This window comes from Nicotiana tabacum, chromosome 3, assembly GCF_000715075.1.
Source record: "Nicotiana tabacum cultivar K326 chromosome 3, ASM71507v2, whole genome shotgun sequence".
In the NCBI taxonomy this organism is placed as follows: domain Eukaryota; kingdom Viridiplantae; phylum Streptophyta; class Magnoliopsida; order Solanales; family Solanaceae; genus Nicotiana; species Nicotiana tabacum.
The window spans coordinates 67,786,084-67,858,172 of NC_134082.1; the positions used below are offsets into that span (position 1 = coordinate 67,786,084).

Below are 72,089 nucleotides of genomic sequence, written 5' to 3' on the forward strand. Positions count from 1 at the left end.
AGTTTTCTGTTTTGGTTTTCTTCTTCTTTTTTGAAGAAGAAAGATGAACAGTGACTCTTTCCCTTCAAAAAAATTCAAAGTCCCCCCCTCCAAAATTTTCCAACCGCGTATTTGTGTAACTTTGCCCAGAAAAATGAGCCCCACGTGTGGTGGGGTTCGAGACTTGTGTCCCCCACGCGTGGTGGGGTTCCCCGTGTATGGGATTCTGTCCGTGTTCCCCACGCGTATCCCCTCATGTGTGGTGGACTCGAATTATTATGGGCTAGGTCCGAAATTAGGCCTAAAAACGGGTAGTTTGAACCCGAATATTATTCTTTTGCCCGGACCCGATTAAGAACACGACGTTGTTCGACTAATCCTATGTAAGCAAAATAGCTACCAAAATAAGACTAATATTTAAACAAAACTATATCTTTTTAAATATTTTTCAAGATTAAAATAGCTACGAAATATTAATAAAACTATTTCTTTTTTGTAATTTTCGTTTTTATATAAAGATAAAATATAAAGTAATATTTTTGTATTTTTCAAAATTTAAAATGACTACAAAACATTAATAGAACTATATTTTTTTTTGGTAATTTTCGAAATTATGTAAAGTACAAAATAAGGTACTATTTTTGTATTTTTCAAGTTTATGAGAAATACATAAACTAAAAATTTTTATATATATTTTTTGTAATTTTTCTTTTTGCAACGAAATAAAGCAAAAATAGTCAAAATAGCTATATTAGACCTAAATTACATATTTAAGCTAAAAATGTAAAAATTCTCGGGGAGGGTCAAAAATCACACGTCTACAGCTGCCCTCTTTGACTGGAAACACGAAGAGTTTTCCGACAAAGAACGACTAGACATGTTTTTGACCCGACCATTATTTGGAGGGACTACACTAAGGAAAGGAAGAGAATGTGACCGAGCCCTGGTATCTGAGCTGCCTACATATCCTTGGTTATACAGGAATCAGGCCACGTGTAGTTCGGGAATGAGAGATGGTAGATTGTACCGAGGTGAAGAGCCGATCGAGGTGCCGTTCCGTTGAGGTTCCGGTCCGCGGTCCTGTCATTACAACAAAAATGAAAACTGAAAAAGACTAACTAAGCCTATCAGCTACTAGTTACAAGGATTCCTATCTTTAAGTCTTCTGAAACTTGATTTTGAGTCTTGAATGGTGCTTCATACAGACTTTGGATTTGAACCTTGACTTGCTAGTTGTAGGTGCTAGTTCTTGAGCAGACCACATTTGTTCTCCACTTCCGTATTTTGGGTTCTTTTTTTTCTCTTTTTTTTTCTCTTTTTTTTTTCTTTTTTTTTCTATGCTTGCCTTTTTTCTCTTCTTTTTTTTTTATTTTGTGACCAGCTTCTGTTGATCATCACAGACTGTTGACTCGCATTCTTGAGGCGAGCTTCTACTATTTCTAACTTGGATTGAATGTTGGGGATTTCTGTTGTAACCTTCTGCTTTCCAGTGGGTCACTGCTTGATCTTGAAAAATGTTCCTCTGTTCTACAGGCGGACTCCTGACTTCTTCGATCTTCGACATACCGCAAACTCCGTTCTACAGGCGGGTCCCTGACAACCAAAACAAACAAACAAACAAAATTTCCTAACCCAGTTTGTACTGGGAAGATTTGTGAGTCGTTAGCAAAATTGTAACTCACTTACCCTACTGATGCAATGATGAGAGTAAACTAAAGACTAGGCTAGGATGTGCATCCCCTACGAGTAAAACCAAAACTCTTGCTAGAAAATGTGTCTGCTAAAATAAAAACCTCAATGACTCAAGCTAGAAAGTGCGTCTTCTATGGTTGAATCGGAATGAGCTAAACTAGGAAGTGTGTCTCCTAAGGGTGAAAACTCAATTCCAGAAGTGTGTCTCCTGAAATAAAGTATAACCTGAAAAAGCCAAACTAGGAAGTGCGTCTCCTAAAGCAAAAGTATAACCTGAGCGAACCAGACTAGGAAGTGTGTCTCCTAATAATGAAAACTTAATTCAGGAAGTGCGTTTCCTATGCATGAAATTAAACTTAGGAAGTGCGTCTCCTATGGGTGAAACCTTAATGATTTTGAACTAGGAAGTGCGTCTCCTATGAATGAAAATAATTTAGGAAGTGTGTCTTATATGCGTGAAATCTTAATTTAGGAAGTGCGTCTCCTATGGGGTAAAAGTAAACTTAGGAAGTGCATCTCCTATGGGCAAAACTAAACTTTAAGGAAGTGCGTCTCCTATTGGGTACAATAGACTTAGGAAGTGCGTCTCCTGTGGGTACAATAAACTTAGGAAGTGCGTCTCCTATTGGGAAAAACTGTTCTTAGGAAGTTCGTCTCTTATCGGTAAAACTTACTTAGGAAGTGCGTCTCCTATTGGTGAAACTATTCTTAGGATGTGCGTCTCCTATTGGTGAAACTTACTTAGGAAGTGCGTCTCCTATTGGTGAAACTATTCTTAGGAAGTGCGTCTCCTTAGGAAGTGCGCCTCCTATTGGTGAAATTATTTTTAGGAAGTGCGTCTCCTATTGGTGAAACTTGCGTAGGAAGTGCGTCTCCTATTGGTGAAACTTATCTTAGGAAGTGCGTCTCCTATTGGTGAAATTATTCTTAGGAAGTGCATCTCCTATTGGTGAAACTTGCTTAGGATGTGTGTCTCCTCTTGGTGAAACTTGTCTTAGGAAGTGCGTCTCCTCTTGGTGAAACTTGTCTTAGGAAGTGCGTCTCCTCTTGGTGAAACTTACTTAGGAAGTGCGTCTCCTATTGGTGAAACTATTCTTAGGAAGTGCGTCTCCTTAGGAAGTGCGTCTCCTATTGGCGAAATTATTTTTAGGAAGTGCGTCTCCTATTGGTGAAACTTATCTTAAGATGTGCATCTCCTGTTGGTGAAACTGACTTAGGATGTGCGTCTCCTGTTGGTGAAACTGACTTAGGAAGTGCGTCTCCTATTGGTGAAACTATTCTTAGGAAGTGCGTCTCCTTAGGAAGTGCGTCTCCTATTGGTGAAATTATTCTTAGGAAGTGCGTCTCCTATTGGCGAAACTTACTTAGGAAGTGCGTCTCCTATTGGTAAAAATAAACTTTAGGAGAAAATACATCTCCTATGGGTGAAACTAAAACAAACTTAGGAGGAAATGCATCTCCTATGGGTGAAACTAAAACAAATTTGGGAGGAAATGCATCTCCTATGGGTAAAGACGTGGAATGTATTCCCTTGTTATACAGGTGGGCACCTAATGGTAAAGACACCAAATGTATTCCCTTGTTATACCGGTGGGCGCCTAAAATATGCAATGCACAGACAAAAAGTATTCCTCTCGTTATTCAGGTGGGCGTCTGTCTAAACTAAGACATAAAAGTATTCCTTTATTCAGGTGGGTGCCTGGTTAAGACATGAAATGTATGCCTCTATTCTATGGGCGGGCTCCCAACTTCAACACTTGAAATGAAAAGACTGAAATGTATTCCTCTCGTTATACAGGTGGGCGCCTGGTATGAAATTTAAAGACTGAAATGTATTCCTCTCGTTATACAGGTGGGCGCCTGGCTTTATCAATAACTTTGAAAATAACATCCTATTTGAGGGCGGATGAACCCAAACATATCCTATTTGAGGGCGGATGAACCCGACATATCCTATTCGAGGGCGGATGAACCCGACGTATCCTATTCGAGATTGGATGAACCCAACATATCCTATTTGAGGGCAGATGAACCCGAACTATCCTATTCGAGGGCGGATGAACCCGACATATCCTATTTGAGGGCGGATGAACCCGACATATCCTATTCGAGGGCGGATGAACCCGACATATCCTATTCGAGGGCAGATGAACCCGACGTATCCTTAAACTTGAAAATGTCTTACCTCAAAACTTGTTGGGGATAACACTGCTGAGGACTTATTTACTTACCTGTTCGCTGGGGATTCAGCTTCCTTTATTAAAACATGGGGATAACGCTGGTTCAATGATCAGCTCCCTTGAGACTGGTGTTATCTTTCTTCTTCCCCAAATGGGTACCTGCCTTCAAGAAAATTTTCACAATGAGAAAATTTTCTGCCCCGGTTTGATGATTTTATTTATGGCATGTCTTACCGCCATCAATAACGTTCGTTTTCCCTGTTTCTAAATCAAAGAAAATTTTATTAGTTTAAAAACATGGTAAGCGGTCATGCCACTCTTGTTGGGGATGGTTTCCTCTTTCTCCTTTCCCAGCTTTGTGTTCCATTATGCTATCAAAACTTGCTGGGGATGATATTAATTGCTGACACTGGCCCATCCCTTTTATCAATCTCATCTTGATGGGGATACCCTTCTTGACACGGGTTTTGCGCCTGTTCCTTGTACCACTTGGGTGTACTAGTTGATGGCCTATTTTGAAGTCATTTCCCACTGGTTCTGACCAAACAGACTCTACTAGGGAATTTTTCTATGAAAGGAAAAAGATAAAAAAAAAGAAACAAAATAAAAGACAAAGGAAAAGATGACTCTTTAACAAAAGAAACTATAAATAAAAATCTATCAAACGCAGATACTGACTCTATCGGTCATGACATGCACATGTGGCCTATCCTCTGCCGTCAATCGTCTCTCAAGACCCTCCCTTGACGATTCCCCATCTGATTCTCAATCTTATTCGACTTGTAGTGCCCAAAAGGTTTTCACTATCAAGCCTCTCTCATTTTGGTTTTTCTCTCAACTTTCATCGCCTTATGGTGCCTGTGAAGGTTTTCACCAATAAGACTCTCTCGTTTTATATCTCTCTCCAGCTGGGGATTTGGAGTGTTGCTGGTATGACTCTTTCTGTTGGAGATTAGAGTCCTTTCTGCTGTGGAACAGAATGTTATGTTCGCCGGTAAGACTCTTCATTTGTCTGACTTGACATCTTTTGAAGACTGATCAGAAGGTCTTTCTTTGGACCGTAATGTGGGTTTTGGATAGGGCTAGAAAGAAAGGGTATTAAAGTCTCAAAAGTGCATCGATTCTGGGTTATTAATTACAACTTTCGGAACCAGATTTATTTACAACGAACGCAACCTCTGCCCCAGTTTCTTACTTGGGGATATCTTAATTGAATTTTTTTTCATTTTTCAAAACTATGACCGAGCCGTGAAGCGCCTACGTATCCTCTTTGAGGAATCAGGTCAAACGTAGTTCCCAATTCCTCTTTTTCATTTGATTTTTTTTTTCTTTGTTATCAATTTTCTTTTCTTTTCCTCTTCCCTTTTTTTTTCGTTTTGTTGTTTTTTTTTTCGTTGCTACTGATTCCGAACGAAGGGTATGAAAGAAAATAAATGAGGCTCAAAAGGGGTAACGAAGGATAAAGTGTTTAGGTAGCAGAACAAAATGTCTTCGTCATTCCAGTCTTCAAAACATGCCAAGTGCAAACAACACAATTAAACAATAGATTTATAGTCTCTTCTGATGGTGCATGGGCTTGACAATTATGTTAAACATTTGCTTTTCCCTTTTGTCATTTCTAAAGCACCGTTGGGCGACACTCTCATTATCATGAATGACCCTCATGCCAATTTGGCGAATCTTGCTTTTAACGGTTTTCTTCATATTTTACTTGCTCCAGTTCCATATGACTCGAGCTCTGAATAATCTCAACCGTCCTTATTTCCTTTAAATGGTCTGATCACCTTTTCGGGGTTTTATGATTAACTTTAAGATTAGGCCCAAACTGTGTGCGCACGTCATGTCACTAGAATCGACGTTGAATAAAAATGATAAAAGGACTAAACAAAAGAAAATTGGAAATAATAAAAGACCGGATTTTGCATTAGACTACCGGTGAAATGGTTTGAATAACAAAACAAAACAAACCAGAACAAAATCCTAAACAACCCTGACAAAACTTAAACAGACCGCTATGACAAAACGGAAAGATAAGCGGCAAGATATTGACACAAAACAATCCGAATTACAATCCTAATGATCCGAACAACAGAAATGACAACAAAATAGGCCACCACAAGCTTCTTTCTTGTTAACCAAGGAACAGAGCGTCCTCCACTTTATAGAGACTGGCATCTTAGCCACTGAGCTTTGCATCGATACTGCCAAGACCATTACCAGCTTCAATATCATCAACATCGGCCAACAAGTTCTCAAGAGGATTCGCGTGCTCCCTGTCACTGTCATCGATCACAATTGCCCCTTCATGAATCATTCTTTTTATTTCCTTTTTCAATGAACGACAGTCTTCAATGCTATGTCCTTGGACATTAGAGTGATACATGCATCGTACTGCAGGATAGAATCCTTTTGCATATGGGTCTGGAGTATAGCCAAGGAGCGGCTCAATCAGTCCTGAAAGATTTAGCTTTTCAAACAAACTTGCGTAGGACTCCCCAATTGGCGTGAAATTGTTTCCTTGCCTTTATTTTCCTCCATGCCCCTATTTTCTAGGGTCGTTGGGTGCTTGAAAACGTTGTGAAGGCAAGAATGCATTACGTGGTGTTGGCTCTCGCCAGCGGGGGTGACCTGATGGTTGACCCTACGATCGGACCTTGTTCGGAGGATAATACTGAGGCGGATTATATGGAGCTCGGGGGCAGGCTTGGGCATGATGGTCTGAAAAGAGTGGCTCTGATGGTGGGTAGTAGGGTTGTGGAAGGTTGTATGGAGTGTGTGGACAATTTGGATGACTGGGTCGGGGCTGGTAGTGAGGGGAAGGACCTCTGAATTTGGACCCGGTACCTGCTTCGACTGATGCGACCTCGAGCGCACCTCCCGCGCCGCTCTGAATAGCCTGGGTTGTTGCCTTGAGCGCTGAGTAATTTAGGATTTTGTCAGACCTTAGGCCCTCCTCTATCATGATCCCTATCTTTACCACTTCATTGAAGGATTTCCCAACCGTTGTCACCAAGTGACCAAAGTAAGTTGGATCAAGTGTTTGCAAGAAGTAGTCCACCATTTCTCCCTCTTTCATGGGAGGATCAACTCTGGCCGCTTGTTCTCTCCAGCGGAAACCAAACTCACGAAAACTTTCCCCAGGCTTCTTTCCAGTCCTCAGCAATGTGAGACGGTCAGGGACTATCTCGAGATTATATTGAAAATGACCTGCGAAAGCCTGCGCCAGATCATCCCAAGTGTGCCATCTGCTGGAATCCTGCCTGGTATACCATTCTAGTGCCGATCCACTCAGACTTTGGCCGAAATAAGCTATCAGCAGCTCATCTTTGCCACCTACCCCTCTCATTTTGCTACAGAATCCCCGCAAATGCGCTATGGGATCACCGTGCCCTTCATATAAATCAAACTTAGGCATCTTGAACCCAACCGGGAGTTGGACGTCCGGGAAAGGGCATAGATCCTTGTAGGCCACGCTGACCTGGTTGCCCAATCCGTGTAGGTTCCTGAAGGTCTGCTCCAGGCTCTTGAACTTCCTCGTCACCTCATCTTGTTCAGGGATTTTAACCGGCTTTTCAATCTCTGCTGGTACCTCTAAGTGCAGGTTGTAGGTATGGGGTTCTGGTGCATGAAATGTGGGCTCAGGGGGATAGTATTGCGTATCAGGAGCCTGAAACAATGGCTCGCTGGTCGTTCTTTGCAGGGTGGCTGATGTGGGTCCCACAAAAGTGGGAACATTTGGTGTTGGGAGAGGTTGATGGGGTGGTGGAGCTTGGGAATCATGGGGGCTTCTCTCCTGATGATAACGGTGATTCGGGAGGCTTGTTGAAGGGCCGGAGTGAGGGTATTCCGGCATGTGCCCCAATGGCTCAGGGCTCTTTTGTGCTTTGGCTAGAGCTAGTTGCATTGCATTCATCTCTAGTCCCATCCTTTCTATCTTTTCCATCGCTTCCTTTAACAACTGGCTCATAGGCCTTTCTTCCTCGGTACTATTCTCTGAAGTAGTCATGCTTGTTGTTATCGGTCCTTTGGATCTAGTTTGGTAAGGGTGTGTTGCCAGAATTCTTTAACAACTAACTGTTTGAGATTCGGAAAACAACAAACTTGTTAGCGTTTAGAGTTTCACAGATTTGATAACAACACATTGAGGATGCAATGCCCCTAGGCAGTTAACCGTTTCTAACATGCTTTGCTTCAAACAACATGCGTCATCCCGGCTTGCTTATTTGCCCCTTTGAAGTACTTTGGGAACCCCTGTATTTTATTCTATTTTGTATTTTCTTTTCCTTTCGATTTTTCATTTTTTCCTTTTCTCTTTTTCCTTTTTTTCAAAATTTTTGTTTGTTGTGGTCGAATCTTATGGAGATTGCCTACGTATCATGACCCCGCATGAATCAGACCTTGCGTAGTTCGTGCAATAAAAGATAAACAATAATGAACATTTTTTCAATTTTTCAAATCAAAACAAACTGGGTTTCAAGGATTTAAAGATGACCCACAAACTTGGAAAAAAAAACCCGCATATTCTAATCAAAAGATTTACAAACTCAAAAACAAACGGCCAGCTTCCTTTCCCCGTTTGACAAATGCAACCGAACGGTTATTTTTTGCAAGCGTGGCCCCCTCCAAATTTCACATGAATTTCAGGCCGGGGAGGATTATTTTGACACTCTACAAACTTGTCCATTCTTTTACGAAAATAACCTTTCGACAACTGAAAGATACTCTAAGGCTATTTCGGCAAGAACGGTTTAAGACGCGGCCGAAGCTGGCTCGGCTTATATGACAAAATTTGAACGGTATTCACCTGACCGCCGACTCTTTTTTTTTAAATTACAATAAAAACTTAGTGTTGCAAACACGGCGCTTCAGCGCCTCGGGGACGAAGATTTATAGGGCTGTGTGGGTCAACTAGACCAAAAATCCTAACCATGACCCAAAAAGTGGCTGTTTTATGCAAAGTCAGCCTTCCGGCATCCCTTTCGGGAACATTCGGCTATTTATGACAAAACAGCATCACCTGACTTATTTATAACTCTTTTTATCGTTTTTCAAATTAGAAAAGTCAATGTTGCAAACACGGCCTTTCAACGTCTCGGGACGAAGATTTTTAAGGCTGTGTGGGTCAACTGGACCAAATCTTTTTAAAAAAATGACCCAAAGGCGGCTGTTTATGCAAAGTCATCCTTCCGGCGTCCCTTTCGGGAACATTCGGCTATTTATGACAAAACAGCATCACCCAAACTCTTTATGACAGAATTGAGATTTTGACATGTTTTTTTTTAATTTGTTTTTGGCTATTTTAGCAAAAGGTGGGTTGGACATCACTGACTTATTTATGACATGTTTTTTTTATTATTTATTCGTTTTTGGCTTTTTAGCAAAAGGGGGGGTTGGACCCGATGAGGGTTGCCTACGTATCTCACATGCGGTGAGAATCAAACCCGCGTAGTTCGGGCAAATAAACTATTTTTGAGAAGACCCTTTTCCATTTTCTATATTTTTTTTTACAACAAACAAACAAACTATTATTTTTCATTCATAACAAACTATCAATTTAACAAAAAACATAAAACATTCCTTTTTTTTTCAAAATTTCGGCAGAGTTTCAACACTACTTGGACATTGATTTTTTTTTCTAAAAATAAGTAGTTATATCTCTACACTGTTATTTTCTCCTCTTTTTCACGATTTTTTTTTAATCTGTGGAAAATGATGAAAACATACGAAAATCTTTTGAATTTTCATGCTTTGTTTTTATATGTATTTTATTTTTTATATTTATTATTATTTTCAAAAATGTGGCATGGGAAACATAAGGATTTCCAAGACATCTTGGATTTCGCAAATGTTCCCCACGCGCTTTTCCCAACATGTGAAGCATGGAGGACATAGGGAATTCCAAGACTTCTTGGATTCCACAAATGTTCCACATGTGTTCTTTCCCAAAAAATGAAGCGTGGGGGACATAGAGGATTCCAAGACTTCTTGGATTCCACAAATGTTCCCCATGTGCTTTTCCCAAAAATGAAGCGTGGGGGACATGTGGAATACCAAGGCTTCTTGAATTCCACAATGTTCCCCATGTGCTTAATTAACATAGTAGCATGCTTATCTAAAAAATCGTGCAACTTTCCTATTTAACGTGATCAGCATGATAAGGAGTGCCATTTGTCCTCAACTATCATTCGTCCAAGTTACTCATATTTGTAATATAGGTATGTGTTATCTGGAAATTAATAGGATCTCATCAAACTTATTTTTTCTCAAAAAACATGCAATCTATTGAAATTTCTGTGCAATTAATTAGAATTAAAATATAATGAAAGTAAAAAAAGGGGAACTTTCATAAGTATCACGTTTTAAAAGAATATATACAAAATCCTAGCACTATCAAGTATATTTCAATAGTGGTACTGTACTAATTACAAAAATTAGGACTTCAACTTTATCTCCGTAACTCTGGCCATCATCTTCTAATCATATTCATTGCAAACACATCATTCCCCTCCCCCCATAAATCTTTTTTAATTTCTCCCATATTCTTTTCCAAATCAACCTCTTAATAAATAGTACATGTTATAAATATATTATATTATGGATGTTCATTTAGTACTCCGTTGTAAATAAGCTCCCTGAAGAAGCTTATCCATATGGGACTTCACTGTAAATATGTTTATCTATTTAGTACTCTATTGGAAATAAGCTTCCTGAAGAAGCTTATCACTTCGGTACCCGGTTATGGATAAATATAACCCTCGGTAGAAGATTATCCATACCGGGTATAATAAGCTTATCCTTTCAGTACCCAGTTATGGATAAACATTACCCCCGGTAGAAGATTATCCATACCGGGTATAATAAGCTTATCCTTTCAGTACCCAGTTATGGATAAACATTACCCCCGGTAGAAGATTATCCATACCGGGTATAATAAGCTTATCCTTTCAGTACCCCGTTATGGATAAACATTGTTCTCAGTAGAAGATTATCCATATCTGGTATAGTAGCAGCTTACACAACAGCTTCCTTTCTTCTATAAATAGAAGAAATTTCAGTTCATTATGTACATCAGTTTGAATTCGAATAATATAACAGTTTCTCTCTATACTTGTCTTTACTTTACAGTCTTTATTTTATAACACGTTATCAGCACGAGACTCTGACATCTCGAGCAAATACTTTGAAAGTATTAGAGGTAAGAACTTTCTTTTCCTAAATAATGTCAAATCTTTCTAAACTTGAATTTGTAGCCCTGGATATATTGGGAAAAAGCTACATGTCTTGGGTGCTTGATGCTGAAATTCATCTTGATGCGATGGGTCTGGCAGACACCATCAAGGATAAAAATCAGGCATCAAACCAAGACCGTGCCAAAACAATGATATTCCTACGCCATCACCTTGATGAGGGCCTGAAAATGGAATATCTCACTATTAAAGATCCAGTCATACTGTGGAATAATTTGAAAGATAGATATGACCACCTGAAGATGGTCGTTCTTCCACGGGCACATTATGATTGGACTCGTCTAAGGCTACAAGATTTTAAATCTATCAGTGAGTATAATTCTGCTATGTTTAGAATTATTCCCAATTGAAATTATGTGGTGATAATATTACTGATCATGATATGTTGGAGAAAACTTTCACCACTTTTCATGCCTCGAATATGCTCCTGCAGCAGCAATATCGAGAGATGGGATTTAAAAAGTAGTCTGAACTTATCTCACATCTTCTTATAGCAGAGCAACATAATGGGCTATTAATGAAAAATCATGAAAGCCGACCTATTGGTTCTTGTCCATTCCCTGAAGTGAATGAGACGAACTTCCACCAAGCTAAATGTGGAAGAGGTCGTGGCCCTAGTCGAGGTCATGGCCGTGGTCGGGGAAGAAATCCTAATCATGGTAATAATAATGCAGCAAAGAAGCCTCCTCAACACCAGCAGTGGAAAAGGAAGGAACAAAAGTATGAAGCGGTGCAAGCGCCAAATGCAGAAAATGCATGCTATAGATGTGGAGGAAAAGGGCACTGGTCACGTACCTGTCGTACGCCAAAGCACCTGGTTGAGCTTTATCAAGCCTCCCTGAAGAAGACAGAGAAAAATGTTGAAGCAAATTTTATTTCTGAAGATAATTTAGACTTCATTCATTTGGATGTAGCTGATTACTTTGCACTCCCAGAAGGAGAAATAAATCATGTAATCGGTAGTGAATCTGTAGAAATATAAATATTTTAATTTTTGTTGTTTGTAATAGATAGTATGGTTATGTAATTGTTGTACATAAATAAAAGTTATGCTTTGATAATGATGTTTACTATAATATATTTTATTTATGTTATTTTGAAGAATATGGATAACCCTCATATTATGTTTGGATCAAAGACAAACCATGAAGATATTTGTGTTATTGATAGTGGAACAACTCATGCCATATTCAACGATCAGAAATACTTTTCTTATTTGCATAAGGAAAAAACAAATGTTTCAACAATTTCTGGTAATATAAGTTTGATTGAAGGCTCCGGAAGAGCCATAATATTTCTGTCTAAGGGAACAAAACTTATTATAGATAATGCATTGTTCTCCTCCAAGTCCCGAAGAAACTTGTTGAGTTTTATAGATATTCGCCGAAATGGGTATCATGTTGAGACAATAGATAAAATGAACAGGGAATATCTTTGTATTACAAAGAATATTCTGGCCAGAAATGCATTGTAGAAAAGTTACCAACTTTATCTCCTGGCTTATACTATTTAAAAATTAGTACAATTGAAGCACACTCTATCGTAAACCAGAAGTTTACGGATTCAAATACTTTTGTGCTTTGGCATGGCCGTTTGTGCCATCCCGGATCAATAATGATGAGACGAATTACTGAAAATTCGAGTGGGCATCCATTAAAGTACTTGGAGATTCTTACAAATGACGAATTTTCTTGTGATGCTTGTTGTCAAGGAAAAATGATCACTAGACCATCACCAATGAAGGTTGGTATTGAATCCCCTGCCTTTTTAGAGCGTATACATGGGGATATATGTGGACCTATTCACCCACCAAGTGGATTGTTTAGATATTTTATGGTCCTAATAGATGCATCTTCAAGATGGTCTCATGTGTGCCTACTATCATCTCGCAACCTGGCATTTGCAAAGCTATTAGCCCAAATAATTCGATTAAGGGCACAATTCCCAGATTATCCTATAATGGCTATTCGCCTTGATAATGCTGGAGAATTCTCATCTCAAGCTTTTGATGATTATTGTCTATCCGTTGGGATAAAAGTTGAACATCCTATAACTTATGTTCATACTCAAAATGAGTCATTTATTAAACGCCTGCAATTGATAGCAAGACCACTACTTATGAAAATAAAATTGCCTACTACTGCTTGGGGCCATGCTATCTTGCATGCAGCATCACTTATCCGTCTCAGACCGACACATTATAATAAATATTATCCGTCACAATTAGTTTTTGGTCATGAACCAAATATTGCCCATCTACGAATTTTCAGATGTGATGTATATGTGCCAGTAGCACCACCACAACGTAGTAAGATGGGACCACAAAGAAGGATAGGAATATATGTTGGGTCTGAATCACCCTCTATTATTCGCTATCTTGAACCATTGACAAGAGATTTATTTACTGCTCGATTTGCAGATTGTCGATTTGATGAAACAAATTTTCCACAATTAGGGGGAGAGAAAAAGGAAATCAAAAAAGAAATTGTGTGAAAAATTTCATCATTATCTCACTTTGATCCCCGTACCCCTATATGTAATTAGGAGGTCCAGAAGATCATCCATTTACAGAATATAGCAAATCAAATGCCAGACGCATTTACTGATTTGAAAAGGATAACTAAGTCACATATCCTAGCAGAGAATGTGCCTATCCGAATTGATGTCCCAGTAGGACTATCTACTAGCATGAGAGATAGTGAACCTAAAGCATGCCTGAAGCGTGGTAGGCCTTTGGGGTCTAAGAATCGAAATCCTCGAAAAAGAAAATCGACAAATGATCAAAACGATACTATGGAGGGATCTCCTGAAGAGACCCAAAATCTGATTAGTTCTGAGATTCCTGAAGAAATCAATAAATCCGAAGCTCATGTGAGTGAGGAACTTTTAATAAGTTCGATCGGTGATGGGATTAATTTAAATCGATCTGAAATAGCGGTGGATAATATTTTTGCGCATAATGTTGCACTTAATATTATGCAAGATAGTGAGGATCTTGAACCTCGATCTGTCGAAGAATATCGACAAAGATCTGATTGGCCAAAATGGCAAGAGGCAATTCAATCGGAATTAAAGTCACTTGCTAAAAGAGAGGTCTTTGGACCAGTAGTCCAAACACCTGCTGGTATAAACACAGTTGGTCATAAATGGGGTTTTGTGCGAAAAATGAATGATAAAAATGAAGTTGAAAGATACAAAGCTCGCCTTGTTGCACAAGGATTCTCACAACGACCTGGAGTCAATTTTGATAAAACATACTCACCTGTTATGGATGCCATAACATTTCGATATCTCATCATTTTAGCACTACATGAAAAGCTTGAAATACATCCAATGAATGTAGTTACAGCTTATCTGTACGGTTCACTTGATAATGAAATTTATATGAAAATCCCTGAAGGATTTAAAATGCCTGAAGCAAAATCTCAGGAAATGTATTCAATCAGATTACAAAGATCTTTGTACGGTTTAAAGCAATCTGGGCGCATGTGGTATAATCGCCTTAGTGAATATTTGCTGAAAGAAGGTTACATAAATGATGTTATTTGTCCATGTATTTTTATAAAGAAAATGGCATCAGAATTTGTTATACTTGTTGTTTATGTTGATGACATAAATCTTGTTGGAACTCCAGAAGAGCTCCAAAAGGCAATTGAATATCTTAAGAAAGAATTTGAGATGAAAGATCTTGGAAAGACAAAACTTTGTCTTGGTCTGCAAATTGAATATTTAGCAAACGGGATCTTTATCCATCAATCTTCCTATACAGAAAGGGTCTTAAAACAATTTTACATGGACAAAGCGCACCCATTGAGTACACCAATGGTTGTTCGATCACTTGAAGTGAATAAGGATTTGTTCCGACCTCCAGAAGAGGGCGAGAAACTCCTTGGTCCCGAAGTACCCTATCTCAGTGCAATTGGTGCACTAATGTATCTTGCTAATGCTACAAGGCCTGACATAGCATTTTCTGTTAATTTACTAGCAAGATATAGTTCTTCTCCTACACGGAGATATTGGAACGGGATTAAGCATATATTGCGATATTTAAAGGGAACTCTTGATATGAGTTTGTTTTATGCTAACAAAGATAGTGCATACCTTGTTGGTTATGCAGATGCAGGTTATTTATCTGATCCCCATAAAGCTCGATCTCAAACCGGTTACGTATTTACATATGGAGGTACTATCATATCATGGCGCTCCACAAAGCAATCTATTGTTGCTACTTCTTCAAATCACGCTGAGATAATAACTATTCATGAAGCAAGTAGGGAATGCGTATGGTTGAGATCAATAATTCATTTTATTCGAGAAAAATGTGGTTTGGAATGTGAGAAAAGACCCACAATTTTATACGAAGACAATGCTGCATGCATAGCCCAATTGAAGGGAGGATGTATAAAAGGAGATAGAACGAAGCACATTTCACCAAAATTATTCTACACACACGATCTTCAGAAAAGTGGTGACATTGATGTGCAACAAATCCGTTCAAGTGATAATCCAGCAGATTTATTCACTAAATCTTTGCCAACTTCAACTTTTGAGAAGATGATATACAAGATTGGAATGCAGAGACTCAAATATTTGAAACAAGGTTTTCATCAGGGGGAGTAAAATACGCGATGCACTCTTTTTCCCTTACTAAGGTTTTTTCCCATGGGGTTTTCCTTATAAGGTTTTTTAAGGCACCTGACAATGCGTCTTACTAAATATGTGTACTCTTTTTCCTTCACTGGAATTTTTTCCCACGTGATTTTTCCTAGTAAGGTTTTAATGAAGCACATTATCTTTTAATGAACATCCAAGGGGGAGTGTTATAAATATATTATATTATGGATGTTCATTTAGTACTCCGTTGTAAATAAGCTCCCTGAAAAAGCTTATCCATATGGGACTCCACCGTAAATATGTTTATCAATTTAGTACTCTATTGGAAATAAGCTTCCTGAAGAAGCTTATCACTTCGGTACCCGGTTATGGATAAATATAACCCTCGGTAGAAGATTATCCATACCGGGTATAATAAGCTTATCCTTTCAGTACCCAGTTATGGATAAATATTACCCCCGGTAGAAGATTATCCATACCGGGTATAATAAGCTTATCCTTTCAGTACCTAGTGTCACACCTCCTTTTTCCGCACCCGAGAGGGTGCAAGGGAGTTTTATCCAATTAAAGGACAATCGAAACGGGATTGGTTTATTTATTTCAGAGTCGCCACTTGGGAGATTTAAGGTGTCCCAAGTCACCAATTTTAATCCCGAATCGAGGAAAAGAATGACTCCATATTACAGTCTGCGCACCAGAAATCCGGATAAGGAATTCTGTTAACCCGGGAGAAGGTGTTAGGCATTCCCGAGTTCCGTGGTTCTAGCACGGTCGCTCAACTGTTATATTCGGCTTGATTATCTGATTTTATACAAATATGAACTTATGTGCCAATTTTATCTTTTAACCGCTTTTATCATTTAATGTTATTTTTATCAAGAATTGCAACATCGTGGAAAACACACCTCGAACCACGTTACAATCAATGTACCCGTGGTTAGAGCTACATTTCGACTCTGTTGAGATTGGGATTTGGGTCACAGAAATGTGCACCCAAGTTTAGGAAGATAACATTATTAAATACGCGTCTAAAGCAACTAGCGTATTGTTATGTTGGGAAAAGGTCGTGAAATTCGCTAAACGGCCTGTCTCGAATTCTAAGTATTTAATATATACATTTAGAGGGCCCCGCAGCTTGTGCATTTTTGTTTGTCGAGGCTCGTCTCATTCATTATTTTTTAAAAGGAATTTGCAACGTCATGGAAATACATTTCAAACCACGTCACAATCAATGTACCCGTGATTAGAGACACATTTCGACTCCGTTGAGATTTGGATTTGGGTCACATAAATGTGCACCCGAGTTTAAGAAAATTAAATTATTAAAGGCGTGCCTAAAGCAACTAGCGCATTATTATTTTGGGTAGGGCCGTGAAATTTGCTAATCGGCCCGTCTCGGAATCTAAGTGTGTTTTCATTTGGCGAGGCTCGTCTCGTTTTTTGTGAGGGCCCCGCAATCTGTGTGTTTTCATTTGGCGAGGCTCGTCTCGTTTTTTTTATTTTTAAAAGGGTAAACTTAAAGTTACTACATTTTTACTTTATCTATTTAAAGAGTTAATTCAAAGTTATTAAAATATATTGCAAGCCATGCTATACGTAACGCACTAGTGGTTCACGACAAGTTCTATTTAACTTTGTTCCAAATTGGAGCCGGGTCACATGAGATGCACCCCCGGTTCCTTTAATCTAATTACATACAAACAACAATATTGCCACCAATCACTAATTTGACGCTATTTATAAACTATCATTCTTTTTCCTCTTAATCTAGTTTAATGAAATATAAGCTAATAATCTAACAATAAATGGCAAACATCTGACAATTAGTGATAAACAAAAATATAAAATTAACAACAGAACATAACACTAACAATCAGTGATAAACTAACATGACGAGATAAACTTTAAAATATGGCAAATATATTACTATTACTCAAATTTACCGAGACAAGACGTGAAAGCAAAGAACACACTGAGCCAACAAAAATAACATTAATACTCACGTTTAACAGCAACGTCGAGTTTCAATATCTCGAACTCGCCAAAAATAGACAGCAACAACCTCGACGTACCAGACCTCGACGAACCAAAGACGACCTCAAACGGACTGCACCACGACAGTGAAGGAATAGCGATAACATGGGCTGATTGGTTGTCGTGTTTGGACAGAACAGCTGAAGCAGTGGTGGTGGGTCGACGAGGAAAGCAACAGCAGCTGCTGCTTGATTGCAGCTGAGGCGCGGGGGTCGTTTACGGGTTCAGCTAGTGAGGAAGGAGCAACTACGGAGGGTTTTAACAGTAGGGTTGCGGGTGGTTGACGGAGGTGGAAGGGTCACGATGGTCGCCGGATTCTGCTGGTTCAGCAGGTGGTCGTAGGGGTGTGACTGGTTTCAATTGACGACGGAGGCGAAGTAACAGTGCTCGTCGGATTTAATGGAGGAAGAAAGCGATGGTCGTTCGGACGTGGGGGGGGGGGGGGGGCGTCGCGGCTGGTTTTGGGTAGGTGTTTGGACGTGGTGTTTGGGTGGTGGCGTTTGGACAAGATGGTGATGGAGTTGGGCTGGTAGGTTTTTTTACAGTAGGGTTTTCTGTTTTGGTTTTCTTCTTCTTTTTTGAAGAAGAAAGATGAACAGTGACTCTTTCCCTTCAAAAAAATTCAAAGTCCCCCCCTCCAAAATTTTCCAACCGTGTATTTGTGTAGCTTTGCCCAGAAAAATGAGCCCCACGCGTGGTGGGGTTCGAGACTTGTGTCCCCCACGCGTGGTAGGGTTCCCCGTGTATGGGATTCCGTTCGTGTTCCCCACGCGTATCCCCTCATGTGTGGTGGACTCGGATTATTATGGGCTAGGTCCGAAATTAGGTAAAAACGGGTAGTTTGAACCCAAATATTATTCTTTTGTCCGGACCCGATTAAGAACACGACGTTGTTCGACTAATCCTATGTAAGAAAAATAGCTACCAAAATAAGACTAATATTTAAACAAAACTATATCTTTTTTAATATTTTTCAAGATTAAAATATGTACGAAATATTAATAAAACTATTTTTTTTGTAATTTTCGTTTTTATATAAAGATAAAATATAAAGTAATATTTTTGTATTTTTCAAAATTTAAAATGACTACAAAACATTAATAGAACTATATTTTTTTTTTGGTAATTTTCGAAATTTTGTAAAGTACAAAATAAGGTACTATTTTTGTATTTTTCAAGTTTATGAGAAATACATAAACTAAAAATTTATATATATATTTTTTGTAATTTTTTTTTTTGCAACGAAATAAAGCAAAAATAGTCAAAATAGCTATATTAGACCTAAATTACATATTTAAGCTAAAAATGTAAAAATTCTCGGGGAGGGTCAAAAATCAGGTGTCTACACCTAGTTATGGATAAACATTACTCCCGGTAGAAGATTATCCATACCGGGTATAATAAGCTTAACCTTTCAGTACCCAGTTATGGATAAACTTTATCCCCGGTAGAAGATTATCCATATCGGGTATAATAAGCTTATCCTTTCAGTACTCCGTTATGGATAAACATTACTCTCAGTAGAAGATTATCCATATCTGGTATAATAGCAGCTTACACAGCAGCTTTCTTTTTTCTATAAATAGAAGAAATTTCAGTTCATTATGTACATCAGTTTGAATTCGAATAATATAACAGTTTCTCTCTACACTTGTCTTTACTTTACAATCTTTATTTTATAACAGTACAATATATATATATACCCTCCCATATCTTCCATTTCACAGCCAAACTCGACACCTAAGTATTTTTCCTAATCAAGTAAATTTTAATCAAGTATAAAGTACATATCCTTTTTATACCTAAACAAATTAAATAAACAAAAATATACCATGTATTTTGAAGACGAAGTACATACCATTTTTATGCCTAGACACAATTAAATATATGACATATTTTGTTTATTTAATTGTATTTAGGTATAAATTTTTTACGTATTTTATCTTCAAAATACATAGTATATTCAATTTATTTATTGTGTTTAGTTATAAATAATTTATGTACTTTGTCTTCAAATATTGGTATATTCTATTTATCTAATTATGCTTGGTATAAAAATGGTATGTACGTTCTCTTCAGCTTAGTTAACACATATTTATGTTAGGTATAAAAATAATAATAATATACTGATTATTAAATATATATATATATATATATATATATATATATTATTTTGAAATATACATTATATTTTATTATGTTTGCATAGACATGGAGAAGTCCGAAAAATATTTTATGTCAAATATACACAGAGTATATTAGATTTCATAAAAAAATACATAAATTATACCTCGAAATATACATAATAAATGCATCGAATATATGCATTTTTTATAGCCATGTATACAAATTTATATGAAATATAAATATAAAATGTATATATGAAGAGAAAAGCAGAGTGAAAGAGAGAAATCAAATAACAAAAATAATGGCATAAAATGTTCTGTGGGATTTGAAAAGATCTTGCATAGATTAAAAAAGGCCAAAGCTCTCCCCTCCCCCCCCCCCCTCAAGAAAAGAAAAACCCTATATGAGAGAAAGAAAAGTTAGCTATTAAATTTCTCATGGTATTCCTTAATTTCTCATGACATCATTTTTGAAATATGCTAAATTTGTAAAAAGGTCTGCCATTTATGGAATAAAGAAGAAGTGATGCTATTAATAAAAATAATACTATTAAATAAAGGATCAGCCATGTAAAAATCTCTAAAAAGATATCTACATATGCAATATCAATTAATTGGATTGAGTCTTAAGATGGTTACATTATATCAAGTCCCTATTTGTTTGAGAGAGCCTATTTCTTAAATATTTATGTCAGTATAAACCATAATTCATATATAATCTCTATTATCAAAAACTCAAGATTTTAAATCTTTGTATAGAAAATGCCACAAATGGAGTGATAAAATCAATAGCGAGTTCACATAATTAGAATTTAGGGTAATTGCAGTTGTTTTGAAATACTTATCTTTTAGGTTGTTTGATATTTTCGACTTGTACTATGTGGTTCACCCAACAACGAATATAAGATGCCAGGATTGAGAATAAATACAATTGATCTCCATATACATATCAAAGTCTCCCGACTCTCCTCTCTCTGCTTGATTCCCCAGTAAAAAGCGATGGCAGACGCTCTCGCTGCTCTGAGGTCTTTAATGTCTTCTCACTCTCCTCCTCTCCATGCTTTGCTCGTTCCTTCCGAAGATTATCATCAGGTTTCTCCTTCCCTTCCACTTAGCTTTATGAGTTCATGCTGTATTGAAACACATGATTTTCAATCAATCAAACAATTTCAATTTCAAAGTTTCTGTTTTTTTGTTTTGTGTTTTTTCAATTCAAGTGTTCTAGGTCTAATTTCTATACCTTGTTTTGTGACTTGACAGAGCGAATATGTATCTGCACGGGACAAGAGGCGCGATTTTGTCTCTGGATTCACCGGAAGTGCTGGTTTGTCCTCTTTTCTCCGGCTTTTTTTTTTATAAATTATGAATCAAAAATTGATCGATCACTTGATTTAGTTAAATTTATATATGATTCTGCTAAATTTGTGTTGTCAATTTGCTTCGATATCCTATTCATGATTGTGATGTAATAGCCTATTCTTAGTGTGTATCCGGATCGTATAAGATGGACAGAACTTACTTAAAATATTGTGTTTACTGCGATAGGACTAGCGCTCATAACAATGAACGAAGCACTTCTGTGGACGGATGGACGCTACTTCTTGCAGGCAGCTCAGCAGCTTAGTGAGCAGTGGAAGCTCATGCGTATGGGAGAAGACCCTGCAGTTGCTATTTGGATGGCAGATGTGAGTACTCCTTCATGGTCTCTTGCAACTGCCTTCACTAAGGCCGTAGAGCTAGCACATAATTAGCCTCTTTTAGTGTTGGTGAGAAAGATACTAACTCCTAAGTTTTAGCGGAGATTGAAGCAAGGTCTAGTGCATAAAAGTACAGTTGACTTGTTGGTCTTGTCGTTGTTAAATGAAATTACGAAAGGATAAAGCAAATTCTAAAGACTTAATACATCTTTATCAAATAAAATAAGAAAAAAGAAACAAAACATCTAGTATATCCTTGATCATATTAGAGGAATGCAAAATAAAATCGTAAAGCATTAACTACTGGAAGCTCTCTTTCACCCCATTAGCAATCAGGACTAATTGTAATGTTTCAAGAACTTTTGTTCCCCTGTCCAGATTTTCCCTTCAATTTTTCTGTCTCCCCTGAAATAATGGAAGTGTGCTTTGAATCTTCTGCTTAAATTTCTGGTTAGATGAGTAGCATGTTTTTGATATTCAATTTGAGTTAGCATATGTGATTATGTGCTATATGCTAGAATATACCAAAGGATGCAGCTATTGGTGTTGATCCATGGTGTATATCAGTAGATACTGCACAGAAGTGGGAGCGTGCTTTTGCTAAGAAACAACAGAAGTTGGTTCAAACAACTAAAAACTTGGTAGACGAAGTTTGGAAAAATCAGCCACCTGCCGAAACAAATCCTGTGATCGTGCATCCATTAGAATTTGCTGGTCGCACTGTTGCAGATAAGTTGAAAAAATTGAGAGAAAAGCTTGCAAAGGAAAAATCTCGTGCTATGATAATAACGGCACTTGATGAAGTAAATCTGTAACCCCTGAATCCAATTTTATTCATCTTACTGTTTTGGTGAATTTGGTCTTATATACTCTTTATTACTTAAATATGATTTCATTTTGCAGGTTGCCTGGTTGTATAATGTCCGCGGCACAGATGTATCATATAGCCCGGTTGTTCATGCATTCGCTATTGTGACATTAGACTCGGCCTTCTTCTATGTGGATAAAAGAAAGCTGTCATCTGAGGTGCATCTGCACCGCATAACCATTTGATTTATGTTCAATACTATTCTCCTTATTTCCTTCTCTTAAGTAAGCATGTTAATGTCCCAGGCAAACTCTTACATGAAGGAAAATGGAATTTTAGTACGGGATTATGGTGAAGTTAGCTCAGATGCAGTCTTGCTTGCGTCTGATCAACTCACTGCTTCCTCATCTGACAAAACTCCAACCGGATTTTCAAGGAACACAGAGAGTAATGATCGCAAGGCTACAGGAAATGGTGCCATTCCAGCTGCAGAGTTTGTGAATGACCTCATTTGGGTTGACCCTTGTGCATGCTGCTTTGCTTTGTACTCAAAACTGAATGCTGATAAAGTCCTCCTAAAGCAGTCACCTTTGGCCCTTGAGAAAGCCCTAAAGGTGATTCATACTACCCAGGAATGTTCTTACCCCCAAAAAAGTTAGTCTGAGTTTTTGATGATTGTAAGTCTGATAGGTGTTTTCACAGACTTTATTGAGTGCTTGTTGGGTAAAGTGGATGTGGATCAGTACTCCACTGAGAAGAAAATTAAGAAACAGGGAAAGGGAAAGGGAGTCTCTAGGACTGATGCATGGGCAACCAAATACAAGTTTAGTGTATATCAGCTAAAAGTAGGTAGGCGAAGATTAAGTTAAAGGCGGCCAAATAATGGGTTATTTTATATTTCCAAAAATTGCATCTTGTACACTCAATATGCCACAGCATTTTGTACTGAAGCTGAGTTAAGGACACTTGATGGTAGTTGAGCACATCATAGACCTCTATGATTTCCTGGATTGGCATTCTATTTCCAGTTATAATTTGGCTGAAAACATCGCGTTAAGCTAGAGTCACTTTAGAAGTTTTCCTATTTTTTGAAGTACAATACGATCAACTTGGTTCTTTTCTCTTATTTCCCTCCGATAAGAGATGCAGACAAATGAGTAAAAGATCACTATTTTGGGAAAAATTTATTTGTGCCATGTGAGTAATTACACGTAATATTCCTTTTCAAATGTATTTATTTAGGCAGTCCCCTTGGAATTCATGAATGACCAAAGCTTAGTTCAATAGGGGTCCTATTTTTCTTGTTGTAATCAAATTTATTGGTGTCAAAGATTTTCATATGAGCTTGCTGCGTTCTTACCAGCTTAGTATTTTGCTGGCAAGGATTTCTAAACGAATTCCAATATGATTTTTAAAATTACAAAATCAAATCACTTATGGTTTTGGAGTTACAGTGTTCTCCTTTGTTTGCTATTTATTGGGAGTAATTATGTTATTTTCCTTCATTTCTGTCTGTTTTAAGGCCCTACTCCTCACCCCCTAATTTCTCAGTCTTCTTTTGGCTCTATGTCAATTTGGATCTGTCTTATAGTGCGGAGGAACAGACCACCAATATCATTGGGTATTGTCTCTTAGAAGTTGCCAAATTTACTAGGATTTTGGGAATGTAATGTGTGTTTTGTGATTTAGTTCTTTCTCTAAATCTTATTGTTGATTCTAAATGACTGGATTATATTTCTAGAATCCTGTTGAGATGGAAGGATTGAAGAAGGCCCACATTCGGGATGGGGCAGCTGTCGTGCAGTATCTCGCCTGGCTGGATAAGCAGGTAAGTGATAGCTTCTTAGAACCTTTCGTGTTTTCTTCGTCGTGTGCTGCATTGACAATTTACTGAAAAGCTTCTCTGAGGTAAAATAACATTTTGGTTAAATACTGCCTATTGCACTTGACATCGTCCCCCAAATTATATGAGATTATGTTACTACTACATGTGGATAGGTTGTCATTCTTATCATCATCAATCTCCATATGGTGGCAGAGACGCCGTCTATCTCCAGTTGGATAAGATATTAGATCTACCTACAGTGGTGGACCTAGGATTTAGGCGAGTGGGTTTGGCGGCCCAAGACAAACAACTAGGATCTTCCTTTAGTGGGAGTTGAGAGGACGTCACTGAGGAACAACACCAAACTTCATCGCGTTGACCCTGCCTTTTTTTCTTTATCTGGTATCATTTTGCCCCAACGGTTTTAGGAAAAACTTTTTGTACTACTGTTTGGGGAAAAAGGAAAAAAATAGGCAGCATATTCTACTCCGAATAATTTCTTAAATTGCAATTTTTATACTATTTCTATTTCGGCCTTTCACATCTTAATGTTTGTATTCTCCTTTTTTCATCGGAAAAGGGTTCAAAATGCCCCTAATCTATTGGAAAAGGTTCAAAAATGCCCTTCATCCACCTATTGGGCTAAAAATACCTCTCCATCCACTTTTTTGGTTCATTTATGCCCTTTGACCGTTAGGTCAATACTAAATTAAAAATAATTATTATTCTTTTTGTAAAACTTAAAAAAAATATTTTGCAAAATATTTTCATTTTTTTAAACTAATGCACCAATAGTCCACTAATTTAGTAAAGTCTTCTTATTTTTTTTTTCCAGTTTTTACAAAAAACAATTTAGTTTTTACAAAAAGTTTTTTTTTTCAGTTTTTTTTAAAGCATTTTTTTGTAAAAACTGAAAAAAAATGTTTTATTAAAATATTTTCGTTTTTTAAAAGCTGAAAATATTAAAAAAACTGAAAAAAATGAAAATATATTTTTTTTCAACAACGAAAATTTTGTTGAAAATATTTTTTTCAGTTTTTAAAAAACAACAACAACAACAACAACGACGACCCAGTAAAATCCCACAAGTGAGGTCTGGGGAGGGTAGTATGTACGCGGACCTTACCCCTACCCCAAAGGAGTAGAGATGCTGTTTCCGGAAGACCCTCGGCTCAAGATAATAAGAAAAACAAAAAGGAGAGAATATTAGTTTCACCACATAGGAAAAATAGGAACATAAAATGCAGAAGGAAAAATGCAAAACAAAAATGATGGCTAGTAAATAGGTCCTGCACCGAAAAGAGAAAATAGTAAGACACTGCAACGCCCTTAGCTATTTCAGTCAAAAACCTTACCGACTAGGCTCACAACAGTACAAGGTAACGCAAGACTCAGCTACCTCCTAGCCTACAATCGTAATACTCGACCTCCATAACTTCCTATCAAGTGTCATGTCCTCGGAAATCTGAAGCCTCGCCATATCCTGCCTGATCACTTCTCCCTAATACTTCTTAGGCCGCCCTCTACCTCTTCTCGTGCCCTTCACAACCAGTCGCTCACACCTCCTTACTGGAGCATTTGGGCTTCTCCTCTGTACATGTTCGAACCATCTGAGCCTCGCTTCCCGCATCTTGTCATCAATGGGAGCCACGTGCACCTTCTCCCGAATATCATCATTTCTAATCTTGTCCATCTTAGTGTGCCCGCACATCCACCTCAACATCCTCATTTCTGCTACTTTCATCTTTTGGATATGTGAGTTCTTAACAGGCCAACACTCAGCCCCATACATCATCGCCGGTCTAACCACCGCTTTATAGAACTTACCTTTGAGTATCGTTGGCACTCTCTTGTCACACAAAACTCCATATGCTAACCTCCACTTCATCCATCCTACCCCAGTACGGTGTGCGACATTTTCATCGATCTCCCCTCCCCCATGGATAACCGAACCAAGGTACTTGAAGCTGCCTCTAATTGGGATAACCTGTGATTCAAGCCTCACATCCTCACCCACTTCCCTCGGCTCAGTTTTTAAAAAACGAAAATATTTATTAAAAACATTTTTTTTCTGTTTTTACAATTTTTTTTCCAGTTTTTACAAAAAAAATGCTTTAAAAAAACTGAAAAAAAATATTTTTTGTAAAAAACGGAATTGTTTTTTTGTAAAAGCTGAAAAAAGAAGAAGAAGACTTTACTAAATTAGTGGACTACTGGTGCATTAGTTTTTAAAAACGAAAATATTTTGTAATTTTTTTTTTAAGTTTTACAAAAAGAATAATAATTATTTTTAATTCAGCATTAACCTAACGGTCAAAGGGCATAAGTGAACCAAAAAGTTGGATGAAGGGTATTTTTAAACCTTTTCCAATAGTTTAGGGTCATTTTGAACCCTTTTCCATTTTTCCATTGTAATAAATTTATAAAATGACAATTTAACAAGAACACATAAATCAAGATTACAAAATTAGAAACAATAACACATAATGCAAGATTAGAAAATAACAAATAAACAACAAAATAAGAAAATAACATTTAATAAATTAACCACTAAAAAGTTCTAAAAATTAATATGAACCAACCAAAAGAGCAAAAGAGAAGCACGACATTAGAGCAAGCAATGGATGGCAGAAAGAGGCTTAGCCATGTTGGTGTACATACATATGAAGTGGCTTGCAAGGAGTCATTAAGTTTAGATATTTGTGCGTCAGGAAAATATGTAGAAATCTCTAGTGCTAGATAACCTCAAATGATTGAGTACAACAACAACAATAAACCTAGTATATTTCTACAGGTGGGGTCTGGGGAGAGTAGTGTGTACACATACCTTATCCTTACCTAGTGAAGGTAGAGAGGCTGGTTCCAATAGACCTTTTGCTCAGAAAAGGCGAGAAGAAGAAAGAAGAAGAAGAAAACGTAGTTCCAAACAGTAACAATACGGAAATAAGATAACGGAAGCGACCTAAACAACATGACGTAATATATATCTAAGAATATAAAGGTTCATGAGTGCTACTAATACTACTGGCAAGAAAAAAGAGAAACTTTCAACTACCTACTAACCTATCCTAATTGTCGACCTCTACACCATCCTATCAAAGGTAATATCCTCAGTAAGCTGAAGCACCATGTCTTGCCTAATCACCTCTCCCCAGTTTAACTTCATTCCTAATCTTATCTCTCCTGGTACACCCACTCATCCATCTCAACATCCTCATTTTTGCTACTTTCATCTTTTGAACATAGGGTTCTTGACTGGCCAACACGTAGCCCCATACAACATAGTTGGTCTAACCACTACTCTATAGAATTTACCCTTAAGTCTTGGTGGCACATTCTTATCACATAGAACACCGGACGCGAGCCTTCATTTCATCCATCCCATTTCAATACGACGTGTGACATCCTTGTCAATCTCCCCATTACCTTGAGTATTGGGATGAAAAAAGTCCAAATGGAGTGAAATGGATATTGAGAATTTATATAGTTGATCTCAACTTTGGGATCGAGGCATGGTAGTAGTTCTTATTATACTTAACAAATTTGTATAATTAGTGAACATACCATATTTGACACAAATGCCGAGCAGCACCAAACCCTCGTAGATGCGAAGGTTGATTCTTTGGATGAAAGTGTCGACACAAGGACGAAGCACTAAGCTAAATGACCAGAATAAAGAGAGGTCATGGGCTCAGCTATTTGAACCTATAACCTTTACTTAAACGATGGCGTTCTTTGCCAATGCATTTGGTTCGGCCTTTCAGTGTATCGTACTTTTATATTCTTATATAATGTATAGATATAGTAAATATTTAAGCCCCCTTGCTACAACGTGGGTCCACTTGTCTGCTTAGTATGCCTCTTTGCAAATTGGGAACTTTGCAATTTGATTCAGGACTTCATAATTTTTTGGTTATATAAAGACTTGTCAAAAGTCTGGGAGTTAGGTATCAATACTTCTTTTCATATAAGCTGTAGCATCGTAGATGAGGTTAAAGACTGATATAGCCAACTTTTTGTTTACTACAGATGCAGGAAATTTATGGGGCGTCCGGTTACTTTGCAGAGGCTGAGAGTTTGAGCAAGAACAAATTAAAGTAAGTTTGACTTGCCTTTATTAATTCAAGGTTTGGCTGGTTTGTCTATGTATAGGTTCGAATGATTCTATTTTAGTTGGCATTGTAGTGCTTGCTGACCTAGATATTTCAATAATTGATTTTGAGGTTAGTTTCTGTAGGAGATTAAGCCTCTCTTTCATCAATATATACTTTTAACTTATTTAACGGAGAAATGTTCTGGTAGAGTTGGCTTCTTGTGGCGCTTCTAAATATAGATGATATGTTGGAGATAAAGCGTTTCTTTATTATTTTTTTATAAATTTTCAAGATGTTTTCTGAGAATGAATTTATTTGGGCTAGCCACCTTAGTTCTTGGATATATAGAAGTTTCAAGAAAGTGAATTTTTTGGTTTTGTGGTTCAAGGAAGTGGTACTTTTCTCTATCTTTTTTTCCATCTTTGAAAGGCTTCTGACATGCATTCAGTTTATCGGTTAATAAAAGCAGAAGCTTTGGCATGATTTAGTGAAGGGCGATGTTGCTTCTGCAGCTCATTTCCAATATGTCAAATGATTCCATAAGGATCTTCTTATGAATCAAATTGGGTTGTTTTACTCTTTCCCTGTGTAGCTCCTGCTTTACCATTGTTTTCTGATGTCAGGGATACCAAAAGACTTACAGAAGTTTCTGCAAGCGATAAGCTAGAGGAGTTCCGGGCATCTAAAGAGGTATTGGCTCTATGCATGTGTGAAATCTGATATAAAGCTAGTCATCTTGCCATTTGCTAATGAATCTTGCATTTGATGTTTTCACCATTTAGGTCCTTGAGCTGAGGCCCTTGGTTTATAGCAACGTGCTTGTTTCTGTTTTAAGTACCATATTCTGATTGTATTCTGAGCTGGACGATATGCTAACTTTAACTCAAACTCTATTCACGGGGGCAGTAGCCTGTTTTCTCTATCTTTAGAATGTAGAGGGGCAAAACGCAAAAGGATAGCCTTTGTGTTGTGGCGAGGATAAAGAACATAGAACGAACTTAAGAGGGTGCCGGAAAATAAGAAACAAAACCTGTGAAAAAATTAATGTCTATGGGCAATGACGGTATTGTTAAAGTGCAAATAGCATGTAATAACTGAGCCTTAATATATGAATGGGGTAGCAAATGTCCAATTGCTTGATGAGAATGTTTTGTGGGTCTGATCTAGTTTGAAACTAAGGAATCTTTAAAGTTGGTGAAGTTTCATTATTATTTCTCTTTTTACTAAACATTCTGAGAAACTTGTCCTTGTATATCTGCAGAATTTTAGAGGGCTGAGTTTTCCAACTATTTCATCTGTTGGTTCAAATGCAGCCATTATTCATTATTCACCCGAGGCAGAAACATGTGCTGAACTTGATCCAGATAAAATTTACCTATGTGATTCAGGAGCACAGGTTTGTGAAATACTGTTTGGTTCGGGTGATGATACAGATATTTTGAGAATTTTATTTATTACCGCCTCCTAGTGCTAACTTGTGATCCTTTAAAATTGATGGTGTTGGTGTTGTTGCTGCTGAAGTATCTGGATGGAACAACTGATATTACACGGACTGTTCATTTTGGAAAACCTACTCCACATGAGAAAGCATGTTATACTGCGGTATGCAAACCTTGTTAATTTATAACTGTGATAAAAAGCATGTGGAGTTGTGAGTCATTGTGACCATGCATAAGGGAAGTCAAATTTCAAAATTCAAGTACATTTGCTTACTTGGTTAGTGGACACCACCTTAAGGATTTCGGGGAGGCCCTTGCTATGATTGATAAACCATTGGAATCACTATCATCCTTGGGATTGCTAGAGCTTTTCTTGCTGTGCTTGCAGCCTTGCACCAAGTAACAAATCATTAAATTTATTTTAATTATTTATATATGTTCCTTTTTCCGGTAGTCCTTTTGAGTGAATTAACATTATTACATCTGCTTTCAGTCTCGAAATTTTTCTAAATGATTAATAAGGCCCATGTTGATTCAAAACTGTGGTCTTATCAAGGAAGAATAAACGATATTCACTTTTAGAAGACGAAGGGAGAGAGCCTAGTGGTAACTGGTAAGGCCCTTCAGCACGATGAGGTTGTGGGTTTGACGCGGTAAAGTGGGAAAAACCACTGCTGAACTGCTGGGTTAGGGATTTACCATTCCACCCAAAAAAAGAAAAACAGAGCAATATTCATTTTCTGAAAGACCAGTTGAAGCATTTTTAGAGGCTTTTTTTCATTCGTTTTTTTTTTTGGGTGTTACCCGGCCTGCAGATGCTTGCAACAATGTGAACAAGTCTATTTTATATCTGGGCTATGTCTCCCTCTCTCTTTCTCTTTATATGATTTTCCGTACTACATTATGTTTGTATCTAATGGATTGAGTGCTTCAGAATTTGTGAGTTCGAGGATGAGAATTTTCTCTTCCTTTGCTTTGTCATATATTGCTCTAACCCTGGAAGTTCCTTTACTTATGTAGGTTCTCAAAGGACATATTTCATTGGGTGATGCACGGTTTCCCAATGGAACAAATGGTACGAGTCTATAGGATGATTTCTTAGTCTATGCATGTTTTTGGGGGTTGGATGTAGAAATACGCATATCTGCAGACCATATTGGAATTACTCTTTCTAGTATGATGCTGTTTAACTGTTATGGTACTCAAAGTAATTGCAGAACACATGGGGCCACTTTTCTTACTTATGCCTGACTGTTCTTTATAGGGTATGCTCTTGACATTCTTGCTCGAACTCCTTTATGGAAGTATGGGCTCGACTATAGGCATGGTACTGGTCATGGTATTGGGTCTTACTTAAATGTCCATGAAGGTAACTTGTGCTTTAATATCCAGAGGATGTACTGTGTTAGTGTAAAGTAACAAGTTTTACTCACTTTCTTCTACTTTTATCAGGACCTCATCAAATTAGTTTCAGACCATCAGCTCAAAATGTGCCACTGCAAGTTTCAATGACTGTCACAGATGGTCAGTCTGATTTCATTTAGACTTGACAAAACTGAAAATAAAGTTGTGCTTTATATATTTTCTGATTGCTTTATATTTCTGCTCCTCTTGAATTATATTTAATGCATGTAGCTGTTAGATGTCCCCTGTCATAATCAATTCCAAGCTGCTTTTCTTACTGGAAATTATTGTAATGGAGGAGATGGATGTCATCGGTAATCATATCATGCTGTTTGAGCAAGACTGCAAAAAGCGAGGCGAATGAATAGGCTTTTGTATGTGCAAAATTGCATTCAATGGTTATCCAGCAAGTTGCTTATTATTTTTTGGGAGCTGAAATTAGCACCAACCATTTATGAATTTTTCCTTGAAACTATTTGTGTTTTGAAATCCATGCAAAATATGTTATTTTGCCAAGTTCATAGATAACCTAATTGTCTTCTCCTTTTTAACTCTTAGTCATGATTTTCTGGCTTCAACATTTGAAACTCTTAACGGTGCGATAATATTTTCCAGAACCTGGTTATTACGAGGATGGAAAATTTGGTATTAGATTGGAGAATGTGCTTATTGTCAAGGAGGGCAATACTAAGTTCAACTTTGGCGACAAGGGTTACTTGACATTTGAGCATATAACTTGGGTAAGTGTATCAGCATTATATTGTTGTATATGTCTATGTAGTTGTATACCTTGCTATTCTGTACTTTGATGGTCCAAGAAGAAGAAGATAGTTATTTTTTGTTCTCCACTAGTTGTCTTTCATGCAGAAAATGCTACATGATAACTCAGCTGTTGCCTAAATAATTTGAAATGTTTGTGTGATGATGGTACTAATTTGCTCTTTTCCCCCCGGGTCTAGGCACCATATCAGAAAAAATTGATTGATGTGAGCCTTCTGGCGCCCGAAGAAATCCAATGGTTGAATGACTACCACTCTAAATGCTCGGATATCCTTGCTCCTTACTTGAATCAATCTGAAGCGGAATGGCTGAAGAAGGCTACTGAACCCGTTCCAGCGTGAGGCGTTCCTCTCTCTCGAGGTTTAGTATGCAGTGTTCTATCTGTTCCATGTATAATGCTCTTAACTCAATAAGGTTTATTAATTTCAGCCCACAGCACTCATGCATCAGAAGTCTACACGCTTATTAAACGTCTTTATTACTGCATAAAAAAAGGTTAAGTTTATAATGGGCTTTATTTGGTTTTGCCCAATGCTTATTGCTTCTTTCCTGCATTATAAATTCCTCAACCTCTTGTGATGAAAGCTGATCAACAATGCAAATATTGATGTGCAGAAAATAGTCCAACTAAATGGGTAAAGGTAGTAAACAGAAAAAGAAAAAAGACAAAGGTTAGCTAGTTCGGCCTCCTGATAAAGAATCCTTTGAGCTTCAATGATTTCCTTAGCTGTCGAAAGATGAAGCCAAGCTCAAGTAGCATGATTCAGAACTTATATTCAGTAGGTTAGGTAAATTACTCCTAAATTGTAAGTTATAGGTTTATTTTAATGTGACTCTATTCGTCGTTTCTGGATTGTCGCTAACTGTTTACTGTTATGTCCTCATCTTTTTAGTCACGTGAAAAAGAGCCAATTATTGTCATTTAGGATTTTGAAGTGTCCCGATGGTATCAAGATAAAAGTTGATTGCCATGTGAATTGTACTTGTCTGGTTGTCATGTTCTACTAAAAGAGAAGAGAAAACCGACAATATACATGTTGAAGTTGAGAAGTTTATCCAAAAAATCTTAATATACCGCAGCAGAGTCTCAAATGATCAAATAAAAACAGACATGCTATTATAATGCGACTATGATAATCTTGAATCCCCTACTGAAAATGTGTTGGAGACGAGCCATAGCATTCATACTGTTGGAAAATATCTGTTCTAAGCTCGCTCTTCAGCGTGTTGAGTCCATTCTTTATGCTAAAGGCACATTGCATTAGTCTGTTGAGTTCTACTCCATTGCCAAATGCCAATGAAAATGTTTTGCTATTCAGCTATTGAGCCCGTTATTGAGTGTGCTCTCTCTACTCCAAGTACACGCCTTAGCCTATATTGAGCCTTCTTTTTCTACTTTACGCCCACTAGCCAGCTTGTTGCCCACTCAGAGCATGTAAAATAAAACTTCACAACCAATGAGAAGAAATCTCACTCACGGGCCTAAACGACGAGCAAACACTCGAATGGGTTGTAATGGAATGATAAGTACTCCATCATTCTTAATCAGAGGTCTCGGGCTTGAGCACTCGCTTTTGTTAGGGAGTGCTTTATACCCAAATGTGGGACTTCCGGATTAATTGAGTCACAATGTAGATATCGGATTGGAAAAAAGAAAAACAAAAAGAAAAAAAGAGGTTTATAGAAGAAAGAAAAAATGGGAAAATGGTCAAATATACTCTGTACTATCGAAAATAGTTTAAATATAACATTCGTTATACTATCTGGCTATTTAGACACCTACCGTTATACTATGGAGCAAGTATATCCTTATTTTGGATAGAGTGCCATGTCGTTGCACTAGTTAAATTAACCCATCCCCTTTATTTTAACCCGGTTCACCTAAAAAAAAAAATCACAGCCCGACCCAAAGTCTACCTCGCTTGAAAAGACCCTATAATGAATTAAAACCTCATTTCAACTCTCCCTCTTTATTGCTAAAATCCAAAGAGTATTGCGAGCACACTATGCTTTAGCCTTTCTAATTTCCCTGTATCGTCTGCTTCTCCTTTGTCGTCTCTTTAATTTTTCAGTTGACAGGGGTTCTCTGTCAAAATTATAATGCTCACCTTTAGTAGTTTGGTCGGAGATGTTTTTTTTTAAAAAGAAATTTCAAGTTGAACAAATAACGGGCTAATTTTTTTAGTACAAAATGGAAATCAAACCAAGGTACTAGTAATATCTGACTTCTGTTTGGACGATTTCGACTTGATTTGAGTGAGGTTTATGGTTTCACAAATCAAAGTGCAAAATATTCAGTTTAACAAACATAAAATAACTGAACACCACCTCATATTAAAAGCTAAGAGACAATGAATTGGGTTGCGAAAATTAAGAAGAAAAGAGGAAAGAGGGACACAAATCCTTCGAGTCGGGCATATTGTGAAGTATAATCCATGTTTAAGAAGAATTATTATGACCATCTCTCTAGACAAATACACTTCGGTAACTACAAGGGAAGCAATCATGGGAATTCGACGAGGGACAAATTAATCAACTTATAATCCATGTATTAAACCCTATGCAGCAGAGGAGATGCTGGTAATCATAATGCTCTTTAGAGATTAACAATAAAGGGTGAGAGCTGAAATGAGGGTTTAATTCATTATAAGGTCTTCTTTTAAGTGGGGTGGACTTTAGATCGGGTAGTTTTTTTTTTTTTTTAAAAAGTAAACCGGGTTAAAATAAAGGGGTTGGGTTAATTTAATCTGGTATAGCCACGTGACACAATCCAAAATAAGGGTACATTTGTTTGGGTTTGAAATAACCTAAGGGATCGTTTGGAATGAGGTATAAGAAGGTATAAGGGTGATATAAAAATTTAATACCACCTTAATACTCTGTTTGGTTAGCAAACCAGGTATAAGTTATTCCGGTGTTAATTTTAACACTGGGATAACTTATACCTTATAGAAGGCGGGGTAATTAGCACCGATACAGCTTATACTTTCTTCTTAGAAATTATGCAATTGTCATTCTTAATACAACATACAAAACAATGAATAAACAACAATCCTAGCATAACTAATCCCAACATAACTTGTCCTAATATAACTTATACCGGTATCAATCATATTCCAACCAAACGACCCCTAATAGTATAACAAAGGATATATTTAAATTATTTTCGATAGTATATGAGTATATTTGACCTTTTTTCGAAGAAAAAAATCCAGAAAAAAATCTTAGCAGCATGATGCACCTGAGCCTAGAGAATTATCTATCCTTCATTGATTCCAAGATTTTCATATGAGTTTAAAATGGTTCTCGGCTACTCTACACATTACCTTTAGATGCACAGATCTTTTCACTCTTAATTATAGCTACTTACAAATAGATTACTGCCATTCAAACTTTATTAATTCAAGAGGTGGAACAACTCTTTATGATTAAAGTCTTGAGTTTGTTTTAGTCATAAGCATCCCTCTAATGTAGTTTTGAGAGAAACCATCGTTCAATTAATCTAATTTCAATACTTTGTGTACGATATTCTCTAGAAAGGAAATAGTCACGTTGTGTGTCCCTTTCTGATACAATCCAAATAGCCATCGAATACTTTGGATTCTAATTGTAGGCTACTTTCATAAAGGGGCGGCTATATGTGCAATTCCAACAATTAAAGACTACAATATGTTTGACGGCTATATTTGTAATACTTAGCTCCCTAGTATAAATAGCCTTAAGGATCTCATTTTAGACTAACCTTATTTTGATATTGTGAATGAAAACTCATTGAGAATGTTGAGGAAGAATTCCTAAGTTGGTTGATTACTTGTTAAGATGAACTTGCAAGGGGATTGCTTCCCTTTGAGGGTTGTTCCTATAGTTTTGGGTCAATTAAGTCTTATATTAGTTAGGTATTTGTTTATTTCAAATGTTCTTTCAATTTCCGTAGTTGGTTCTCTACTAAATCTCTATCTTTCTACCTTTTATTTGTGTTTTTATTATTTTGCTTCCGCATTCGTATCATTTGGTATCAGAGCTTAGATTGATGTTTGTTTCTATATACACTAGCTAAGTATTTGATTTTATTTGAAAATCCCCCCAAAATAATTGTTCTTCGTGTTCTTGAGTTGAATCTTTGATTTCTTGGATCTTGATGCATATTGATGTTTGCAATTAATTGTGGTTTGTTCTCTGTATGAAAATACATCAAATGGAGTATATTTGAAGTCATTTTAGTGACTACAAATGAAATTCGAAAGTTTCTTGTTCTTCAAGTTCATCATGTTCATAAGTGGGTTCATAAAAAAAGTACAAATTGATCCATTTAAATTTATGTGATTCATGAATTTGATGTTAAAATTCATTGGGGTTTGATCCTAAGGTGATTCCCAAGTGAAATCTGAAGTTTGGGAACATTTGGAAGCGATTTGATCGGGTTTGAGAACCAAAATTGAGGTGAAAAAAATTGCAAAATTTTGAGATCTGTGGACTACTTCGTGGAGCCGAACTTGTTCGTGGAGTCGGGCAGAAGCTGAAAATTGCTGAAGCGAAAGATCACTCAGAAAACGTGAAGCGGAAATCAAATCGTATACATGAACTTCCCCTACTCAGCATGAATCGTGGCCCCATTGCAGATCGTGTAGCCGATGGCTCTAAGCCGGCACCAATCGTGGTCACGAAAATAGATCGTGGAGTCGAATTTTCTACTTGCACAATTTGAGCGTCTTTGTGTTCTTCTTATTCCTAATTGTTTTCTTTGATTATTCTTATCTAGTTAACATTAGTAATTAGTCATATTTTGTTAATTCAGTTATTATGTCGTATTTTTTATTTCATGGCAATTATTCTGCGGTTTTGTCTTTGATTACATTGTTAATTTCTTGTTTTCACTGTTCGTTAGTTAATTTAGCTTTTTCGTTGAGTCACATAAACTCCATTCTCACCGCGAAGTTGGAAGAACCACTTGGAAGTGCCTCAATTGAGTTTGATATCAACTTTGGATATTCATCCCAGAGTAAAAAAAAAGGCTTGAGTGGTGGGATTCTTAGAGTGTATGCCTAAACGGCAGGTGTACAAGAGTGATACATGATTGGTAAAATTCGAGTGCAATCTTTGAGGGATACACTATGGGAGTGAATCAGAGAGGTCCTTTTACTTTAACTTGTTTTCTTTATTTGTGGGTACTATGTCTTTGAATATTGGAGATACTACAACTCCAAGTGAGAGATTCTCCAATGAGACTATTTTGGAGGCTTTACAAACTTTGATTATGAAAGTCGTTAACATGGAACAAATGGTCAAGTCTCATGATAACTTTCTTAACCAATGACAAGGCTTATCACCTAATCCTAACCAAAAAGTGGGAACTAGTGCTATACGACAAACTAGTTCTACTTCCTCCACATCACACATTGTAATGTGTAAGGCTATTAATCAACCACAAGTTGCTAACAACCAAGTACCAAGACAAGGTCCACTTCCACAAGCTAGACAAGCTAGAGTTGAGCATCAACAACGACCTCTTAGGCCACAACAATCGCAAAATGACTGATGTTGATTTGGACTATGACAAGCAATATGATGAACCAATTAGAGTCCAACCTAGAAGGAATGGACAGTGAGGCTTTATAAGGAGAGGTGGAAGGTATGGTAGGGATTATCAAGGTAGAAACTTGAATGATGCTTATGATTATGATGGAAATGTTAGTAATGAAGAACATGGTAAAAGGTGGGACGATAAAGAAGGCCTGGGTCTTAATAACATCAACACTTCACTTCCTACTTTCAGGGGAACTAGTGATCCTGAGAATTCTTTTGAGTGGGAAATACAAATGGAAAGGAAATTTGAGCTTAACAATGTATCTGATGCAAAGAGCTTCAAGCATGCTATTTCTAAACTTGTTGGTTATGTTTCTTCTCGGTGTGAGAAAGAGAAACATGATAGAAATATAAATGGAGATATTTCCATTGATTCGTGGGGGTTTCTTAGAGTGGTTATGAGAGCAAAATTTATGCCCAAAGAGTATGTGAATGACTTGCGTACCAAATTGTACAACGTGAAGTAAGGAAAAAAGAACATGGAGGCTTATTTTGAAGAGTTGGAGACACCTAGGGTTAGAGCCAATCTTGATGATAATGGAAGACTCATGATTTTTAGATTCTTGGCCGGGCTTAAGCATGAAATCTCTAGCCAAATGACTTTGCATAAATTAGCTACTACACATGAGGCACTCCAACGGGTTGTCAAGGTTAAATATAAACTCCAAGAAGAGAAGCAGCTCAAAGAGAGCAAATTCAAAAGCTACAATACTTCATGAAGCAAAAAACAAAGAAACTTGTCAATCTTTTTCAAATGAAAACAAGTCAAAAGTTGACTACAAGTGGCAAAATGACAAAAGGCAAACTGAAGGTGAAGGCTAAGGAGGGAGGTAACAATTCTAAAATTTACTTTCAAAATCCTAACTCTAATAGTTACTTTAAATGTCAAGGTTTTGATCATAATATGAGTGAATGTCCCAATTGAAGAACTATAATTCGTATGGAGGAAGCCTCTGAAAAAGAAGACAGTAGAGAATCAAGTGACAAAGAGGAGACCGAATGTGATGATGCAGTGAAATATGACACTCCCAATGTGCCTTTGTATGCTGTTAGGAGAGTTTTGATTACCCAAGTGATGGAAGATATGAACCAAAGGAAGAATTTGTTCCATCGAAGATGTAAGATTAAATATCAAGTGTGTTTTTTGATTATTGATAGTGGTAGTTATGTTGATGTTGCTAGTGCTTCTATGGTTGACAATTTGAATTTGAAAACTCAAAGACATACTCGTCCTTAGAAACTCTAATAACTTAATGAATGTGGTGAACTTAAAGTGATTAGGCAAGTCTTGGTGAGTTTCAAAATTGAAAAGTATGTTGATGATATTCTTTGTAATGTGGTACCCATGCAAGCATGTCATTTATTGTTGGGGATGCCATGACAACGTAATAAGGGTGCTCTACATGATGGAAGGACTAATAAATATATTTTTGAAAAAAATGGCAAAAAAATAGTCCTTGCTCCTTTGACTCCATTTCAAGTGACCGAAGATTATAGACATATGAAAGAACTGAGTAAGAAAGCCAAGAAAGAAGGAAAAACAAAGATTGAAAAGACGAATGAAAATAAAGAATGTGATGCCCATGGCGGAAGGCGGTCCGATGGGGGCGGGTCAAGCAGGACTGACAAGCTTCTAGGCTGGCAAGCTTCTGAAGAAGGAGTGCACATGTTACCTTAGGCGAATCCCACATCGGAATAGGAGAGGAAAGTGAAGTGCTTTATACGGCATGCCACAATTTCACATGCTACGCGTGCTTTTGGGCTCGAGGTGGCATAGCCCAAGAAAGACAAAACCGTATGGGGCCTCGGCCGAAAGTGGACAATACGTGTCATGGGATTGAGTCATGAAATATATGGTATCAGAACTGAATTTTGGGAAAAATCTCAACGAGAACGCTGAGCCCCGGGGAAAGGGAGGGGGGTAAATGTGATGCACATAACGGAGGGCGGGTCAAGCAGGATTGGCAGGCTTTTAGGCTGACAAAATTCTGAAGAAGAGGTGCATATCTCACATTAGGCAAATCCACATCGGAATGGGAGAGGAAAGTGAAGATTTATATAAAGAATGACACAATTTCACATAGTACACGCGCGTTTGGGGCTCGAGGTAGCGTAGCCCAAAAAGCTAAATCCGTGCGGGCATAGGCCCAAAGAGAGTAATACGTGATATGGGCTTGGGTCGTGACAGTTATGGTATATAGAGCCGAATTTTTCTTAGTACGGTGATGAGGCAAACCTCAACGAGGATGCTGAGTCCCTGGGGAAGGTGAATATGATGCCCATAACGAAATGCGGGCCGATGAGGGCGGGTCAAGCAGGCCTGATAGGCTTCTAGGCTGGCAAGATTCTAAAAAATGGTACATATGTCACTTTAGACGAATCCCACATCGGAATGAGAGAGGAAAGTGAAGTGCTTTATAAAGCATGGCACAAGTTCACATAATACGCGCGTTTTTGGGGCTCGAGACGACTGTCACGCCCCAAAATATTGTGACCGGCACCCGACATCCTAACCAAATCGGGACGACCAACCCGTACAAGAATACCCATCAGTATGCCTAATAGATGCATGCGAAAGCTTTTTTGAAAACATAATCATTTTAAATGATCAAAACATACGCGAAACATAATTTCTAAATTCACTATTTCTAGTAATCGAAAGACACATAAGGATAATAATGTTTTTTATGTATGCCATATGAATAACTCTCAGTTACAACTCCAAAAGAATAACAAATGTCTATGTAAATTTCTAGAAAATAGCCATACCTATAGTCGCAAACAAGTGTAAATTTTGAATTTTCAACTTATTGGCCACCTAAGTGGCCTCCTAACATCATGACCATGTCCTAAAACTTTATTGAAGCAATATCTTTAGTTCCCAACCTATGACCTTGCATATCAAGAATCTCAATTGGTTCTTTCTTGTAAGCAAAACCATCATTCACAATATATGAACATGTATACCAAGAATAAAATGGAATTAACTCTAAGGTTATTACCTCATATTCGAGAAGAATCATATTTGTCCTGTCATCAACATATTTCCGTAGTTCGGTAAATAGAAGATGAATATACTAAAGATAGTTCCTGTAATAATGTAAACTCATTTGTTACCCCCACTCTTTCTCGATTTTCCATTGACCAAATTCATACTTAAGAATTTTCTGTTATGATTGAAGATCCCATTTTTTTCTTCACATAAATAAAATTTTAACATCATACCTCATAGTACATGTGTTATTCTTTGACACCTTCATCCATTTGAGACTCTTGTGACTCACAATCATCTGAATCTGTCTAAAATATTCCTTTATTCTTCTAAGAGCCTATCATGATATTGTCTTATCTTGATCGTATCAATAACATACAGTTTATCTCATCGTATCAATAACACACAGTTTATCCCACTACCTTCATAATAATTGCAACTAGATTCCCTTTGAACCCAACATCTAATTCATCATAACTAATAAGTCCACTATGTGGAAAGATATCCGTTCTCCACGATTAACAAGCTCGTGAAATGCCTCGCTATCGATTTCTAAACGCCAAAGTTCATGCTCTCGTTCTCTTACTTTAAGAATTTTTCTTTTAATGGTCATTATAATAACACCACCCATCGACCTTCGACACTTGGCCATTAATGTGATTTTGATGATATTTACATCCTTTAAAGATTGCTACTCTCTTCTGACATCGTGCCTTTCTTTTCTCTCTTTTTTTTCTTAGTAACCATGTCTTAACTTACCTAACTCATTCTGTGGCTGGGAATATACTTTGGAAAAAAAAATATTTCCCTATTTCATCTCGCACTAAATTGGCACATCACACTTTCATGTTTAACTCTCGAAATTGGTGTTCATATACTCAAGTCGGGTCATTCTTGACCCAAACTTCTAGGACATCATTCGAACCATTCGTTCGTTGATTGATAGTATGTCTGAAAAATGACGTTCCACCTTTTTAACTTCCATAATAAAATATCGTACCTCTTCCACTTACAACAAACTTGTAGCCTTAGTACAACCTTTTTTGTTCTCCTTGTACTTTGTCGTCTCCGAAAAAATATTTGATAAATTCAACTTGTCTTTTTTCTCTTCGTGTAAGTAAAATCTATCTTTCACCGCCCATCACCTTATGGGAAAATTTCATTTTTGAATCTCCCACTTAGGAGTAAGTCCATTCTCAATCCTTTGCATATTGTCTGTAGACTTTACGAAATCTTTATACTGTAAGTAAACTTATCTTGAGTACTTACGTGTCCACCTAGATGTTAGGAATTATTTATTTCTCAACCAAGAATCTTATCTCACAATTTCCACTTTCGAGAAAACTCGATCACACTTGTTTTACCTTTCGATTCTAATGAGAATGAAATTGATATGCTTATATGAGCTCGCTTGGTTCCTTTCCTGTTTATGTACTACGATATTCCCTAACAACAACTTATGTTGCCAAGTGGCATGTTTCTCTGCCTTTACAACCGTGATATGATTAACACACTATTCTTTTTGAACCAATACAATTCGTGACTTTCTAATGTCATGCTCCTTAGTCCATGCTCAAATATACTTTTGACAAATACAACTTTGTTGCTCTTTTCATGAGTCCATGTTCATATATATCTTTTTGCAAGTATGACTTTATTACGCCTCTGAGTCTATGGCCGAATATGTCATCCGCAAGCGAGGCTCCCTTGGTCCTCTGAGTCCAAGATCAACCATTTTGAACAAGTACGACTCATTCACAAGGAATTCATATATCATAACTTTATCAGCTTTTCATTAGGAGCCTTGTTTTCAAAACAATAATACAATCAACTCACAATCTATCTTTATATGCCATATAGATTTCAAACCACATCCAAGTTCGTATTTTCAATGCATATCTCTACTACTCATAGAATTTAACATTTAGTTATGCAATTAGCATATTTGTATCCTATAAAATATCCCTAGCTTCATTCCCCAATACAATACATTTAAGATTCATGAGACGTCACCACATATGTTTGAACCACTTGAAATCTTTCGGCTTATAGAATGTATCATTACTATTCTCCAACTCTTTAGCCTTAAGTTATTCATGTAATATTTACAACACATCAAATGTATTAACTGACTCATACGTCATCCAACACATTCAACCTCTTTACACATTTAATCATTCTACGTTCAACCGCTCTATTGGCATACTTAAGAGAGTTATAGGACATACTCTCAAAACTTTATCTTTCACGAATATATTAACATTAAAATGATATATACCTCATCTATACAAGTCAAGTGTTGTCCTTTCATGACGGCTTTCCTCTCTAAACAATCCATGTTACTCCTTTAACCTCCAAGGTTATGCCGTTTGTACACTTTGTACTTTGGCATGTCTTTCATTTATCCATTTAGGTGTCTTTACACTGTTCACATGTATATCTGTACTAGTCATTGATAATTTATTTCATCCAAGTTACCTTGATAGTTCGAAAACACACTTTAATACTCTACACTTGTCTTTTGCTAACTCATGCGACATGATAACGATTACAACCTGCCATATCAAGTATTCATCATATTCTTATTATCAGAATATGCTCATAATCATGCTTTTATTATTCCAATCATGCCTCCTTTATATGATTCATACTAACTGACTCGTACTCCTTTACCAATAAAGTCTATATCAGCTTTTGATGCCCGGTTACAAAAATCTTGAATTACAAACTTCTTTATTCAACTCATGACTATTTATTCTATCATCGGAACTTTAGTAATGTCATACACTACTCATCCTTCACCACTCGTAGTCATCACAGTGATTATCCACCCTTGCCTCGAGCAATTTTATACATATCCCTGAGTCGTATCATCTTAAGATGCCCTTATTTGTTTTTATAGCACTAACTTTATGTGATTCATGATATCAAAATGATATTCCCATCTCACCTTTCTTTAGACAAGTCATTAGCTCTGAGCTAATATTTCCAATCCATGTTGTCTCATTTGGGACGTACCCTCTTCATTTCATTCCTACCATAGCCTTTATATTCATATTGTAGACCATTAACACTTTCTTGCTACCCCTACAATATCTAGTTTCATTAACACACGATCTAAAGTGAGAAGAAAGGAATAAGACAATCCTACAATGTCCATGCAACCTTCTCGATATAGGTGTGCTGCACAACACACCGATAAGGAGAACTATACTAGACACGATGCTATAGACTTCCTAGGACTCGAATTAGAATATAGTGCTATGATACCAAGTTTGTCATGCCCCATGACCAGCACCCGACATCTTAACAAAACCGAGTGGATCAACTCGTACAAGAATACCCTATATGCCTAACAGATGCATGCGGAATCTTTTTTGAAAATATAATCATTTTAAATGATTAAAACTTTACATGAAACATAATCTCTAAATTCACCATTTCTTTAGTAATCGAAAGATACATAAGGATAATAATTTTTATTCCATGTATGCCATATGAATAACTCTCCGTTACAACTCCAAAAGAATAACTTTGACACAAGGATGAATAAATACTTAGGACAAACCCCAACCAAAAGAAAGTAAGATCAACACGATAACTACCACGAAATAGAAGTGGCGACTCACTATATAACTTGAAAAGAGAGTCATCCTTGCCTCATCCTTTCATCACATGCCACATCTTATTATGAAAATATGTAAAAAAAAGCTGTAACGACTCAATCGGTCATTTTGTGTAATTGCACCCGATTTTCCTTTTTGATGCTTTACACATGTGTATTTATGGTTTTATAACTTTCCAGATTGATTAGTTTAGTTCCAGAAAGTTTTCGGGTTGATTTGGGCCCTTTGATTCTTGACTTAGAAGCTTAAGTTAGAAATATTGACCAAACTTTAACTTTTGTGAAAATGACCCTGAACGGTATTCTGATGGCTCCGATAGCTTCATATCATGATTTTAAACTTGGGCGTAGGCACATATTTGATTTTGGAAGTCCATAGGTTGATTTGTGTTGTTATGCCTAAATTTGGCGATATTGAAATTGAAAAGTTTGACCGTAGGTTGACTTTTAGCCATCGAGTTCAAAATATGATTTTGGGATATTGAATATATCTGTTATGCTATTTAGAACTTGTCTGCAAAATTTGGTATCATTTGGAGTTGAATTGATAGGATTCATACATCTTGTTGTGATTCTAGAAGTTCTTGAAATTTACTTTGAAACTTATGCGTTTTCGTGTTCGATTTTGTCACGACCCAAAATCCACCAGTCATGATGGCACCTAACCTAACCTGCTAGGTAAGCCAATTAACAATTATCGAGTTTTATTTAACTTAATAAAATAATTAAACAAGAGAATTATCTAAATCTTATACATTTTTCAAGGGCTGGTAGTACAAATCATGAGCTTCTATGAATGGAGTTTACAAAGCAACAATGTAACAATTACATAGTCTATTGAAAAGTACATAAACAGAATTTTATAGTCTAAGGCTACCGTGAACAAGAGGCAGCTACAGTAGGAACGCGGGTACACCTTCAAATCCAGCAACCATCGAATATAGCAACATTGGCATCTAGGATCTGCACGTACTGTGTAGGAAGTGCAGTATGAGTACAATCGACCCCATGTACTAAAAAAGTAACAAACCTAATCTGAGGTTGAAAGTAGTCACGAGCTAATACAGGATCGGGTCCAAAGCTAATATTTTGACAACAAGTCATAACAATATAAATGCAAGTATAAAAGAGATATTTCAAAAGTAAAATACTCAGCTCGTTCTCGGTTCCAAAAAATGGTCAAGCTTTTCAAATATCTCAGTGAAAGAAAATCTCATATTCTTTACCGAAAATGCCAAAAGTACGAGTAAGTTTGAAAACTGTAATTTTTCAAATATCCTTTCCACAATAAATAAAATATTTCATTTTCTTTCTAAATAACAAGTATAAAGTGCCTCTCCATACCCACATATCAATGTATATAATAAGTCATGAATGACGCGATATTATATAGCACGAGGAAGAATGCATCTCTATGCTTGTATGTCATGTATGCATATGAATGCCATGTATCTCAGAGATGGAACATGTACTCACACTCTCAGAGTACTCAATCTCATTACCTTGCATCTTCTCTTACTAAGCTCAATACTCAACACACTAAATCACTCAGCGCTGTATAATAACTACTGCGGCGTATAGCCCGATCCATATATATATAGTCGACTGCGATCACTAGGGGTGTACAGACTCCGGAGGGGCTCTTACAGCCCAAACGCTATATCACTGCAGCGTGTAGCCTGACCCAATATCACTGCGACGTGCAGCCCGATCCATATATGATTGCGGTGTGCAGCCCGATCTATATTGCTGCGTCGTCTAGCCCGATCCATATATCGCTACAGCGTGCAACCCGATCCATATATCGCTACGACGTGTAGCCCGATCCATATATCTATATATATCCTCACAATCAGGCCCTCAGCATCACTCAACCATCACTCTCTCCAACCTCACTCACGGGCTCAAAATGTCATGAAACTAGCCCGACAACAATGATATGATGCATCAACTACAACAACTGAGACTGAGATACGATATGAATGCATGAATATGGAACACAAAATATCAATGGAAATCAGTGAGATGACAACCAGAAATAACCACTATGGGTACAAACAATATTAGCATAAAGCCTAAACATGATATTTAGCACAATTGACAGCTCAATTACTTTATCACATGATGAAAACACAAATATCAACAAAATAGGGCCACTATATAGGGCCATGGGAACAACAAAGTCCCATTTCACAGGGTACACGTCCACACGCCCATCACCTAGCATGTGCTTCACCTCAATACCAATCATATAATACGTAGTTTAGGGTTTCATACCCTCAGCACTAAGCTTAGAAGAGTTTCTTATCTTAAACAAGCCAATTCCGACACCGAGCAAGCCAAATGATGCTCCAAGAATCCCATCACGTGCGTTCCGATGTCCGAATGGCTCGAAACTAATAAAGAATAACTCAAATACATCAAACAATGCTAAAGGAACCAATCCCAATCGGAAAAGGTCGAATCTTTAATCAAAAGCCCAAAATCGGCCAAAAAGCCCAACCTGGGTCCGTACATCAAAACCCGATAAAACTCACAAAATCCGTCAACCCATTCAATTATGAGTTCAATCATACTAGTTTCAGTCAAATTCGACTCCGAATCGGTATTCAAAACTCAATAATTCATATTATGAAACTTTAGGCCAAAACCCCCAATTTCTTCTTTAAAATTCATCAACCAAAAGGTAAAATCGAAGATAGATTCATGAAATATAACCAAAACCGAGTAGAGAACACTTACCCCAATTCATATGCTGAAAATCGCCTGGAAAAATTGCTCAATTCCGAGCTCCCCAAATCAAAATATGTTAAATGCATAAAACCCTCATTTTAACACTGTTCTGCCTCGTTTCTTGTGCCAAATAATCTCAATACTCACTTTTGATCCCTCCAATGAATTCTTTGTGAATTTCTAGTTAAGTTAGGCTCTTGAATCACTCAATTTGACCTTATATTGAAGGAGATACGTTGGTTTCAACATTTGAAAATAGTGCAGATTTTTAAATACGCAGCCGTGGCAATTTCGTAATTAATATGAAAAATTTGGCAGCCCAATTCTTTGTAAAATGATCATAAAATCCTCATACGATGTCCAAATTTGAAGATTCTTTTTTTCTATGGCTCCGTAATTACGATACGGATCTAATGCTTCAATAAAAATAGAAATCGGAGCTCATTTATTCAATTTGATACCATTTATGCTTGAAGAAATGACGTCAAAACATAAGAAAAACAAGCGCAACACAATCCAAACCTATCCAAAACTCACCTGAATCCCTCGGGACCCCGTCTAAACATACCAAAAAGTTCATATCATAATACGGATCTACTCGAGGCCTCAAAACACACATAACAATATCAAAACGACGAAATGCACCTCAAATCAAACTTAATGAACTTTCGAACTTTCGACTTCCAAAAACTCACTATAAAACATATCAAATCAACTCGGAATGAACCCAAATTTTTGTATACAAGTCCAAATACATCATATAGAGCTACTCGTGCCCCCAAACTAACGAGCGAAGTGCAGATGCTCAAAATGATTGGTCAGGTCATTACATTCTCCCCCACTTAAACATACTTTCGTCCTCGAACGTGCCCAGAGTTGTTCTAAATGCCATCAAATCACCGTGTAACCTCACTTTGCACATACCCGGGGGTGATCCCACGTCACCCTATCCCATATAGGTCTGATAAGGCAACATGACTGAAATTTCTTAATACAACCTAGCCCATAAGCCTTAGAACCAAAATTTTCACATCCGAAATTTTCCATAAAATCAGAATCTCACATCTACACACTGTATAAGTTTGAACAAGTTGTATCAAGCCATATCCGTAACCTAAGATGAAATCACATGATATACCATATAACTCAAACACTCATAGCAATAACTTCTAATCATAGTAGCTGCTCAAAACAACCCAATACCGATAATAAACCTCTTATCAAACAGAGCCTCGTCCTAACACCTTCATATACTACCAATGATGAAAGAAACATGCATAAACTCATAACCATTCGTCATACCAACAAGTTGTGGAGCTCCCTCTCCTTTGATATGAACTATAGCAAATTTCTAAGCCGATCAACATCAATATCCTTCTAAATATACCGCAGTCTAATATGATAGCACCCATTCTAGGCACAATGACCTCATCCTATCTAACATAATCACTCTAGTGACATGACACATTAATACAACCTAAAGCCGCAACTCATACAATCCGTGCACCAATAAGCAACATTCTAAATGTAATCAATCATGGAAAATGACTCAGCCGAAGGAACTATCTCACAAGCTCAACAGGTACCACCACAAAGCAATGCTAAGAACCTATCACACACCGTATAACCAAAACACACAAATCTAATACAAAGGATCATGTCTCAACATAACTCAACTAAAATGCATGACCCATCCAAACGCAGATCCATATTATGTACCTCGAGCCACCCTTCTTAAAATCAATAACCACACAAAATTCAACATCAAGCACCCAAAGTGCATTACCATAACCACGGAGAGCAAATGACACAATACCACAATCATGAAAGAACATAGCCAACGCGCAATCAATCATGCAATACCCAAATACTCATCTCGCTCAAATTCCGATATAAAGCTCAAATAGAACCGTATCATATGTGCATATAACCAACGAATCACAACTCCCCGTGGCATAGAAGAGTAACTCATAGATCATTTTAGAACATGAATAAGCTCAACAACAACCAAATGGCACATCCCTCAGCAATAGCAGTATGGAGCCAACTAATCTGACTTGGTATAGAATACACATCCTAATTGGGCCTACCTATGGACCCCCAAATCAACTCTAGTCACCCACAAATAGATAAATAATCCTCTGAAAGTCCACAATGACTGAATCATAACACATAATATCACCTGGATAACTTCGGCCATACTTCACAGTCCACAACCATGCAACAATCTGCTCATGAGAACTCCCAGTCTCCAAATCCATAGAACACATGAATCACCATATATGATCCCAACTCCATCGCCTGAATGTCTAACACATATCTCATACACGATCATCCCGCGAGGAATACTTCTATAATTCTTCTGTGCCACACAACAAAATTTGAACACCAGTAGGCGATCAACTAGGAGAGTGCCACAATACCGATGAAGTATCCATAAATCAAAACAACATCCCCCTTCTGAAATATATACTCTCATCAAGCCATATTAAATAGTAATGTCATTTACCTAGTCATCTAAAACTGTCCATGTTGCCTAAGGACTCCTGACCTCCCCTTCAAAACTGAACCGTGATCTTACACATGCAAATCTCAATCCTACACAACACACCGTATATACTATGCCATCATACAAAAAATATGAGAAATTTTAATCCACTCCAAGTCACAAGCAACTACATATTCAATTAGCCAAGAACTTTCCATTTGATTTCATCCGAAGAAAATGACTATACATCACATGCTCCTCACGCCAGTAGGAAATATACTCCTCGAACCAGGGTAGAAACTATTGAGATCTCTTCGAAACCCATTTGCACATGATTAAGACATCAGAACTAAATCTCTCTAACTCGACCAAGCCACGCAGGTCACAAAAACCCCAAGAGTATTGCCACGAAACACCTGTAGAAACCCACCACATCATAACCACCCAAAGAATCGATCATATCCACTATCATTCCGATCCAACCTACTACCAAGATGTCCTATTTATCCTAGTTCCTTCTGAATTACCTTCAAATTGATAATTCTCCTCCCCATAATACCACAATCCTCAACCAAGACTCACCACACAAGACCCTAGAATAAACCACACCGCCCTAAGGCTCATAAGCCGCTGAATGCTCTCTTAATCACCCCAAAAGTACCACAACTAAGATACCCACTCCGAAGAGACCTTCTGCGAATCTAAAGCCATTACCTTCGCCTTCCTAATACCGATATGTAGAATCCATAATGATATAGAAACGCCACAAGTCCTGACATCCTCCAATATAAATCTCAGTTTCTAGCCAGATACACATCCTGAAGATTCCCAATTTCCATACACAAGTATTGAATTCATTTGAACCATTCTCGAGAGTCTTCCACTCTTCTCAAATCTCGATTAGACTGACCAAATAGACCGAACGGCCGGTGCCCCATTAGCACTCCAGCACCCAAGGAAGTAACTCCACATTAATGCAACCAAATAAATTCCTGCTTTATACACATTACATCCTTTACCAATAATAACTCAAATCGTTCCGTGATTCTCATATACTCATAAAGTTTACCCAGAATTTTCTTTACTCAAGTCATCCTCGATCTCACCCTCTGCAGAACATAACTCATTCACAAGTATACCTCAAACCAAAACCAATACAACACATAACCGTGAAATCAACTTATTAATAGCGGATTCCCCCACTTGGCTCAAAGCCATAGATCAAAACACACCATAACTCCCAATGCCCATACTTTATTACAGCCATAATATCGCAGTGAGATTCAACTAAATCCTCCATAAGTTCATGCAACACAAACCATATAATACCTCAAATCATTTGCAAATCTCGTATTCATCCTCGTAACAGTCAAGCCCACTCTTCATAAGCGATCCAAACTCAAATTGCAACACATATTTTACTGGTAAAAGAGATCTCCCAACAAATAATCATAGGGATCACACAAACCTCATGATACCCCGCAGAAGATAGCCCACCTGCTTTGCCTCAAACCGACCTCTCTCTATACCCTTCCACGGTCATAAACATTATGCAATCACTTAATCTTCCTGAGGCTGAACTCATATCACGACAAGAAATCTACTTCACTCCTCAACTAACATGAAAAGACAATTCAACACACCCATAACTCGGGACTATATATTAAATCAAGATGGAAATCAAGCACCAAATAGTTTTTTCTACACTCCAAGCAGACTCTTCTCATCACATTTAACCATATGAACACATTTCACAGTCACATCATACTCATTAGGTATCCATCTAGCCATAAATTCTACGAATAGGGACACTGCCAAACATATAAATCTAAAAGCACGTGCTCACACAATCAACACCTCTGTGCTCAAACCATAGTCAAAACCTGGCCTTATGTCCTCCAGACTGGCCCATCATTAGCATACCAAAATTATATCTCGCACCTCTTCCATGGAATCACAAGCCGTCGATGTACAGCTGATACCGAACGCTCATATGCGCATACAAATGCGAGGAAGGAATTCAAAAAGTCACGATTTAAGCTGAATCAATTGCGCACGATAAGGAAAGAAAGATGAGAAGTATATCCTAAATGTCCTGTAGCCTCTCGAAGATAGATATGCACGTCATCATACCAATCCGCAAGACTCTACTAGACACTTGCTCATGACTTGTAGAACCTATGAACCTAGAGCTCTGATACCAATTTGTCACGACCCAAAATCCACCAGTTGTGATGGCACCTAACCTGACCTGCTAGGTAAGCCATTAACAATTATTCAGTTTTATTTAACTTAATAAAATAATTAAACAAGAGAATTATCTAAATCTTATACATTTTCCAAGGACTGGTAGTACAAATCATGAGCTTCTACGAATGGAGTTTACAAAGCAATAATGGAACAATTACATAGTCTGTTTGAAAAGTACATAAACAAAATTTTATAGTCTAAGGCTATCGTGAATAAGAAGCACCTACAGCAGGAACGCGGGTACGCCTTCAAATCCAGCAACCATCGAATGTAGCAATATAGGCATCCAGGATCTGCACGCACTATGTAGGAAGTGAAGTATGAGTACAACCGACCCCATGTACTCAAAAAGTATCAAACCTAACCTCAGGTTGAAAGCAGTGACGAGCTAACACAGGATCAGGTCCAAAACTAATATTTCCACAACGGGTCATAACAATATAAATGCAAGTATAAAAGAGATATATCAAAAGTAAAATACTCAGCTCATTCACGGTTCCAGAAAATGATCATGCTTTTCCAATATCTCAGTGAAAGAAAATCCCATATCTCTTACCAAAAATGCCAAAAGTACGAGTAAGTTTGAAAACTGTAATTTTTCAAATATCCTTTCCACAATAAATAAAATGTTTCATTTTCTTTCCAATAACAAATATAAAGTGCCTCTCCATACCCACATATCAATGTATATAATAAGTCATAAATGACATGATACTATATAGCATGAGGAACAAAGCATCTCTATGCATGTATGTCATGTATCCATGTGAATGCCATGTATCTCAGAGATGACACGTGTACTCACACTCTCAGAGTACTCAATCTCATTACCTTCCATCCTCTCTTACTAAGCTCAATACTCATCACACAAAATCACTCAGCTCTGTATAATAACTGCTGCAGCATGTAGTCCGATCCATATATATAGTCGACTGCGCTCACTGGGGGTGTAAAGACTCCAGAGGGGCTCCTAAAGCCCAAGCGCTATATCGCTATGGCGTGCAGCCCGACCCAATATCGCCACAGCATGCAGCCCGATCCATATATCACTACGACGTGTAGCCCGATCCATATATCGCTGCGGCGTGCAGCTCGATCCATATATCTATTTATATCCTCACAATCGGGCCCTCAGCCTCACTCAGTCATCACTCTCTCCAGTCTCACTCATGGGCTCAAAATGTCATGAAACTAGCCCGACAACAATGATATGATGCATCAACTACAACAACTGAGACTGAGATACGATATTAATGCATGAATATGACTGAGCACAAAATATCAATGGAAATTAGTGAGATGACAACAAAAAATAACCACTATGGATACAAACAATATCAGCATAAAGCCTAAACATGATATTTAGCATGATTGGCAGCTCAATTACTTTATCACATGATAAAAACACAAATATCAATAAAATAGGGCCACTATACAAGGCCATGGGAACAACAAAGTCCCATTTCATAGGGTGCATGCACACACTCTCATCACCTAGCACGTGCGTCACCTCAATACCAATCATATAATACATAGTTCGATGCTTCATACCCTCAGCACTAAGCTTAGAAGAGTTACTTATCTTAAACAAGCCAATTCCGACACCGAGCAAGCCAAACGATGCTCCAATAATCCCATCACGCACGTTACGACCTTCGAATGGCTCAAAACTAATCAAAAACAACTCAAATACATCAAACAATGCTAAAGGAACCAATCCCAATCGGAAAAGGTCGAATTTTTAATCAAAAGCCCAAAATCGGCCAAAAAGCCCAACCTAGGCCCGCACATCAGAACCCGATAAAACTCATAAAATCCGTCAACCCATTCAATGACAAGTTCAACCATACTAGTTTCACTCAAATCCGACTCCGAATCTATGTTCAAAACTCAAAAATTCATATTATGAAACTTTAGGCCAAAACCCCTAATTTCTTCTTTAAAGTTCATCAACCAAAAGCTAAAATCGAAGATAGATTCATGAAATATAACCAAAACCGAGTAGAGAATACTTACCCAAATTCATATGCTGAAAAGCGCCTCAAAAAATTGCCAAATTTCGAGCTCCCCAACTCAAAATATGTTAAATGGATAAAACCCTCATTTTAACACTGTTCTGCCTCATTTCTTGTGCCAAATTATCTCAAAACTCACTTTTGATGCCTTCAATGGATTCCTTGTGAAATTATAGTCAAGTTAGGCTCTTGAATCACTCAATTTAACCTTATATTGAAGGAGATATGTTGGTTTCAATAGATTTTTAAATACGCAACAGTGGCAATTTCGTAATTAATATGAAAAATCTGGCAACCCAATTCTTAGTAAAATGATCATAAAATCCTCATACGATGTCCAAATTTGTTGATTCTTTTTGCTATGACTCCATAATTATGATACAGATCTAATGCTTCAATAAAAACAGAAATCAGAGCTTATTTGTAAATGTAGTACCATTTATGCTTGAAGAAACGACATCGAAACATAAAAAAAACGAGCGCAACACAACCTAAACCTATCCAAAACTCATTTGAGCCCCTCAGAACCCCATCTAAACACACCAAAAAGTTCATATCATAATACGGACCTACTCGAGGCCTCAAAACATACATAACAATATCGAAACGACGAAATGCACCTCAAATCAAACTTAATGAACTTTCAAATTCTCGACTTCCAAAAACTCACTCCAAGACATATCAAATCAACTCAGAATGAACCCAAATTTTTGTACACAAGTCCTAATACATCATACGGAGCTACGCATGCCCCCAAACTAGCGAGCGAAGTGCGAATGCTCAAAACGACCGGTCGGGTTGTTACAAATTTGCAGTTTTAGATATTATTTTTGTGTTTTGATTGCGTAAGCGAGTTTGTATGATGTTTCTAGACTTGTGTGGATGTTTGGTTGGGCACCGAGGACTTGGATGAGTTTCATACATGTATCAGAGTGATTTTGAACTAAAATGAACTACTGGTGCTCAGTTATCGCAATTGTGCGAAGGGCAAAATGGGGGCTCAAATGTTGCAATTACGACTTTCCCTTAGCATTTGCGAAGTTTTCTAGATTTTGACTCGCATTTGCGAACATGCGTTTGCTCTTGTGAGGTTTCCAGATTCGTAATTTGTCACAATTGTTATGAAATGAGACTGCCAGGGTTCGCAAATACGAACCCTGTATCGCAAATGCAACAATTGCAGCTAGTAAAAGGGTTGGGAGATGGGATTTTTGAAAATATTCTCTCATTTTTGAACCCTAGACTCAGTAGGAGAAAATTTGGGGAGGCAATGTTCACCTACAAACTTTAGGTTAGTGATTCTAATCTATTTATAATCATATTCCATTAACATATCTTAGATTTTAACATCAAAATCATGTGAATCAAAGTAAAAATTTGTGAAGTTTTGTTAAGTTTTTGAAAAATAAGAAATTGAGTTTCTAGAGTTGATTTGGACTTGGATTTTGAAACTAATCGCATATATGAACTCGTGGGGTCATGGGTAGTCAGAATCTACTATTGGACCCAGGTTTTCACCGGGTGAGCTTCGGGTTGACTTTTGTTTTTTTGGGAGAAGCTTAAAGATATTAGCTTTATCTATTGTAATTGATTTCCTTTTTATTGTTTGATGATATTAACTGGATTTTGGTTAGATTTAAGCTGTGTGGAGGTGAATTTTAGGGGAAAAGATATTTCCGAGAGTTGAATTAGCCTAGTTGAGGTAAGTATCTTGCCTAACTTTGTGTGGGGGAACTACCCTTTAGGATTGTGATTGGTTGATTCATTTGTACTATATGAAAGTCGTATACGCCAGGTGAAGAGTGGGGTACACGAGTTGTATGTGGTATTTGACCGATTTAGGCTACTTAAAATCATTCCATGCTTTAATTAAAATGTCATATTATATTCTAAATTCTCATAGTCAATCTATTCTTACTTGTGTTAGTCTATCCTTACATGCCTTAAATAACTTGTTTAAAACTCGTTCTACATCCTACTTGATAAATTGATCCACCATTTCTACTTATTTATATGTTGTTCAGCTGTATTTCATCGCATCATGTTGGTTAGTTTGGGTTCGGAGTAGATTTGTAGGGAAATGAGACACTTAGTCTCTTAAGTTGCCCTTTTTAATGAAAAAGTCAAATGGAAGTTGACTTATGGGTAAACGATCTTGGAATTTGGGTTTTATGATTCAAATAGCTTCAAGAGGTGATTTGGGACTTAGGAGCATAATTGGAATGTATTTTGGAGGTCTGGAGTAGATTTAGGCTTGAATTGGCAAAATTGAAATTTTGGCGTTTTACGGTTGGTAGGGAAAATTTTGATATAAGGGTCGGAATGGAATTTAAGAAATTGTAGTAGACCCATTGTGTTATTTGGGACGTGTGTGCAAAATTTCAGGTCATTCAGACGAGGTTTGATAGACTTTTTGATCGAAACCGAAATTTGGAAGTTTTTGGAATTCTTAGGCTTGAATCTGATAATGATTTGATGTTTTGATGTTGTTTTGAGCGTTTCAAGGGTTGGAACAAGTTTGAATGATGTTATGGGATGTGTTGGCATGTTTGGTTGAGGTCTCGAGGGCCTCAGGTGAGTTTTGGGGTGGTTAAACAGATCAAATTCTTGTTTTGAAAGTTGCAGATTTTCCTTCAGTTTTGTTGCAGATGTTTCTTCTTCGTGATCATGTGAGGAGGCTCGCGATCGCGTAGAGCAGTTGTAGAGGCAGGCTAGGTTGTTCTTAAAGTTCACGTATCTAGGGCTGTGTTCGCGAGAGGTGTTCAGGTAAAGCATCACGAACGCATGGGTTAAGTCGCGTTCGCGTAAGGTTAGGAGGATCAAGGTTGGACCAGGCGTTTGTTCATCGCGAACGCGGTCGCTAGTCCGCGATCACATAGGAGTAGGGGAGATGTGCATCGTGTTCGCATGGAGAGAGTCTCGTTTGCGTAGGGTTAATTCTGAGTCAGCAAAGTTTGTGCTTCACGATCGCAATTAAGGAAATTTACCTGGGCAGAATGTTTAAATAGCCATGTTTGCGAATTTTAGGCCATTGCTCACCATTGTTGGCCGGATTAGGAGCTTTTTGAGAGGGATTGAAGAGGGAATCGAAGGGAAACACTTGGAGGTAAGATTTTTGGACTCAATACTCGATTCTATTATGATTTCTACCTAATTAGACATGAAATTTATGGGATTTAAAGCCTAGAATTGGAGAGTTAGGGCTTGGAATTTGGAGACTTTGATTTGAGAATTTGAGAGGTCGCTTGTGGTCGGATTTTGATGTATTTGATATGTATGAACTCGTGAGAGTGTAAGGATTCTAGTTTTGTGATTTTTATCGGAATCCGAGACGTGGACCCGGTGGTCGGGTTTGGCCAATTTCGGAATTTTTTATATAAATTGATTATTTTCGAGTGGGCTTTGTTCCTTTAGCATATTTTGATAGTATGGTACTATTTTTGGCTAGATTTGAAGCATCCGAAGGCCGAGTCGAGAGGCAAAGGCATCGTGGGCTAGAGTTTGGACCGGATTGAGGTAAGTAATGATTGTAAATGTTGTTCTAAGTGTATGAAACTCCGAATTTTACATCGTTGTGCTATTTTGAGGTGACTCACACCCTAGATGACGAGCGTGGGGTCGTGCCCGTTGGGGATTGTGACTTAGTCCATCCCGTATGACTGTTAAGTTGCGTATTTGATTAAAAATTGTTTGATATCATTGTGTTTTGGAAAGTACTACCATGTTTTGGGCTGAATACCATATTTGGGCCTCGTGCCAACTGTTTTGGACCCTTATGGGCTTTTTACTGCTATTCCTCACTATTTTGACTTCATAATTGTACTCAGTCATGCTGTATTCTACTGTTTTCATAACTCAGCCATGTTTACTCTATTTTTGATATTTTAAATGATATTTTGGGCTGAACATTATATTTTATTGTTGCCCGAGGGGCTTGAGATATTTCTGACTGAGAGAGGCCGAGGGCATGTGTTGTGAGGATTATTATGGGATCGGGCTGCATGCCGCAACATGTGTACTGATTTGTGATATATGAGAAGCCAAGGGTCTGATTTGTTATGCCACGAGATGCCTTCTCAAGAGCTTGGGCTGTAGGTGCCCCTCCCGAGTCTGAACACCCTCAGTGAGCGCAGGTACCTAGTGTGAGATATGATATTGCCCGAGGGGCTATTGTTGTTTCATGTTATTGCCCGATGGGCTGATTACGAGTGATTGTGAGGTAACCCGAGGGGCTGGTTCTATGATATTTTGCCCGAGGGGCGATTTTGGTACTTGTTTTGCCCGAGGGGCTATTTTACATTTTTATCTTTTTACTCACTATTTTCATCACTCGTTTGAAACTATTGAAAGATGTTTTAAAAGGTTTTATTGAACTGAGTTGTTTTTATGAGTTTTACTGCTTTATTGCATTGTTCTAGACATATACTATTTTGCTGTAGCATTATGACGTGGTTTACATGTTTTCTTACTGCTCAGTTGCCTTTACTTTTATTACGTACTGAGTTGGCATACTCACATTACTCCCTGCACCCTATGTGCATATCCAGGAGTCTTGGGTCGCGATAGCGAGTGCTGATCAGTCTTCCAACAAGTCTCCGGAGTTGACTAGGTAGCTGCTTGGCGTTTGCAGCCCAGTGTTTCTCCTTCCAATCTTTTTCAGCTTTGTTTTAGCATTTGTTTTCAGTCTATATTATCCTTTTCTTATTCCTAGACGAGTGGTAGTTGCTCATGACGGGTGACACCCCAATGTCGGGCTATGTTGTGTTTCCTCACTGTTTATTTTAACTTATATTATGGGATCTTAGCTAGTTAATGGCTTTAAATGACTTATTATAAGTGTTTGGTTGGTTTTGGGGTTTATGTCGGCTGGCCTAGTTTCAAGATAGGCGCCATTACGACCGGGTCCATTTTAGGGTCGTGACATCTAGTTATTTTGATGGTTTGAATGACCAAATCCGTATATTGATTTGGTGGTCCGTATGTGATTTTGGCTTGAATTGGCAAAAGTTGGAAAAATTGAAGTCTAGAGAGTTGACTTTATAGTTAACAGGATCAGACTTTGGTTCCGGAAGTTGGAATAGGCCCGCTGTGTCATTTATGACTTGTGTGCAAAATTTGAGGCCAATCGGAGTTGGTTTGATAGGTTTTGGCATAGAATGTAGAAGTTGGAAATCCATTAGTTTCCTTAGGCTTGAATTGGGGTGCGATTCGTGTTTTTGATGTTGTTTGATTTGATTTGAGGCCTCGACTAAGTTTGTATCATGGTTTAGGACTTGTTGGTATGTTTGGTTGAGGTCCCAGGGCCTCGGGTGGATTTTGAATGGTTAACGGATTGGAATTTTGACTTAGAAGATTGCTAATGTTTCAGGTCTGACTTCCTTATTCATTATCGTATGGAGAAGGTTTGAGATCGTGAAGGCTTGTTTGGGTGACGGGTGGAGTTGGTCTATGCAATCGCGAGAATTGGTCTGTGATTTCGGAGCTTTGGCTGTTTAAGCATCGCGAACGCGAGTTGGGTCGAGTCTGCAAAAAAGAAAGGGGGAGGCCTAGGAAGCCCATGCATTTGTTCTTTGCGATCGCGAGAGGGAGTCCACAATCGCGTAGGTTTGTGACTCTGTGCATCGCGTTCGCGGCTTGTTTTCTGTGTTCGTGTAGGTTATTTTGAGGGCAACAATTTTTTTGTTTTTCGCGATAGCGAAGAGGAATAACTGCGCAGATTATATAATTTCAAAAATAAGGGTTAGATTAATATTTCACATTTGGACTTTGGGAGCTTGGATTGAGGAGATTCTTGCAGGGATTTTCAAGGAATTGATTGGGTAAGTGATTCTAACTCGGATTTGGTTAATATACATGAATCTATCATTATTTTTACCATTTAATTAGTGTTTTGGTTTGGAAAAATTGAGGAAAATTGTAGAAACTTCATAGACCTTAATTTGAGGATTTGAAGGTCGAGTTGAGATCGAAATTGAGTAATTTTTGTATGGTTGAACTCATTTTTGAATGACTATTTGAATTTTTTTAAGTTTATTGGATTCCGAGACGTAGGCCCGGAGTTGACCTTCTGGGTTGACTTTTTTATTTTTGTTAAAGAACCTAACTTTATCATATAGAATTGATTCCTATAGCTTGTGTTGATTGTATGAAGTTATTTGTGGCTAGATTTGAGTCATCTGTAGGCTGATTCGTGAGGCAGGGGCTTGTTGGAGTAGAGATTTGCATGTTTTGAGGTAAGTAATATTACCGAACTTGATACCGAGGGTATAAATCCCCGAACTACGTGTTATGTAATTGGTGTTCAGGTGATGCACATGCTAGGTGACAGGCGTGTGGGCGTGCATCATAGTAATTGCAACTCGGTTGATTCTGTGGAACTGTGTAGTTATCTAGTCTTTTATTATTCATGTATTCTCCATGTGTTTGAGAAATTGAGCTGTTATTCATATTAGAAATCATGTTTAGGCTATATGCTGGTATTGTTGTGACCCATAGAGGTCATTTTTTGCTTTTGAGTTATTTGCTTAAATTATAGTTATGTACTTATTTACATTTATCATTGGCATATCATATCTCAGTCTCTGTTGCCATTTATTGTACATCATGTTATGATTGTTTGTGCTTATTGGCATTAGATTTGTGATTCCTAGAGACATGAGAGATTTATAGCTGAGTTGGGGCCTAAAGGTCGGAGTGTGAGTGATATTGATAGGATCGGGCTGCACGTCACAACATGTTTTATTGATTCATGGTAGGATCGGGTTGAATGCTGCAACAGGTAATATTTATTCATAATGGGTTCAGGATGCGAGCCATAGTAGGTTTTATTAGCGCTTGGGCAGGATCCGCCCCTCCTGAGTGTGACATACCAATAGTGAGTACAGGTACCATACAATGCTGAGTGATTGAGTGTGATGAGTGAGAGTTGAGACAGTCAGATTGAGTACTCTGAGAGTGTGAGTACGTGAGATTATCATTGTGATGCATTACATATGACATGCATATTTGACATATAGATATAAAGATGTAACATTCCTCATATCAGTCATACTTGGAATATTTTATCCGTGTTGAGCTTAAATTGTTAAACTTGAAAGCATGTCTACATTTCTATAATGTGTACAAACTGATTATGAGTTTTCTCTCAGATATTACTGTCATTTTTCCCGTCATATTTGTACTTTTATAATCCAGATTTGGATTGTACCTATCCGAGCTTGTTACTGCTTTCAACTCAAGGTTAGTCCTATTACTTATTGAGTACATTGGATCGGTTGTACTCATACTATACTCTACACATCGTGTGCAGATCCAGGTACTTCTTGGCACATCCGTTGATAGATTTGGAGCTTTATTTGCTTGGAGACTTTCGAGATAACTGCTTTGGCATCCGCAGACTTCGACTCTCCTTCTTTCCAGTTATTTAGCACTATTCTATCTTTCTAGATAGTTGTATTAGCAGTTTGATTGTGTTGACATTTTAGTTGCTCATGTACTCAGTGACTCCCAAATTTTAGGGGATTTTGTACTGAGTCGTGGTATTTCTTATCGGTTATTTATGAGAATTTCACTATTAAACTTGTTTCATTATATTTTTAATTCAAAGCGCGTAGTTATTGGTAATTGTCGGCTTGCCTAGTATTGTGATAGGCACCATCACGACGTGTGAGATTTTGGGTCGTGTCAAGCTTGTATTAGAGCCTAGTTTATATAGGTCTCACGAGTCATGAACATGTTTAGTAGTGTCTTGCGGATCGATATGGAGACGTATGTACTTATCTTCGAGAGGCTACCGAACTATTAGGAAAACTTCACTTTTTGTATTTTTGTCGTGCGGATTTGTTGATTCTAGAAACTAAACTTCTATTATTCTATTCCCTCACAAATGGTGAGGACACGTACTGCCGGATCAGGTTGACAACCACCAATACCACCAGCTTGGGCCACAAGAGTTCGGGGTTGCGGTAGAGGTCGAGGTGCAGCTCGTAGAATGACTATAACAGCACCTGCAGATCCACCAGTTGCTCCGACTCAGGAGATGATCCCAGATGTGGTTCAGCCAATGGGACTAGCTTAGGCACCAGTTGTGCCCATTGTGATTCCTGGCTTTTAGGAGGCTTTGACCTAAATATTAACTGTATGCACTAGACTTGCTCAAGCGGTATCAGTTCTGGCCACGCCAGTCACTTTTCAGGCGGGGGGAGGTGCTTAGACTCCTGCCGCCCGTACTCCAGAGCAGGTGGTCAGGGGCTTCAAACACTGAGGGATACTACCAGCCTAGCCGATTGTAGTTGCTCAGGCCTAGGTGGGTCCACTGATGAGTAACAAGGAGCAGAAGAGACTAGAGCGGTTTGGAAGGCTCATGCCTCCCTCATTCAGTTGGGTTGAGTCAGAGGATGCCTAGAACTTCTTAGATAGGTTCCAGCGAATTCTTCGCACGGCAGGTCTTCTGGAGACTAGTGGGGTCTTATTTACTACTTTTGAGCTGTCGGGGGAAGCCTTCAGATGTTGGGAGGCTTATGAGTTGAGAAGGACAGCCGACGCTGCACCACTTACGTGGCATGAGTTCTCCGTTATCTTCTTGGATATGTTTATACCACAGACCAGTAGGGAGGAGTTGCATAGATAGTTTGAGCAACTATGTAGGAGGGTATATCCGTGACCCAGTATGAGATGAGATTTTTAAAGTTGGCTCATCACGCGATCTGGTTGGTTCCTACAAAGAGGGAGAGGATTATGAGGTTCATTGATGACCTCAACTATGGACTGCGTTTTGTCATGACTCGGGAGAATGCATCAGGTGCTAGGTTCGACAAGGTGGTTGATATTTCTAGACGGCTAGAGTAGGTCCGTAGTTAGGAGCATGAGGATAAGGAGGCCAAAAGGTCTCGTGGTATCGGTAGTTTTAGCGGTGTTTCTTCTGGAGGGAAATCCCACCACAGTAGGGGTCGTCTTTATAGGCCCGCTCAGATGGCTCGTCCGATTCACTGTCAACTAGCCATGGTTCATACAGTGCTCATCCAGGTTAGTCATATTTTAGTTTCCTCCCGTCTTAGAGTTCATTTCGTGCTCTATTAGTTCAGGGTTCATCTATTCCAGGTCCTTCTAGTAGTTATTCCAGTTCTTGGGGCCCACTTCAGTACCTCCTGCCATTGTCGGAGCGGGGTTGCTTTGAGTGTGGAGAGTTTGGTCATATGAAGAGGTATTGTCCCCATCTTTTGGGAGGCCCAGTTCAGCAGAGGAGTCAGGATGTGACTTTCATACCAGTTACTTCAGCACTCGCTTAGAAAGCTCGGGGTGGGGCTCATGAAGCTAGAGGTTGCCCTAGAAGGGGAAGCCGATTAGGCCCGATGCTATGCTTTCCCTGCCAGGCCAGAGGCTGTTGCTTCATACGTAGTGATCATATGTATTGTCTCAGTACGCCAAAAGGATGCTTCCATATTATTTGACCCTGGTTCCACTTATACGTATGTATCATTATGTTTTGCTCATTATTTGGATATGCCCCGTGAGTCCTTAGTTTCACTTGTTCATGTATCTACGCCGGCTGGCAATTCTATTATTGTGGACCGTGTATGGTGACCATTAAAAGATTGGAGACTAGAGTTGATCTCTTATTGCTTAGCATGGTTGATTTTGACGTGATTCTAGGCATGGATTGGTTGTCCCATGTCATGCTATTCTGGATTGTCACACTAAGACCATGACGTTGGCGATGTTGGGGTTACCTAGGATTGAGTGGAGAGGTTCTCTGGACTATGTTTCCAGTGTGGTAATTTCATACCTGAAGGCCCAACGGATGGTTCGGAAGGGGTGTTTGTCATATTTGGCTTTTATGAGGGATGTTGGTGCTAATACTTCTACCATTGATTTTGTCCCGGTAGTGCGAGACTTTTCAAACATGTTTTCTTCAGACCTGCCTAGCATGCCACCTGACAGGGACATTGATTTTGGTATTGATTTGGTGCTGGGCACTCAACCCATCTCTATTCCTCCGTATCGTATGCCACCAACATAGTTGAAGGAATTGCAAGAGTAACTTCAGGAGCTTCTTGATAAGGGGTTCATTGGGCCTAGTATGTCGCCTTGGGGTGCACTGATTCTGTTTGTGAAGAAGAAGGATGATACTATGCGGATGTGCATTGACTATAGACAGTTGAACAAGGTTACAATTAATAACAAGTATCCTTTGCCGTGCATTTATGACTTATTTGACCAGCTTTAGGGAGCTAGAGTGTTCTCTAAGATTGATGTGAGGTCTTAGTATCACCAGTTGAAGATTTGGGACTCTGATGTCCTAATGACGACATTCAGGGTCCGCTATGGTCACTATGACTTCCCTGTGATGTCTTTTGGGCTGACCAATGCCCTAGTAGCATTCATGAATCTGATGAATAGTGTGTTCCAGCCATATATTAATTCATTTGTCATAGTATTTGTTGATGATATCCTGGTGTACTCACGTAGCCAGGAGGAACATGCACAACATCTGAGGATTGTACTATAGAGGTTGAGGGATGAGAAGCTTTATGCCAAGTTCTCCTAGTTTTATTGATTTATGATGGGATCGAGTTGTACACCGCAACATGTATTATTGATTCATAATGGGAATGGGCTATGCACCATAACATGTTTTATTAGCGCTTGGGCAGGATCCGCCCCTTCAGAGTCTGACATACCAGCAGTGAGCGCAAGTACCGTATAGTGCTAAGTGACTGAGTATGATGAGTGAGAGTTGAGACAGTCATATTGAGTACTCTGAGAGTGTGAGTACGTAAGGTTATCATTGTGATGCATTACATGTGACATGCATATTTGACATGTAGATATAGATATGTAACATTCCTCATATCAGTCATACTTGACATATTTTATCCGTGTTGAGCTTAAACTGTTAAACTTGAGAGCATGTCTATATTTCTGTACTATGTACAAATTGATTATGACATGTCTATATTTCTGTACTGTGTACAAATTGATTATGAGTTTTCTCTCAGATATTACTGTCATTTTTATAATCTGGAGTTAGACTGTACCTATCTGAGCTCGTCACTGCTTTTAGCCCAAGGTTAGTCCTGTTATTTATTGAGTACATTGAGTAGGTTTTACTCATACTATACCCTGTACTTCATGTGCAGATCCAAGTAATTCCCGACACGACAGTTGCTAGATTTATTGCTTTATCCGCTTGGAGACATTCGAGGTAGCTGCTTTGGCGTCCGCAGACCTCGACTCTCTTTCTTTCAAGTTCTTTAGCATTATTCTATCTTTTTAGACAGTTGTATTAGCAGTTTAACTGTACTGACATTTTAGTTGCTCATGTGCTCAATGACACCCAGATTTTGGGGGATTTTGTACTGAGTCGCGGTATTTCTTATCGATTATTTATGAGATTTTCACTGTTAAACTTGTTTCATTATGTTTTTAATTCAAAGTGTGTAGTTATTGGTGATTGTCGACTTGCCTAGTACTGTGATAGGCGCCATCACAACGTGTGAGATTTGGATCGTGACAAATTTCTTTTAAGGAAGGGAGAATGATACAATCCAGATAGCCATCGAGCAATTTGGATTATAATTAGAGGTTACTTTCATAACGGGGCGACTACATGTGCAATGAACAACAATTAAAGATTACATTACATTTGGTGAGTATATTTGTAATACTTAACTCCCTAGTATAAATAGCCATTAAGGCTCTCATTTTAGGGTTGGCTTATTTTGATATTGTGAATGAAAACTTGTAAATGCCTAAATTTTGCTTCTTATTTTTTTTCCCTATATTGCATTGGTTTCTAGGTTTATTGTGTGTATGTTTGAAAGCAATAAAGTTATATTATAGCTAATAATTTGATAAAGAGGTTTGGTCTTATCATTTTGAAACCAAAATTAGTCCAAATATTGGACTAAAATGGCAGCCCAGGACCCGATCCAGATGGTTTGTCCTGGAAGATATCAAAACGACGTCGTTTTGATAAGTATTTAAGATTCAATCTTAGCCATCCAGTCTTATATGATGCAACGACTTACACTCACTTTCCAACCTAGGTATATAAAGGCCCAATTCCCCAATTTTCGCTCCCTTTTCCCCCTTTACTCTTTTCTTCTTCCTCTCTCTTCACTCTCTCTCATCTCTCTACCTCTCCGTCCCACCTCCACGGCGGCTCTGCAGGCTGGAATTTTCCACCACCGGCTGGCCACCTCCAAACCCCATAAGTTTTATATAATCCTCTTCCTCTCTCCCTTCTCTTTCCTATTCCCCAACTAAAAACTCTCAAAAACATCCCGAAATCCCTAAATCTAACCCCAATCGCAACTCTAGCCGCCGCTCACCACCCGCAAACTCCAAAATTTTTACACCCCGGTTTTCTCTTACTCTCCTTTACCTGATTTCATATACCTAATATCACTAATTCCCCCTCAAACTCTGACCACACTGTCCATCCACCCTTACTGCCGTCCAACCACAGCCAAACCACTGACCCTCTATTTCTATCCTATTTTCTGACCCTAAAATACTCGTTTCTCTGTTGCACGATGCTAGAACTCCTTGGGTTCAGCGTGTGCTAGAAAGAAACGATTGTTTCAAGGCCAGACATGCACCACTTGGTATCTTCGACGTCTTTTGGTGGTTCAAGTTAGCAGTGACTACCCTCGTGTGGTATACCCCTATCATTATTTCCTTTATTTATTTTTTTATTTTATTGAAGTTAGTTTAGGCCTGGGTTTACCTTAAATTTTTTTTTTCTGTTTGTTCCTTATTCGTGATGATCTTCTGTTAGTTTGTGTATTTTCTTTTGATCAAATAGTTTATATGTTTTTGCCTAAAATAGTAGCTCAATTGCTTAATGAATCTTGTGTAGTTCTTGTTTGCAGTTTTAGTAGCTTGATATGTAGTCTAATTTTCTGATTAGCTATTGATTGATCTGTTAAATAATCTGAAATAGTCGATATGTTAGTATGGTTGAATTTTATTATTATTAATTAGCCGTTTATTAGTTTTGAATCAGTGATATTAGTCGTCCCTTGGTGATTCTTGAATAAAGATTTAGTTTAGTCATTGTATGATGTAGTTGAGTAATCGTTATGTCTCCGGATGTTAACTGAAAACCCAGACCCTCATTCCCTACTTCTTTAATTTCTGATTTTGATAGCAATTAGGATTAAGGTTTAGGTTTGGATAATTGATAACTCAGGCATTTGTTTTTTGAAGTGTTAACAGTGCATTTGAGCTTTATTTGAGCAAAGTATGAGTTTAGTTGGTTAACTCAATTGTTTATTAGCTTTGAGCTTAATTAGCTTTTAGTTTGTTCTTGAGATTTAGTCTGATCGATACTTATGTGGTTGTTATTAAATATTTTATTATATATTCTAATTAGTTTGGTTTAACAAAATCATGTTTTAGGTTCTGATCTCAATTTTTGCATCTCTATGATTTATTTTAAGTTGATCTGCTTGCGTTTGGTTTGAAGAAGTTGGGCTAAAGATGGTATCTTAGTCTTTGTTTCTCTTTGGCCCAAGTTTATCACCTGTTTTGGCTTTCATAAAGCCCAGAACAACGGAAGCAAGGTTAGTAGGGGAATGATTGAGTAGAGTGCATCGTTAGTTGCTTTTACTATTTTAAGTTGTGTCAGAATTTGGTGAAAAGAGGACTGCCTTTTTCTCTTTTGGACAGCCCTTAAACAGTGTTTGACACACAAAATCAGTCTTTTTTTGGGAATCTGTCCAAAAAAGCTGCTTTTTTTTTTCCTATTAAGATGTCCTCTTTCTACACTTAGACACTCATTTTAAACATCTTTTACCCTCTCAAAGAACACATTTTTTCTGAACTTTCCCAATATTCCTGGGGGTGTTGTATTAACCAAAAATATAGTTTGAATATACAATACAATGGTAGAGATAACCCTTCAAAATAACGAGGAATAGGCGATTAAATTATAGTTCGCCTCCTCAATCAACAAAAAACACTAACTAATAAAGAAATTTGCCTTATCAAATTTGTTTCTTATGCTAGAAATCTGTTGTTTGTCAAGCAAAAAGAGGCCTTTGGATTGCCTAGGAAGATGATTACTTGATTCAAAGAGAATAGATTGCTACGTCTCTGCTGCCGTCTTAGCCAAACTGTCAGCGAGTTGGTTAGCCTCTCGGTAGAATTGATCAATCCGAATGTTGAGCGTCCTGATGATGTCTTTGATCTTACTCACAATATGACTGAGATTATATCTAGTGTCAGCATTGTTTCGGAGGATCTCTATTATGTATAGAGAGTCCAATTCCAATATCACCTCATTGAAATCATTTTATTTGCACCAATTGAGGCCAAATAGTGCTGCTTGAGCCTCTACTATATTGTGATTTTGGGCAGTCGATGGAGTGGAAAAGGCCATGATAATATCTCCTTGATTATCTCTAATCGCACCTCCTAGGCCTACTTTAACTTCCCTCTGAAGAAAACTCCCATCAGTATTTAGCTTCACTCAACCCCTGTTCGGCATGAGCCATTGAACCACTGGACTTTTATGCCCAGGTCTAAGCCTTGTAAGAGTATCACAAAAGTATTCCAAGGGAGCTTTAGGCCACTTTTAGGATATGCTTTGTTGACCGCAGCTTCAATGCTCCAAGTTATCTGTTGCTTAAGATTATACTTGTTGAAACTTTTTTGATCCCATACCTATAGGCACAAAATTGTTTCCAAAGAAACCAGCAAATTATAACAGGGGTAATATTGAGAACAAATCTATGGACATCATTGTAGGCCTTTAAGATCCACCATTGATTCATAATATATCTGATAGTATAGTGGCGGTGATGTATACCAAGGGCATTTTCAAATAGATTCCAAAACCATCTTTATTCTTTAGAGAACAAATCTTTATTCTTTAGAGAACAAAAACACATAATCTTTATTCTTTAGAGAACAAAAACACAAAATCTTTAGAGAGAGGAACAAAAAAAGTAAGCTCCAAACTTGAGAGACGTTTGAGTGAATTCTTCTGAGAAAACCTTACAAAAATACTTAAGTTCTTGAAGAGTAGTCTTGGTTTTCTTCCTCTTCTCGAATTGCTTAAATTTTCTGGTTTGTTTCGTGTTAATTCGCTGCTAGTCAGGCTATTGCTGTATTTCTATTTCTTTTTGAGTTGCTGTGTTACATCTTGCGTTTTCGTACGTTACAAATTTTGTTTTTAGTTAACCGATGGAGACTTGGGGATGAGATCATCTTGACTTTAACGTACTTACGCTATTTATTAAAAGTGATAAAATTTTTTATGAAGGATAAAGGGGTACAGAGATTAAAGAAAACGAGTTTCGTTGAAAGTGGTCAATTTGGAATAAAATACGGGTCGAGCGATAATACCCGATAATTATGAACTAGTACCATGCAAGGTACCATATGACCACGGTAGTATAATATATAAAGTATATATGAAGTATTTTAAAAAATAAAAAGAATTTTAAGTAAATTGTGGTAAATTTTAAATTATGCGGGTAATTGATTAATTACCGGGTAACATGACATTACTCGGTTAACTAATAAGTGGATAAAAAAATTAATAAAATAACCCCCAAAGTGGAAAGATGCCTCAAAATATAAAAAATGACAAAGTAGTCATAATTCTAGGTGGCAAGTTAGGCATAGATAAGAATTGATGACTAACTCAATGATCTGCTAAGATCCAAAATGAATTAAAATGAATCCAAGAAATGTATTCTTTCAAAACTTCAAAGAACCAGACAACATTTTCAGGCACGTTACTATCCTAAAGTAATACCCAGCTTTCTTGGTTTGAATGATTCAAAGATAGAAGCTTAAAATTTCATTCAAGAATTAGAATTCCAACGAAGCAGAAGGAAATTTCGTTTAAGAATTTCAACAAAAGCAGAAGCTTAATCCGATTTTTGTAGTTCTAAGAAATATTACATGGAGTTTTCCCTACTTTAGGTATGTTAAGGTCCTCCCTTCTTTCTTTTGGCATGGTCCAAATTATACTGAAGAAACGAGCAAATAGACAGTTTCTATAAACTACTTTATTCGTAGAAATAGTAGGGGTGTCTATATTCTTGATTCCCCATGAGAATTATTATTATCTTCTGTTTATGGGTCTCAGAATAATATGCAGATGAAAAAGTTTATCCGGAAGGAATATCGAGATTATTATGTATTTTTCATGCATTTCACTCATTTATACATGTGCATTGACCCATGACTAGATGGCGTTATATACACGTATATATGTAAATATATGCATATGGGATATGGGAAAGGTTACGGCGTTATATACGCACCAGCACCTGATCAGCTGGTATATGATGATGATATTGCCCACAATGACTGAAATATGATTCAAACGACGTTATATACGCATATATGTATGTATATGTATATGGGATATGCGGAGAGGTTATGGCGTTATATACGCACCACTACCTGATCAACTGGTATATGTTGATTATGTTGCCCACAGTGGCCAAGATAATATGATGTGATGCCCTCAGTGGCTTGACGATATTATGTACACCCATACCTATGCATGAAACGACATTTATACGTATGTGCATGATATTATAAACATTTCAAAATTTACAGAGTTATTTAGATTTAAAGGTATTTCTGTATTCCATGTTTAATCTATATCTTTTACGTACTTATTTTAATGCCTTACATACTCAGTATATTTTTTGTACTGACGCCCTATTTCACGGGGCCTACGTTTCATGGCCGCAGGTGCAGGTAGGAAAGCTGACGGTCCCCCTTCTTAGGATTCTTGATCAGCGAGAGTTGGCATGCTCCACTTGATCCGGAGCTGCTTTTTGTTTTGGTATAATACGTTTATATATGTATATGGGTATGGCGTGGCTCAGTCTCGTCTTTGTACAGTTATGTTTCTATTAGAGGTCTGTAGACAGTATATCTAGTTGGGTTATATGTGTATATATATATATATGTATGTATGTATGTATGTATATGGGTATGACGTGGCTCAGTCCCGTCTTTGTACAGTTATGTTTCTATTAGAGGTCCGTAGACAGTATGTCTAGTTGGGTTGTATGTGACCTTGTCGGCTTTCAATTTTGGATGTATAATTATCTATAGCAGCCTTGCCGCCTCGCCCACTATATTCTGCACGTATATGTACATATGCCTTGATGGCAGGTTTCCTTCATGTATGTTATTTTGGCAATACAGCAGATGTTATATAGGTTCAAATCTTAGACGCATGCTTAGGGGAGTTTGACATATAGGACTCAGGCACCCGTCGCGGCCCATCGGTTTGGGTCGTGCCAAAAGTGGTATCAGAGCAGTTCTATCCTAGGGTTGTCTACAAACCGTGTCTAGTAGAGTCTTGTTTATGAGTGTGTCGTGCACCACACTTATAAGCAGGAGGCTACAGGACACATAGGATGTTATCCTCTCTTTTTATATCAGATCGTGCAATACAAGAATTCATGTTCCTAACGATAGACTTTATTTTCAGCAATGCCTCCAAAGAGTACGGCCGCCCAAAAGGGAAAGTCCATGGCTGGTGAGACTACTAGTTGAGCGCCATGAGTTACTAGGGCTCGTAGAGAATCTCATGGTGAGGTTCCATCTCAGACTTCACATACCCCACCTTTTCTAGAAGAGCTCCGAAGGGCACCAACTCTAGCGCCTGCCCCTGTACATTCAGCACCTCAGCCGGATGCACCGGATCAAGAGATGAGAGATACTGTTTAGTTATTGACCCTATTAGTAGCGTCATGCAGATAGGTCCGTGAGTGCGAGGGTTCGTGAATTTATTAATTTAGACCCTCCGGTATTCACTAGAGCAGACCCGAATGAGGACCCTCAGGTATTTATTGATAGAGTGCACATGACATTACAGGTAATGAAGGCGACTGCGACTGATTCAGGTGAGCTAGCTTCCTATAGACTCCGAGATGTTGCAATTAATTGGTATGAGTTTTGGGAATTGTCCAGAGGTGAGAATGCCCCTCCAGTGGTATGGCAAGAGTTTATAGAAGCTTTTCTTCGTCATTATCTGCCACCAGAGCTTAGGCAAGCCAGAGGTGATAGGTTTTTGACCCTTCGGCAGGGAAACATGAGTGTTCAGGAGTACAGTCTTCAGTTTGATTTGTTGGCTAGGTATGCTCCAACTATTGTATCTAAGATTGAGGATCAGGTTCACCGGTTCATGATGGGATTAGAGCCTCACTTGCTTAACGATTGTATGTCGGTTTCACTTCAGCCAGACATGGATATTTCTCGCATTTAGGCATACGCATAGGGTGTAGAGGAGCGTAAGCAGAAACAGAGGGCCGATCGTGAGCATGATAGGGCCCAGAATTAGAGAGCGAGGTCTTCGGGTCCTTCTGGTGAGTTTCGAGGTGGTTAGAGGCAGCAATATTCGAGATATCCATCCTAGCCCTCGGCTAGCGCGCCCCCTCAGTTTGGCGGTAAGAGATTTGATCATTCTACATATTTAGGGCCTGGTCAGAATATTAGGGCC

General features: G+C 37.9%; 1 protein-coding gene across 4 annotated transcripts; it reads left to right on the top strand.

Moving 5' to 3' along the window:
* The first annotated feature begins 20,484 nt into the window (after nucleotides 1–20,484).
* On the top strand, nucleotides 20,485–32,837 carry LOC107798126 (aminopeptidase P1). 4 transcript variants are annotated; one of them, XR_001650833.2, is made up of 18 exons: nucleotides 20,485–20,964; nucleotides 21,133–21,196; nucleotides 21,418–21,557; nucleotides 22,088–22,372; nucleotides 22,473–22,595; nucleotides 22,683–22,991; nucleotides 24,119–24,205; nucleotides 28,232–28,299; nucleotides 28,920–28,986; nucleotides 29,558–29,692; nucleotides 29,818–29,898; nucleotides 30,756–30,810; nucleotides 31,000–31,104; nucleotides 31,188–31,259; nucleotides 31,755–31,879; nucleotides 32,099–32,279; nucleotides 32,349–32,414; nucleotides 32,535–32,837. XR_001650833.2 is itself a non-coding variant. In XM_075249521.1 (18 exons), the coding sequence occupies exons 1-17, from the start codon at nucleotides 20,872–20,874 to the stop codon at nucleotides 32,406–32,408; spliced, it is 2,025 nt and encodes a 674-aa protein (XP_075105622.1). In that variant the 5' UTR covers nucleotides 20,485–20,871; the 3' UTR covers nucleotides 32,409–32,414; nucleotides 32,535–32,837. The 4 variants fall into 4 exon arrangements, 3 of the variants coding, with proteins under 3 accessions (XP_075105622.1, XP_016476599.2, XP_016476593.2); XM_075249521.1 differs by having other exon boundaries at nucleotides 32,099–32,254; XM_016621113.2 differs by lacking the exon at nucleotides 32,349–32,414.
* Nucleotides 32,838–72,089: the final 39,252 nt, after the last annotated feature.

Excerpts from the sequence above, each read along its gene's own strand:
- LOC107798126 (XM_075249521.1), top strand. The coding sequence starts at position 20,872 with ATGGCAGACGCTCTCGCTGCTCTGAGGTCTTTAATGTCTTCTCACTCT. Across the intron at positions 22,992-24,118 it reads CCCTTGAGAAAGCCCTAAAG|AATCCTGTTGAGATGGAAGG; the intron begins GTGATTCATACT and ends TTATATTTCTAG. Across the intron at positions 29,693-29,817 it reads TATGTGATTCAGGAGCACAG|TATCTGGATGGAACAACTGA; the intron begins GTTTGTGAAATA and ends TTGCTGCTGAAG.